The sequence below is a fragment of the Cupressus sempervirens genome, chromosome 10, assembly GCF_028749045.1.
Source record: "Cupressus sempervirens isolate cs-2001-9-10 chromosome 10, ASM2874904v1, whole genome shotgun sequence".
NCBI lineage: Eukaryota > Viridiplantae > Streptophyta > Pinopsida > Cupressales > Cupressaceae > Cupressus > Cupressus sempervirens.
In genome coordinates this window covers 569,730,497-569,802,585 of record NC_143127.1, presented here as the reverse complement: position 1 = coordinate 569,802,585, position 72,089 = coordinate 569,730,497, and positions in this window count along the sequence as shown.

The following is a 72,089-nucleotide window of genomic DNA, read 5'->3' as shown; positions in this document are numbered from 1 at the left end:
AACCATATCTTCAATCCTCAAATTGTACAACCTCAATCTATGTCTACTACTCTTCTAATCTTCATGTAATAAATAGTATGTTGACATGAATGAAAAAAACTATCATGAATGCAACATATAAGCATGCTAAAAATCTCGCCAATGCTCCAAAAATGCTAGAAAATACCCCCATAGGAATAACATCAACATCCATGCTAATAGATAGTGGACATGATTGTTTGATATGAGATGTACTCACTTATGGATGGATTCTCTAGATATAATCATATCAAGATAGAAAGATCAAGAGAAGATAGCTTTTACTTGTGCCTGGGGAAAATTATGTTGGAATGTTATTCCCTTTTTTCCAAAGAATGTAGGAGTTACATATCAATGTGCCATGATGACTTTCTTTCACAAAATGATGCATAAGAGTATAAAGAACTACATGGATGATACCCTAGGTAAATCTATAGAAATAAATACACATTTTATAGATTTGAGTCCAATATTAGATCAAATTTAAAAATTCAAACTAAGGCACAATCCAAATAAGTGTGCATTGGGGTTACATCTAGAAAACTATTGGGCTACATTGTATCAACAAAAGGCATCGAGGTGGATCCTTAAAAGGTAAAAGATATAATGGACATTGAAACACCTCAAAATATTAGTCCAATGAGAGGTTTTCAAGAAATGATATAGTCAATCAAAGGTTTATATCATAGCTAGAAGATAAAGAGAAACCATTTACTAAATCTCTACATAAAGAAGTCACCTATAAGTGGAATGAAGACTATGAAAGAGATTAAATTAGCTAAAGTAATACCTAGAAAATACTTCTATTCTAATTCCTCATATTCAATGGAAGCCATTGATCCTCTATATATTACCAAATTCCACATCACTAAGGGATCTTCTAGCATAGGAAGATGAAAACAAGAAAGAAAGAGAAATTTACTATATTAGTATAACTCTAGTCTCATATGAAATGAAGTACACTATCATTAAGAAATGTTTCTTGGTAGTGGTCTTTGATTCTCAAAAGCTTAGGCCCTACATGTTATCTCAATCTATCAAGCTAATTGGTAATCTAGATCTACTAAAATACACAATGAACAACAAAAAACTGACAAGAAGGTTGGCTAAATGGGTCATGATACTCAGTGAGTTTGACATTGAATATATTGATCAAATGATATAAAAGGATAGGTAATTGTTAAGAAGTTGGAAGAAGCACCATTACATAATAATTGACCCCTAAATATAGAGTTCCTTGGTGAGTCTTATATGCTTTCATCACAATAGACATGGAATATGTTCTTTTATGGATCATACACTCAACAAGGTTCTAGTGTTGGAACATTCTCATTACACCATAGTTGTATTTTGTACCCAAGGCGTACAAGATACATTTTCCTTGTTTGAATAAAATCATAGAATATGAAGCCTTGGTCAATGATATGATAATGTGAATTAAATGGAAGGTAGATAAATTTCATATCTATTGAGATTCATAGTTGGTGAAAATCAAGTAAATGATTTCTACCAAACAAAATATGAGAAATTGTTACCTTACAAATGGATGATAGATGATCTCAAGAATTACTTCCACTATGTTACCATTAAAAATAGGTTTTGAGGGTAGAAAAAAATTAGTTGATGTTATGCAAACTCTTTCCTCAATGTTACAAATGCCACACAATGATTTAAATTATGAATTCCTTGTAGAGACACTATTTTACCCTGCCTATAAATCCCCTAACTCCCAAATGGTCTATTCTATTGTGGGACATGACTCATCTCACTACCATCACATGTATTCTTATCTTTGAGAGTATAATTCCTAAAAACCTTACTCAAAATAAGGAATATGACCTTATCCACAATGCTTCATGATACATAGTCATAGCAAACAACTTATATAGACAAGGACTAGATGGTGCCCTACTAAGGTGTTTAGAAAATGATGAGTTTTAATGTGCATTAGTTGAGGTACACAAAGGAATTTGTGGATCACACTCTAGTGGCTCTACATTATCTCAAAAACAAGTAAGAGCATGTTATTATTGGCGTGAAATAGAAAAAAAGCTATTAAATTTTCCATAGTTACAAGAAATGCCAGCTTCTTGATAATCTAATCCATTCTCTGGCTATAGAGTTTATACCTATTATCATTCTTTGGTCATTTCCACAATGGGCCTTCAATCTAATAGGATATGTTCATATGTATTCATCTAATGAACATAATTTTATCATTACAATAATTGAATACTTTACATAGTGGGTAGAGACAATACTGTTACATATTGTGCCCCCTCGCCAAATTTTTGAATTTTAAATACTTGCCTACCTAATGGTCACTTCTCAGTTTAATGTTATTTTAAACATCCCAAGAATATCAAAAAAAATTAATGGTCAAACCTTATGATATTTCTTTCCCTATACATTTTAGTGTTTCTGCAAGCCTGCAAGTCCCCACCGTCGGATCTCAAAATATCCATGGTTGGTGCTATCTCGCTATGGGAAGTTGCATGTTGTTTTGCCCCAGTGACATAATGCCCTTTGGCCACGTGTCTAATGGGTCCTCTGTTTCCTTGTTATTTCTCTAGCATCAAGTTTTGGTGAATCAATGGTGGGCCCTATGGCACTATCAAAAAATCTATGTTCCTCGCTGTTAGTGACATAGCGCCCAGACAGAGAATAATACTGCGGGGACATCAGAAGGAAGGTGGGTCCCAAGCATGCCACATCAGATATTAGTGATGATCTTAGGCAACGTAGAAGGCACAAGGATTTCCTCGCCCTTGGATCGGTCTAAATCAATGGTGGGCACTATCTCGCTATGGAAAGCTATGAGGATATTACCCATAGTGACATAGAGCCATTGTTCCATGTGGATCAGTGGGGCCAAGTCTTGCCAGGTTATGCCAAGGTGTGCTAGGTGGGTATCAAGTGTTTCGTGGGCCCAGAAGTTTTAAGGAGATGGTGTAGTAATATGACGAGTCTTTATGATCGTCAGATCAGTCTGGATCCACGGTGGGAACTATCTCACTATGGGAAATTACTTAGAGGATATACATAGCAACATAGTGCCTCGATGACATGTGTCCCAGTGGGTCTAGTGGAGGTAGTAATAGTTAGATGTGGCCAGTGGTTAGTATAACATCACGGTCAGATGGCGCAGTTAGTAATGAAAGAGATTGGTCAACCTCGGGGAAAACTTGCAAGGTGGCAGAAAGAAATGAACTAATTGGTCCACGTGGCCTGTTTCACTTAAAGCGTTCAACTGACTCGCTAACTCTGTTGATTCATGCACCAAAAAATGATAAGAGGTTGGGTTTTCTACATGATTTGATATTTATGATCAATCCCAACCAACCTTGAATGAATGCGAGACAAGGAAGAGCACTCCACCACCCCCCCAATTAATCTATCTACTTGGTCAGAGCACAGTTATGGCATCGCCTCTATCTTCTCAAGGCCCTGTTTTAGTTAATAGACAAATTTCATGGTACCTAAAGCTATACTTAGATCAAATTTCTTCAAATCCCCATGATTGTTCTTGGCAAAGCCTTGATGGCAGTGGTTGCAAGATAGTTTTGGAGGGAAAATCTCAATTATGCCTGAACTATAAAGGCAATTTTTGTAAATTTTGTGGTCGTCAACCTTTCTCTATTTTCTCTGTTACTGCTCTATAGATTCTCAGTGTAAAATCCCCTGTGCCTCTAAACTACATGATTTTTTCCTTATCTCTTTCAGCCATTGGTATGCAAGTGCAAGAACCCTTTGCCTCTTACTGGTGTTTTGTAGAGATCTATGATCTGCATGACTGTATCTCCTTGGCCTATGAATGATAATATAAGTGAATCTATCCTTCCTTATGTCATTCATCTTGGTCTTTTGATATGCATGTGATTATTAGATTAAAGCAAGTCTAAATGTTTATATCCTTAGTTTCATTCTAGTTCAATAGTGCATATATGGGCAGAGATTGGTCTGAACACTCGATTTTGGTGCATCACCTCTTTAGATTAATTAGGTAGATTTGCTTTCATGCTCTCCTTCTCGCTTTTCCTCTCCAAGAGTAGTTAGGTGCATCCTGATAGTAAGAGGAAGCTAGCCTTCTCCAGAGACTCAACCTCATAGTTCAAGTCCCATAGCTTGGAGGTTGTTTCCATGTTTCACTAGGTTGTCCTCATGCATAGGCTTTGGACAAGGGTGCAAACCTAAGTGACAACAATTTTTGGCACACCCAGTGGGACAAATTTTCAAAAAAATTCAAGCCTATTGGTGTCAAATGGGAAGATTTCCAGATCAATATTGAGGAGATAGTACTAGCTTTGGTGTTTAAGCCTTCAAGAGGCTCATTCTTCAAGTACTTGGTGACTCTGAGCTTCAAATACATATTTGGTTCTAGACCAAAGTTGTAGTGATTCATGCCTAGAGCTGAAACAAGGGCATCTTCTAGAGGTAAGTTTTAGTATCAAGAGCTTTCATTTTAAAACCCTAGAAGAAGGAAGACTAGAATATCTTTATCACCGGCTAGGAGTGCAATAGTAGCAAATACACCTACAAGATCTATCTCTACTCCTGCTGTTAGATCTCAACCTAGACTGCCATCAATACATATCAATAGATCACTTTTCTATATGGCATTTCCTAGAGCTCATACTTTTTCCACATTTAATGGTGAGAGCCCTCTCTTATTAGCCCAAAGGCATGACATACCTGTAGCTGCCCTCAAAAGTATACCAGATTTTACTGGTGAAACTTCTATCTCCCCCTCAGAACACATTCAAGAGGTTACAAATGTCTGCAATATCCATGGTATTACAGATGATAATGTTGCAATTAGGCTCCTAGCCTCATTCTTGAAAGGAAAGGCATTGCAATGGTATAGAGGTTTAGCTCATGGTTCTATAACATATTGGGATGGATTAGGAGCAGGATTGTGCAAACATTTCGGGGATAAAAGTGACTATTTGTCACTTTTAGAGTAGTTGACTACTATAAAGAGAGCCCCCCAAGAATGTATGACTGATTTTAATTATAGATTTCAAAAGATATGGGATAGAATACCTACTTCAGTGAAGCCTACCCCTGGTAATGCCTTCTTGCATTACCTTAGAGCTTTTAATAGTGATATTGCCACTACAATCCAGACTATGGGAGGAGATACCTTGCCTAATGCTTATGACATAGAAATAAAATCAGAGAACATCCTAATACAAGGAGGTAAATTAGCTCCAAGGCCTCCTATGCCTTTCTTTCCTGATGTTCCAAATCATCAACCAGCAGTGGCTCCTCTTCCCACAACTTCTATATCACAATCCCTTGTCCCAGTCCCTCAAACTTCCACATCCTCAAATGGGATAGATGAAATCAAAGAGATGATGCAATCTCTGATGCAGAACATGGATAAAAGAGAAAAGATTGCAAGATTATGGGAAGAAGCTAGAGGATAACTCCTCTATGATGCAGAAAGTAAGCAACAAGGTGATGACTTTAGAAAGACAACAAGCTCAAGGTAGTAAGCCTCATCAATTACAATATCAAACTTCAAGAAGTGGTAGGCCTCCAAATCCTAATCATGGAACAATTCTTTTGATCAGAGTAGGCAGGGTGGCCATGCTTCAACCTCAAATGTAAACCAAAGTAGGGCCATAGTCCCTCAAAACAATATGGCTCAAGATCAAGATTTTTGTCCCTCCTATAACTACTCCTATGCCTATTGTATGTGTCAAGATGCTAAATCTTTTATGGCTTTGACAGTCCAAGAACCTGTAACAGAACAATCATACAAGGAGGACCAATTTAAAGATACCTCAGATATGCAAAGACAGGGTGATTGCTCATTTATGAATCATCAGATGGAGGAGCATTGTAATGTAAACCAAGATCCCATTGCTCATAACACTAGAAGAAAAAGAAGAGCTATGGGAGATGCTATTCCTCATCCCAAGTAGGCCCCAACTTCAAATGCAACATCTCATGAGCAAGAAGCAAATAATCAATCAAGTACCTTTCAGTAGCAAAGGCAAAATCATGACAGAAAAGATACAAGTGATCCTTAGGTTATTCCATCTCAACCTCATACAATTGCAGCTCCCAAAGCTTCTACCAAAACACTTGCTATGCCATTCAGTGTGATAGAGCAAATGAAGAAGAAAAATGTGAATATCTCTATGTGGGATGCTATTGCTACTATACCCGTGCAAAAGAGGTTACTGCTGCAAGAATTGGAAAGAATTGAACCAAAGGATCGACCACCTAGTATGGAAAGTGCCACAAGCCTAGTACAACCATCAAGGGAGGTAGAAACAAGTAAAAAGGTGTAAGGAGACTTGTCAATAAATAATATAACCGTTTCCACATAACCCATAATAGATCTGAAATAAATAAGGAATTAAAATCCACATGCAAGAGAATAGACAACATACCCACAAAATTGTGACACAAGATATACCCTGAGAAACCCTCATTGAGGGAAAAACCCAGCCTCAAAAAGCATCCATCACCATGTATTATTCAGCAAAAATACCATTGTCATACAACCATGGAACCCTTCATGGCCATAGCCACAACCGAGCAAACTATATGAACAAGCATGAATCCATACATCCCATGCCATGCTTTCAACCTTCACAAATGCTCCCTTGGCTAACCTGTCAAGCCTTGTCCCGCTTGACTCTTGCCTTTTGTCTTCTCTTTGTCACTCTCTCTCTCTCTCTACAACAACTACCCTTGTGGCTGCTTATATAGTAGCAAGTCCCACAAAACCACTAAGTGGTATTACATAAACCATGTGCTACCTAACCCGCTGACCCCACATTTAATACTGGGCATTTAATTCTTTTCCCCAATATTAAATAATTACATGAAATATTTTCACAATGTTACAATACAACTCATCAAGAATATTCCATGGAAATCTTTACATGTTGCACATCCATCTAGGTACAACATTACATAATAAAATAAAATAATAAAATATAACAATATTATGCAATGTGTGCAACACCCATTATCTCAACAATCTCCCACTTGTTGTATACATTGCATAGGGTCAATCCGTAGCCACATAAATGAACAAGGGAACAATCCCTCCTAGCACATCCACCATCATGGATCAAAATACACCAAGTGCTCCATCCTAGTACCCGCAACAAAATCAAAGTATCCAGCATCTCAAACATGAATGATCTCACCTCCTATTATGCCACTCCCACTGGACATACATAGAAGCCATCCAAAGAGAAAACCACCCAACTTGTCACATTAGAAGATCATAAAATCCTGTACCAACTAAAATTCTAAGCACAAAAACCTGATCCAAAGGTAATCACATGTATCCATAGTTGTCAAAATATCCATAGCTGAAATAGCACCCACAGCAAAGTGCCAAACCCATCCAACTATCCATACCTCGAAGGTATAACAAGTGAATCTCATATCATCGACATATCCGATCTGTAACCTGCAATCACAAGCCTCAAGAGCAATACCTACCACATATATACCAAGAAGCTCCCACTGCAAAAGATAATGTCAAATCTATAACCAATCCACTCAACACATCTCAAAGAAGTGAATCCATGTAGCATCAAGGACATCCACAATACATAAACCAATATCCTGCAAGAAAAAAACTCTCATAACAAGTCTCCAATAGTCTCCCAAATTCTCCACAACCAACAAAGGAAAGAGATAAAGGAATAACCATGTCATCTCTCACATGACATACATGAGCACAAACCAGTGATCACAATCTCCAACCAATCTCAAATCATATGTAGGCAAAACTGAACATCTAGGAAGATAACCAAGACTAGAGAAACCATGCAAATCAAACTTGTATCATGTCCTTCTACACACACACCTCTAGATGTAAACTGTGCAAGTATTATCTCCTCCATTAAACCCCAAGAAGAAGCCTCAACAACACCCAAACCATACCATATAACTAATCATGGATGTAAGCCTCTCACAAGAAGATCAAACTCATAAACCCATTCCTAAACCAAGGAATAACCATTCCTAATCCAAGGAATATGCCCAATATAAAACCATCTCCCAAACTAAACCAGCATAACAACATATGCACATGGAGATAACCAATGCTAAAACCATCTCTCAAATGAACCCTCCAGAACTAACTCATGTACCATAGCTCATGATCCATATCCATGAAAGACAAGCATAAATATAATGCAACTGAGAGAAACAATGGGCTATACCTCTCAAGTAGCAAACTGTCGAGTAGACCAAGAGTGGGGAATGAGAATGTTCATCAAGATACCCAAGTCTCCAACCAAGACTCATCTAAGAACAATATCCTCTCAAGTCTATATCAGGTGACTACCCCTCAGACTTCCTGCTAAAACCATCAACCGTCCCAACAAATACTTCTCTAATCCAAGAGAAATCAGCGTCACCACCATCTCTAAGTATCCATGAGCACCTGTAACCAATCAATCCATGCCAACTCCAAATGCAACATATCAATATCATGAAGTATCCAGCTTATGATCAATGTACTCAATACCAAGAAACTAAACCAAGATCAATGTCAAAGTTCCAACCATGGCCTCAGGAACATAAACATGACAACATGATCTTACCATCTCAACTAAAGAGATAGCATACTCCATATGAACACACCATAACATGTCACAACTCTAAACGTGTATCAAGAGTATACCATGACATAATAATGAAACCATCCTCATACCAAGGATAACATGCCAAATAAAAGCATAAAACACACCTTTGCCAAGAACCCTGTGAGTCCTCAAGATGCAACCATCTCCACACACCATGAAGAAAACCATCTCCACATACTAGGAAGAACCATCTCCATATACCATGAAGATAACCAAGAACTCCATGAGTCCCCAAGATCTAACCATCTTCATACACCATGAAGATAACAAGTGCACCATGCAAATGTCAAAGACGCTTCTGCAGCAACAGGATCTAAGACAAACCTCCAACATCTGCAAACACTCAATAAATATATCAATGCCAACAACTCTCACTCAACTGTGGTACCAAGTCACCTATGGCATCATAAAATCCATCTCCTACTTGAAGATCCAAACCAAACTAGGAACTAATCCTGCACTGTCACCCCATCACTGTCACAAGCTCCCACTAAACTGTGTATCCAAGCTATCCATGACATCATGATGAAAACCCATCCTCTAACCATGAGAATCAACCAAGGCATTAAACCATCAAAGAACTCAAAGTGCACATCATGAGCTCCTCAAAAGAAACCAAATAACCATGATCCTCAACCAAGAAGATATACCACCATAACCAAATCAGAAATCCAAGCTAATGAACATCAAGGATGTACTTGTATAGTCAATCATGTCATGCCAAAATCCATGACACCATGATCACATCCATGAACCGAGCATCTGGCTCTCAAAGTGTCCAACCTGTCAGCATAGTCAACCACAATCCTCTGCTATGACTGTACCTGGTAACAACATCTCATCCCTTCTACATGAAGATAAAATCATGTGACTTAGGGCATAGACAACCCAAATCCAAGCCACCAATCTAAATATGCATCAATAATGAAAGATCAATGGGCAAAGACAACCCATAACCAAACCATAAATGCAACCTGTAAGTATAGACCGCTTACAACACTGCACAACTTGTAGACCCAACAAGTCATCATGCATATCCAAACCAAACACTGATAACCATATCATCATGAGACCAATCTAAAATATGAATTGAGTATACAATGACATCAAATCTTAAATCTCCAATGCCATAAACTCACAATGTTACCATAGTCAAAATATATCTATAAGCTATTTAGATAAATATATCACCAAATAAATCATGCCAAACTACACTAAATCTGAACCAATGTGTAGAGCTTTCTGTTGACTACTCAAAGTCTAAAATCCGACTCCGTATGCCCAAGTTATGCCCTAATTCGTGCTCAAACTAAACAACATCTGACTTTAGGGCTCTGAAAACTTAACAAAATTTTAAAATCATAGAACCAAACCTACACCATGTTGTAGTGCTCCGAATTAGCTTTCCAACACCTATAAGAACTCTAAAATCTGATATTCTGAGAGAAAGTTATGGCCATTTTACTAAGATAGTCTTTTTACCATTTTCAGTACGATTTTTCATTTTTTATTTTTTCAGTGACGAAAATTCTAACGGGATTAAATTTGACGGCCATCATGGGCTGAAACTAAAAAACTCTTTCATTTCCTCTAAACATGGACAAACTAGGGCATATTATATATATCAAAATTTATGGAAATGTCGACCCGGATCCAATGGTGAGGTCTGTTTTTACCGAGAAGGTCATGGTACCCCCCAAAACCCTCATTTAAATGAAACATCCAAAAAATATTTTTCTCCAACAATTTCACATGCCCAAATCTTTTAACATCCCATCATAATAGAAAACCCAAAACCCTTAGATCTGCAATAAATCATTCATATATCTTGCCCTTTCTTTTATCTTCTCATGCATTCCCATGGATTCAATCTAGGGTTACAATAATAAAACCATAGCTCTGATACCACTTGTAAGGAGACTTGGCAATAAATAATATAACCATTTCCACATAACCCATAATAGATCTGAAATAAATAAGGAATTAAAATCCACATGCAAGAGAATAGACAACATACCCACAAAATTGTGACACAAGATATACCTTGGGAAACCCTCATTGAGGGAAAAACCCAGCCTCCAAAAGCATCCATCACCATGTATTATTCAGCAAAAATACCATTGTCATACAACCATGGAACCCTTCATGGCCATAGCCACAACCGAGCAAACTATGTGAACAAGCATGAATCCACACATCCCATGCCATGCTTTCAACCTTCACAAATGCTCCCTTGGCTAACCTGTCAAGCCTTGTCCCGCTCGACTCTTGCCTTTTGTCTTCTCCTTGTCACTCTCTCTCTCTCTACAACAACTACCCTTGTGGCTGCTTATATAGTAGCAAGTCCCACAAAACCACTAAGTGGTATTACATAAACCATGTGCTACCTAACCCGCTGACCCCACATTTAATACTGGGCATTTAATTCTTTTCCCCAATATTAAATAATTACATGAAATATTTTCACAATGTTACAATATAACTCATCAAGAATATTCCATGTGAATCTTTACATGTTGCACGTCCATCTAGGTACAACATTACATAATAAAATAAAATAATAAAATATAACAATATTATGCAATGTGTGCAACACCCATTATCTCAACAAAAGGTTAGACCTCCTCTATTCTATGTTTCTCTAATTATAGGGGGCAAACTAGTCCATAATTGCATAATTGATTCAGGGGCTAGCAGTTCAGTGATGCTTAGGTGTGTTGCTGATGCTTTGGGAATGAAATATAAGTCCATTGTTAGGGATGCATTATAGTTGGATCATAGTATTATCAAGATTGTAGGGATCCTTAGGAATGTGGAGATGGCCTTACATGTATGCCCTAGTTATACTATAACCCAAGATATCTCTGTGTTTCGAGGTCAAGCCATATTTTGCCATCTGTCTATCAAGAGACTTTACTGCCCAAATAGGTGGTTTCATATCTTTTGATTGGTCATATATGTCTTTCAAGATGAGATATGGAGCCAATGCTTCAATCATAGCAGAGCCTCAAGCCCTCCATCATACTGAATCTTACACACCTAATTCCATCAACATGAATCGCCCTATCCTAGAGATGGATGAGAATGACATAGTGAATGAGCCCACCACTTCCCTAGTAGAGATACCTTTTTTTTTTTTGGATGAGTGGGCTAATGTGCCATATCAATTTGACCCTATGTTAGAAACCCTTGAGACAGGTCTTAGTACATATTGTATATTGGAGAAAGATGCTCTAGTTCCCAATCTTATGGGTACTAAAGAAGATATGAGTGGGATATGGAGTATGTACTTTGATGCATCAAGGAATAAGATTGGATCAGGGGCTGGTGTGATGTTGATTTCTCCTACACAAGTAAGGTACTACTTCTCCTTTAGGATCCAATTTAGTTGCACTAATAATGTAGCTGAGTATGAATCCTTGATTCAAGGTCTCCTACTTGCTCAAAAGAGAGGAATCCAAGCCTTAAGGGTGTATGGAGATAGTAAGTTGGTGGTTAATCAAGTGAGAAATTAGAATACCACCAAGAATGGTTTGCTTAAGTTTTATAAAAATAGGGTATGGGATTTTCTTGAAGGTTTTAATGCATTTAATATTCAAAGCATCCCTAGAATGTAAAACAGATATGTTGATAGACTTGCAGCAATAGGTGCATCTTATGATGTGCCAAGGAATCTTGAGGGGGAGAAGAAGCAAAAAATTAGAGTGGTAGTAAGGCCTACTATCCCTGATAACAACATCCATTGGCAAGTGTTTGAGTTTGATAAGCAAATCATGAGCTTCTTGTAGAATGAGGCAGAATTCTCAAAGAGAAATCAGTCAAGACTGGAGGATCAATATGGTGACCAAATCATTAACCTCAGCTCCAACAAGCTGCCTAAAGGTCTCATTACTCTAGAGAGTGTTTTTAATCCTAATGATAAAGCAAGAGGCAGGGCCATGAACCTAGCTACTGATGAAGGTGACTACACTCCAGTAAGGGTGGCTGATGGAAAGTCCTTAAACATGGGGAAGGTATGTTCTAAAATTCAATAGGAGAATTTTATTCATCTATGTCAAGAATTTAATGATGTATTTTCTTGGACATATGATGACTTAAAGCACTTTGACCCAAGGTTATTTCAGCATACCATAGATTTAATTAATGATGTAAAACTAGTAAGACAAAAACAGAGACCAGTGAATTCTAAATTGAACCCTTAATGAGAAAGGAGCTATCCAAGTTGATTAAGGCCAATATAATTTTTCCCATCAAACACTCATCATGGGTAGCAAACCTTGTCCTTGTTAGAAAGAAGAATGGAGAAATTAGATTGTATGTGGACTTTAGGGACGTTAACCAAGCTTCCCTTAAAGATCACCATCCTCTCCCTTCTATGGAGCAGATTTTGTCCAAGGTCAGTGGTTCAAAGAGATTTTCATTTCTTGATGGATTTTCTAGCTACAATCAAGTGTTGGTTAAAGAGTCTGATAGGTAAAAGACTGCATTTACCACTAAATGGGGTAGCTATGCTTATTATAAGATGCCATTTGGGCTAACCAATGTAGGTGCTACATTTCAGAAGGCAATGGAGATGGCCTTCAAAAGATTGATTAACAAGTTTGTCTTAGTTTACCTTGATGATATCATAGTGTATTCTAAAAATGCAAAGGATCATTTTGATCATTTAAGACAGGTATTCCTAAGATGCAGAGAGTTTGGGGTTTCCCTTAACACAAGAAAGTGTGTCTTTGCTACTAACCAAGTAAAATTATTAGGACATATTGTATCTAAGGATGGCTTAATCATTGATCCAGAGAGAACAAAAGCAATACTTGCCCTCCCTCTTCCTAAACATAAGAAAGGGTTGCAAAGTTTCCTAGGAAGGATAAATTTTGTGAGAAGATTTATTCCAAAGCTTGCTACCATGGTGAAAACTCTTACATCTATGCTCAAGAAAGGTATGGTCTTTGCATGGACCAAAGAAGGGAAGGAAAGTTTTGAAGAGATCAAGACAGCCATAGCCTTAGCCCCTACTCTCATGAATCCAAATTTTGAGAAAGATTTCATCCTGTATACTGTAGGTGGTGATTCAAGCATTTTTTCTATCCTGACTCAAAGAAATGATAAAAGTGACAAGTAGCCCATAGCTTTCTTTAGTGAAGGGCTTAAAGAATATGAAGATAAATATAGCTATGTAGAGAAGCAAGCCCTTGCAGTCATCAGGGCTTTAAAGAAATTTAGACACCTCTTGTCTCATAATAAGATTCATTTGTTAGTACCCCATGCTAGTGTGAAGGATTTCCTTTTGAGCAAAGATATTAGTGAGAAAAGAGCTAGTTGGATTACTAAAGTGATGGAATATGATATTAACATTCAGATTACCAAGTTGGTAAGAGGGAGGGGGTTGTGTAAATAGATGTTATCATCTCAAGAACCTAGTGAGGAAGCTGCTATGATACTGACAGAGCAACAAGAGGTAAGAAATAGTGACCCAAGGAGTTGGATGGATGATATGATGAATTTCTTATTAGGCAATGGATACCCTCAAGGATTAGATAGAACTAAAAGGAGATAGTATAGATTACAGTCAATTCCTTATGTCATAGTTGACTATGTCCTCTTTTGAAAAGATTTTAATAGAGCCCTATTAAGATGCCTTGATACAGACGAAGCTGAAAGAATGATCAAAGAACTTCACGATGGTCCTGATGGTGGCCAATTCTCAGCAAGGACAACTACAATGAAGATCATGAGGGCTGGTTATTACTGGCCATCTCTATTTCATGATTGTCATAGGTATGCAAGGAAGTGTGAGAAATTTTCTTTCTTCTCTGGTAAACAGAAGCTTGCATCTCTTCCCCTTCATCCTATTCAGGTGGACTAGCCTTTTTCTCAATGGGGATTGGATTTCATAGGCCCTATCAATCCTCGTTCTAATTCAGGTCACAAATGGATTTTAGCTGCTACAAATTACTTCACCAGATGGACGAAGGAATTTGAATTGAAGGATGCCACTGAATCTTTAGTTGTTGAGTTCCTTGATGGAATTGTGACCAGGTTTGGTGCCCCTTCAACTATTATTTTAGATAATGCAAAGTCTTTTGTTGGAGCTTAGATTTGTGCATGGGTAGTGGATCATAGTATCTATTTGAGCATATCCTCAAATTACTCTCCTCAGGGTAATGGTTTGGTTGAGTCCTCCAAAAAGAACATGATCAAGATCATGAAAATGATAATAGAAGATAACCAGAGGTGTTGGCACAAAAAATTGAAGAATGTACTGTGGGTTAACAGAATAATGCCTAAAAGGTCAATAGGGAATTCACCATTTGTGTTAGTTTATGGCAGAGAAGCAAGGCTTCCAATTTCATTGGAGTTCTCATCACTACAGCTAGCTCATCAGCTAGAGTTGATTGAAGATGATGCCATGACAGTAAGAATGGCAGAGCTAATGGAGTTGGAAGAGAAGAGAAGTAAAGCCATGCAGACCCTAGAGACACACCAGTAGTAGGTAAAAAAGAGTTTTGACAGGAAGGCTAGGGTCAAAATCTTCAAAGAGGGAGATTTGGTTCTGAAATGGGATGTAGATAGGGAAAAACCAGGAAGACACTCAAAGTTTGATGCATTATGGAGTGGTCCCTATCTGATTGTCAATTGCAAGTAGGCCAATGCTTTCCAATTAAGTAAGCCTGGTGGTGAAATTTTTCCCATCCCAATCAATGGGATCCATCTCAAGCCATGTTTCTGAGGGTTTGATATTCCATGTACATAGCTAACTTAGTTTTGTTTCTAGTTTGTTCCCTATTTTTCAAGAAGTGCATGAGCACAGGATTGTCTTCGTGAGATAGCAAGTTTTCTCAAAGTTTTGAAGGTTGTAGAAGGAGGTTTTGGTCTTTGGTTCCAGTTGCAGAGATAGGGGTTTTAGGGTTTTCCTCTCAGAGGTAGGGTTAGGGTTTCACAGTATGCATAGGATTCACATCATTACAACTATGTAACCCAATGGATGCTTTAGGCCACTGGTCTTATGCATAGTGGGCTAGCATCCCCTGTGAGTCACCAGAAATGTTACATATTGTGCCCCCTGCCAAAGTTTTGAATTTTAAATACTTGCCCACCCAACAGTCACTTCCCAGTTTAATGTTATTTTAAACATCCCAGGAATATCAAAATAATTTAATGGTCAAACCTTATGATATTTCCTTCCCTACGCATTTTAGTGTTTATGCGGGCCTGAAAGTCCCCACTGTCATATCTCAAAATATCCACAATGGATGCTATCTCGCTATGGGAAGTTGCATGTTGTTTTGCCATAGTGACATAGTGCCCTTTGGCCACGTGTCCGATGGGTCCTCCTTTTCCTTGTTATTTCTTTGGCATCAAGTTTTGCTAAATCAATGATGGGAACTATGGCACTGTCAAAAAATCTATGTTCCTCGCCATTAGTGACATAGCGCCCAGACAGAGAATAATACTGCGGCAACATCAGAAGGAAGGTGGGTTCCAACTATGTCCCATCGGATATCAGTTATGAAATTTGGCACACACGATGGGACCTCAGATAACGTGGAAGGATGATTGTGCTTGAAGGAGGATTTTGATTCATCACTAGCTATGCAGATCTTTTAATGTCACTAGTAGCCTGGACCCACACCCCTTTCAAATGCACAAATATTTCCTCACCCTTGGATCAGTCTAAATCAATGGTGGGCACTATCTCGCTATGGAAAGTTGTGAGGATATTACCCATAGCAACATAGCACCATTGTGCCACATGGATTAGTGGGACCAGGTCTTGCCAGGTTATGCCAGGTTGTTCCAGGTGGGTGTCAAGTGTTTCATGGGCCCAAAAGTTTTAAGGAGATGGCATAGTAATATGATGAGTCTTCACAATCATTAGATTGGTCTAGATCCACGATGGGTGCTATCTCACTATGGGAAATTGCTCGGAGGATACGCATAGTGACATAGCACCTCAGTAACATGTATCCCAGTGGGTTTGGTGGAGGCAGTAACAGTTGGATGCGATCGGCGGTTAGTATAACATCGTAGTCAGATGGCACAATTAGTAATGAAAGAGATTGGTCAACCTTGGGGAAAACTTGCAAGGTGGCAGAAAGAAATGAACTGATTGGTCCACGTAGCCTATTTCACTTATAACATTCGGTTGACTGGCTGACTCTACTAATTCATCCACCAAAAAATGATAAGAGGTCAAGTTTTCTACACGATTTGATATTTATTATCAATCCCAACCAATCTTGAATGAATGCGAGACAAGGAAGAGCACTCCACCGCCCCCCAGTTAATCTATCTACTTGGTCAGAGTGCAGTTATGGTGCTGCCTCTACCTTCTCAAGGCCCTAATTTAGTTAATAGCCAAATTTTGTGGTACCTAAAGCTATACTTAGATTAGATTTCTTTAGATCCCCATGATTTTTCTTGGCAGAGCCTTGATGGCGGTGGTTGCAGGATAGTTTTGGAGGGAAAATCTTAGTTATACCTAAACTATAAAGGCAATTTTTGTAAATTTTGTGGTCATCGACCTTTCTCTATTTTCTCTGTTATTGCTCTGCAAATTCTCAGCGTAAATCCCCTGTACCTTTGAACTACATATTTTTTGCCTTATCTCTTTCAGCCATTGGTATGCAAGTGCAAGAACCCTTTGCCTCTTATTGGTGTTTTGTAGAGATCTATGATCTACATGACTATATCTCCTTGGCCTATGAATGATAATATAAGTGAATCTCTCCTTCCTTGTGTCATTCATCTTGGTGTTTTAATCTGCATGTGATTATTAGATTAAAGAAAGTCTGAATGTGTATATCCTTAGTTTCATTCTGGTTCAATAGTGCATATATGGGCAGAGATTGGTCTAAACACTCTATTTTGGTGCATCACCTCTTTAGATTAGATTAGGTAGATTTTCTTTCATGCTTTCCTTCTCCCTTTTCCTCTCCAAGAGTAGTTAGGTGCATCTTGATAGTAAGAGGAAGCCTACCTTCTCTAGAGACTCAACCTCACAATTCAAGTCCCACAGCTTGGAGGTTGTTTCCATGTTTCACTAGGTTGTCCTCATGCATAGGCTTTGGACAAGGGTGCAAACCTAAGTGACAACAAATACCTCTCACTAAAGTCATAGGTAAATAAGTATAATGTTAATCTTTAACTATATAATTTGTAGGTATGGTGTTCTCTCTTCCATCGTCATTGATAATGAGGAGAAATTAAAGAATAATATCTCAAACAACTCTATGTAAAATTGAAGATAAAACAAAACTAGTATTTCCATTTAATCCTCGGGGAAATGGACAAGAAAAGGCATCAAAAAAGATCTTGCTAAAGAACCTACATAGAATGATCTAGAAGATAGGAAGATAGGAAGGTATTTTCACCTTCATCTTAATCTATCTCTTTGGGCATATTGGACAAGTATAAGAATACCTACCAGGCCAATGCCCTTTTCTTTGGTATTTGGAGTAGAAGTTGTACTACCTATTAAGGTTGATATTCCCACTTTAAGGGTTTCTCTTAAAGGTCTTATCATTGATGATTTTCATAGAATATCTAGGCTATAAGATTTTGAAATATTGAATAAAAGTCATCAAGTTGAATTTGATCACCTAATAGCTTATCAAAAGAGAATGCATAATAGCTACAACAAGAAAGTATCACCAAGAAAATTCTAGGTGGGTGGTCTTGTTCTAAGAAAGAATTTATAGAATCAAGAGAATAAAATACAAGAGGGTAAGTGTGTACCAAATTGGCTTAGTCCAATTTATAGAGCTCTTTGGGTTTGATGCATATCTATTATCAAAAATGAAAAGAGAATAGCTCATGGAATCCATCAATACCATTGATCTGAAGAAGTTCTACATCTATTGTTCAGATAAGAAATAAAAAATATATTTCAAAAAAGTCTTGAAGAAACCATCATCTTGGTGAAAGACTAGCAATATTTTCCTTGATGATACCAAAAAAAATTGAAAGATCTAAAATAGAAAAAAAGAGAGAAAATAAAGAGAAAAAAAAAGAAAATTTTGAAAAAGAAGAAGAGTGTCTCTATGAAAATCTAGTGAATAGGCATTCTAATAGAAAAAAGAATCTCCATTTCTTGCCAATTATTTCCTTATTTTGATTTATTTGCTTTCACATATGTACAACTTTCATCTAGTTCTTTAGCTTGTGCATTAATTTTGGTCACTTTCGTGACCCTACTAAGATCATCATGGATTGAAATTGATAAACATTATAGTGAAGGGGAAAGAAACCTATACTAGGGTGCAATGTCTTAAGCATTTTATTTTAATTATCCTTGTTTTAATTATCATTTTTTGTAATATGAGTCAATTACGTGTCTCCTAACCACTGAAGGGTTTTGAATGTTGGTACCTTGACCATCAAGAATGGTAAGCAATCAAACTTGTGGAAATGAAACAAAAATAGAGACATGCTTTCTTTATACTAGATTTTTTTGTGTATTAACTTTTTCTTGTTATCTTCCCTCATATAACTCTAGAATGTCAAGCTTGACAAGAGGAGTTATGACTATGTGTGTGGAAAAAATACCTATATCAGTAAACATAATAGCTTAATAAGTCATCGGATCCATGGTTACTAAAGTTAGATAATCATATGAAATGTAAAAAACCATGAGAAAGTGACTTATTGCCTTCTAATCAATAAGAGCATGAAGCTCTCATATTTGGAAGCTTTTTTCAGTGACTATAGACACTATTGAATGAAGGATTTAATATGAATGTAATCTAATCTATTTTCCTGGATTTTTGTATGCAATAATATATGAATCTAGATGATTGGAAAAAAGATGCAAGTAATCTATTTGAAAGTAAAAGAAATGATTCTCAATAAAATTGATACACAATATCTCTAGAGGAAATTTAACATTATAAATTTACTCTTCAATTAAACATAAGAAATGAAGGTTAGGAAGCCTTATTATATAGGAATTCAAGGATGAGTTTGAGGTGATTTTAGCACATGCACCTCTTGTTGATTAGATACCATGGGAGGTGTAAGTACAACTTTATTTCCCTAATTGGGAGTGGAGAGCTGAGTAGTCTATCAGAGTTAGATTACTCAATTAACTAACTCTCTTTTTAAACGAATGGTGCAATAGCTCCCCTAAATTTCCTTTTTGATGTATGAATGGTCATCTCTTTTATTTACTTTTTAATTTCATGCTATAGAAGTGTCCTCAACTTTTTACTCAAACTCTATTTTTTGTATTGTTTTATTCAATTTTAGAATTTTGGAGAAGATAATTGAAGACAATTGAATATTTATCTCATTTAATATGACTATCATAATTAATGATTATTTAAGTTAATAAATGATATTTTTAGAGATTTAATTCAATTTAATCATTTATAATTCCTTTTTCATATGTAACTAGAAAATGGGATCAATTTAATTAATATGCTAGGATATTAAATTAAATTAATTGATTTAGGATGATTTATTGCCAATTAATATTGATATTTAGGGACTAATTGGTTTTTTAGGATCATTGAAATTAAGGATTTTATGTAATTTGATACTCATATTAGAGTAAGTGGTAGAGATAGATTGTCTTTTGATTAGCACATTTTAAGATTTTTTATCAATAATTGAGTGTAGGGACATTTGTTAGATTATACCATTTTTAGGTGATTACATTTTCCCCCTTTGAATTGATGTATGAGCAATGAATCTATTCAAAGAAGTTTTGATGTTGAAGTAGATGAAAACTTGATATGGATTGAATGAAGCTATTTCAAAAAAGAGATAAGAGATCAAGTATGAGTTTGATTGGATGAAGACCTAATTGATTAAACATCACCTTTGGCTTAGAATGGTCAAAGGTTATGTGAGCATCAATTTTGACCTAGAATGATCAAAGGTTATTGATTTTGAGCTTTATTGAGTGAAATTTTAATTGAGATAAAATAACTTTGAACTTGATCAAACTAAAGTTGATTAGGCATTGACTTTGACTTAGGAGGGTCAAAGGTAAGCTAAGATAAACAAATAAATCAATTTTTAACTTGATTGATCAAGATTTATCGAGCATTGAGCGTTGACATTTACTTAGAATGGTAAAAGGTATATTGAGAAGGTGGACTTTGACTAAGAATGGTCAAAGATTTAGTGATAAATTAGTTGACTTTGACATAGAATGAACTTTTGATGCAATAGCATCTTCAGTTGCCTTGTTATCCTGCTCATTTTTTGTTCATTCTATAGTTGATGCTAAGTGTTTCTTCATGTGCCGAGTTACTCAGTGTATGCCGAGTGTTTCTTCATGTACCGAGTTACCTAGTTGATGCCAAGTGATTCTTCATGTGCCGAGTTACTCAGTGTATGCCAAGTGTTTCTTCATGTATTAAGTTATCTAGTGCATGCCGAGTGTTTCTTCATGTGACGAGTTACCCAGTGCATGTCGAGTGCCAATTTTGGAAAGCTTTCTTTTGCTGAGTAATCCATGTCTGGTTCCTATTTGGGTCAACTTTGCTCACATTTAATTTTGGTATAGGTAGTTATATTTGCTAAGAGCTGACTTGTGGCTTCTCTATATTCTAGAATGTTCTGTAAGCCATTTTGGCAAGTATATATAGAGTATTTAGGCTTAGATTTAGGCAAGTTTTGGGAAGAAAAGAAGTTTTTGGAAGAAGAAGCTTTTGGAAAAGAAGATTAGAGAGCAGAATTGAAAGTGCAAATTTGCAATTGGATCTTTGAATGTGAATGTATTTGTAATTGGTCATAACCTAGAAGGCCTTATAGCTGGGCATGTATGAAGATATCTTGATGAATCAATAAAAGTAATTCACTCTTCTTCCTCCTTTGATTGTTGTCCACTTGTGTTTGATTCTATTGTGTTAACTCTTGTAGGGTGGTTTGGATAGTTGGGTGAGCCTTTGGCCCTAGTTATTCACCCTCTTGCCTATGTCAGTTGGTATTAGAGCTTGAGGTTCATCCTTGTGGAGATTGGATCATGTAGAACCCTGATTTGGATTTGGTTGTAGGGTGGCAGATCTGTGAATTTGACCTATAACTTGTAGAGGGTTATGATCTTGCAAGAACCTGATTTGTAAAGATGGTTCATGGTAGAGGAAATAATGTTGATAATTCTATATTGGATTAGTTGAGACAAATTGCAGCTAGATTAGATGCTGTGGAGAAAGCCCAGAGGAGAGTAGCACATCTTGATGATGTAAGTGATGATGAAGCAGTAGCACCAAACCATAATCCAGAACCTGAAGAAGACCAAGATGAGGAAAGATTGTTGAGAGTATTGTCCAGAGTGAATTCAAAGCCTATTGTAGAAGTTGTTCCTTATGATGGAAAATTAGACAACAATGCTATGTTGGATTGGATCTCTAATATGGAGAAGTTCTTTGAGTATGAAAACACTGCTAATAATAGAAAGGTGAAGATTGTAGTCACTATGCTTAAAGGTCATGCATCACTATGGTGGGAGCACTTGCAAATTGATAGTCAAAGGAGAGGAAAGGAGAAGATCAGAAATTGGCCAAAGATGGTGAACAAGGTAAAGAACAAATTCCTTCTTGCTGAATACCAAGTTAGCTTGTTGAGAAAGATGCAAAATTTGAAACAAAAGGACATGACTATAAAAGAATATACCAAGGAATTCTATAGATTGGACATCAGATCTAAACATGTGGATGATGATGTTAAGAAAATTGCAAGGTACATTAATGGATTGAGATCTGGAATATAAGATGAAATAAGTTTTGTGAAGCTAGAAAGTGTAGAACAAGCATATCAATATGCCTTGAAAGCTGAGGAGATCTTGACAAAGAAGCACGAACAAAGATAGAGAGGTAGAGGTGAAGATTCTAGAGAGGCAGAGGTAGATCTTATGGAGAAAGTGGCAAATCTGGCAGTTCTATGCAGGATAAAGGCAAATCTGAATGGAAGAATGATGACAAAGGCAAGACTGAATGGAAAAGTGGTAATTCTTATCGAGGAGGCACTAACTCTTACCAAGGATGAGGTAACTCTTATTCTAGAGGTGGATTTCATGGTAATTTTTTTAGATGTGGCAAAGAAGGGCATAGATCCTTTGAATGTAGATCTTCTGAAGGTGGGCAGAATAATATAAATGCTATGACTCAAGAAGACATTGAGAGTTCACCAAATGGACCTGAGGCTGGAGAAAATTTTAAGGTGATGAGGAACCTATTTTAAGGAGAAATATTTTAAGGAGAAATATTTTCAAGACAAGATGTAAGATGGCTAGAAAATGTTGTAAAGCAATCATTGATAGTCGAAGTTCTACAAATTTGGCATCAGAAGAGCTAGTTACAAAGTTGCAGTTGCAGAGGCTAAAAAATCCAAAACCTTATCATGTTTCATGGATCAAATATGAGCATAAGATATTGGTAAGTGAGCAATGCCTTGTGAAGTTCAAAATTAGGCATTTCTTTAATGAAGTTTTGTGTGATATTATACCCATGGATTGTTGTCATATTTGTTGGGTAGACCTTGGCAATATGATAGATATGCTATACATGATGGAAGATTGAATCAATATACTCTTTGGGTAAATGGGAAGAAACAAACATTATTTCCTTTGATTGAAGTTCCAGATGAGATTAATTGTACTTTTATAAAAATTTGCATGGTTAATGGGAAACTATTTGAAAAGGAAGTGAAGAAGAATTAGGTTTGTTTTACTATAATTCTAAAAAAATTGAGTTTTTTCAATGGAGACCGAGTGCCAGTTAGTGGTGACCGAGTGACAAATGGTAGTATTGACCAAGTGCCAGAAGAAATTGGTGTTGAATGAGTATAAAGAAATTATTGCTGATAATATTCTGGATGGTTTACCTCCAGTAAGAAGTATAAGTCATTTTATGGATCTGATTCCTGGAGCTAGTTTGCCAAACAAAGCACCATATAGATTGGCACCTATAGAGAATAAACTTAACAGAAAAGTTCATGAGTTGTTGTAGAAAGGTTTGATCAAAGAAAGCTTGAGTCCATGCATTGTACCTATAGTATTAGCACCTAAAAAGAATGGAGAATGGAGAATGTGTACTGATTCTAGAGCCATTAACAAGATAACAATGAAATACAAGTTCCTATGCCAAGGATGGATGATATAATGGATTTTTTGAGTGGAGCAAAGTATTTTACCAAGATTGATTTGAAGAGTGGCTATCATCAGACTCAAATCAGAGAAGGTGATGAATGGAAGACTGCTTTCAAGAAAAAAGATGGTTTGTATGAATGGCTGGTTATGCCTTTTGGTTTGACTAATGCACCTAGTACTTTCATGAGGTTGATGAATGAAGTTCTAAAAAGATTCTTGGGTAAATTTGTGATTGTTTATTTGGATGATATTCTAATATTTAGCAAGACTAAGGAAGAACATCTTGAGCATATTAGACAAGTATTGCAGAGGTTGAAAGAGGAAAAGTTGTTGATTAATCTGAAAAAGTGTTCTTTTATGCAAGAGGAGATTGTGTATTTGAGATTTGTGATTTTAGCTGATGGATTGAGGATGGATCTTGAGAAGGTTAAAGCAATTTTGGAATGGCCTACACCTGAGAATGTGAGTGAGGTAAGATCATTTCATGGTTTGGCTAGTTTTTATAGAAAGTTTATAAAGAATTTTAGTGTTGTTTGTAATGCCATGACTGAAACAATGAGGGGAGATAAAAAGGAATTCAAGTGGACACATAAAGCTGATAAGAGTTTTGAGACTTTGAAACAAAAGGTTGTTGAATTACCTGTATTGGCTTTACTTGATTTCAACAAAGTATTTCAAGTTGAATGAGATGCAAGTGGTAATGCAATAGGATTTGTATTAAGTCAAGAAGGTAAGCCTATTGCTTTCTTTAATGAAAAGTTGAATGATGCTAAAAGGAAATATTTTGTGTATGATCAAGAATTTTATGCCATTGTTCAAGCATTGAAGAAATGGAGACATTATTTGATGCCTAAGTAGTTTGTGTTGTATACTGATTATAAAGCTTTACAATACTTGGGAAGTCAACATAAATCAAATCAAAGACATATGAAGTGGGTTGAGTATTTGCAGAGTTTTACATTTGTGATCAAGCATAAGAGTGGAGTTACTAACAGAGTTGATGATGCATTGAGTAGAAGACATTCTTTGTTGACTAAAATGAAGGTTTAAGTTCTTGGTTTTGATGAGATGAAAGAGTTATATGATGCTGATCCTAATTTTTTTGAGGTGTGGAGAGAGTGCAGAGCACCAAATCTAATAGATCGCATAAGTAAGTATGATGAGTATTTCATTTAAGAAGGTATGTTGTTCAAAGGCATCTAGTTGTGTATTCCTAGAAGTCCTATGATGTTGAATTTGATTAAGATAAAACATAGTGGTGGATTAGCTGGACATTTTGGAATTGATAAGACATTGAGTTTACTGAAAGAGACGTATTATTGGCCATAAATGTATAAGGATGTTTAGAAATTTGTAAAGAGTTGTGGAGTTTGTCAAGTTGAAAAAGGAGTGAGTCAAAATTATGGTTTGTATACACCTATTACTGTTCCTAAGAAACCTTGGACTAACATTAGTATGGATTTTGTTCTTGGATTGCCTAAAATAGTGAAAAGGTATGATTCTATATTTTTTGTAGTGGACAGATTTTCTAAGATGGCTCATTTTATACCATGTAATAAGACATCAGATGTTGAGCATGTTGCTAAACTTTTCTTTAAAGAGATTGTGAGATTGCATGGATTACCAAGAAGCATTATTTCAGAAAGAGATAGTAAGTTTGTTGGTTATTTTTAGAAGACTTTGTGGAAGAAGTTGGGTACTAAATTGAAGTTTAGTTCTACATTCCATCCACAAATAGATCGGTTTTGAATAGAAGCTTGGGCAATTTTCTGAGATGTTTAGTTGGGAATAAGCCAATTAATTCGGAGATGGTATTGGCACAAGCTAAATTTGCATATAATAATTTTGTGAATAGGAGTACATGAAAGACACCTTTTGAGATTGTTACCGGAATGCATCCTAGAGGTATATCAAATTTGAGAGATGTTGTTGGTGAAGAAAAGAAAAGCACTACAGGAGAAGAATTTGCTAATTTTATGGAGTCCTTGCATAAGGAAGTGAAGTTGAGTTTGGAACAAAGCAATCAAAAGTATAAGAAGAATTTTGATCAGTCTAGAAGATACCATGATTTTCAAGTTGGTGATGAGGTGATGGTTCATCTAAAGAAAGGAAGATTCCCACTTGGAACATATAGCAAGCTGAAGATGAAGAAATTTGGACCTTGTAAGATCTTGAAGAAGTTTGGCAATGGTAATGCTTATGAAGTTGAGTTACCTGATGACATGGATATATCTCCTATATTTAATATTGCTGATTTGTATAAGTATCATGAGTGAAAGGATGAAGTTGTTATACCAGATGATTATCCTAAGAAATAGATTAAGGAAGTGGAACAAATATTGGATCAGAGAGTTAGCACGAGTACAAGAGGAAAAGATTACTATGAATATTTGGTGAAGTAGAAGAACATACCTATTGAAGATGCTTCATGGACTTCTCAATTTGAGTTGGATTTGGCTCAAGTTGGGACATCTCAATGATTCAGGAGAATCATTTCTTTTAACCCTAGTTGTCTAATGTAGGAGCATCCTAGGTTGCCTTGTTATTTTGCTCATTTTTGTTCATTCTACAGTTGATGCCGAGTGTTTCTTCATGTGCCGAGTTAATCAGTGTATGCCGAGTGTTTCTTCATGTGCCGAGTTACCCAGTGTATGCCAAGTGATTCTTCATGTGCTGAGTTACTCAGTGTATGCTGAGTGTTTCTTCATGTGTCAAGTTATCCAGTGCATGCCGAGTGTTTCTTCATGTGCCAAATTACCCAGTGTATGTCGAGTGTTTCTTCATGTGTCAGGTTATCCATTGCATGTCAAGTGTTTCTTCATGTGTCGAGTTACCCAGTGCATGCTGAGTGCTAGTTTTGGAAAGCTTTCTTTTGTCAACTAATCTGTGTTTGGTTCCTATTTTGGCCAACTTTTCTCGCATTTAATTTTGGTATAGGTAGTTATATTTGCTGAGAGCCAACTTGTGGCTTCTCTATGTTCTAGAATGTTTGTAAGCCATTTTGGCAAGTATATATAGAGTATTTAGGCTTAGATTTAGGCAATTTTTGGGAAGAAAATAAGTTTTTGGAAGAAGCTTTTGGAAAAGAAGATTAGAGAGTAGAACTAAAAGTGTGAATTTGTAGTTGGATCTTTAAAAGTGAATGTATTTGTAATTGGCTGAAACCTAGAAGGCCTTACAGCTGGGCATGTATGAAGATATCTTGATGAATCAATAAAAGTAATTCACTCTTCTTCCTCCTTTGGTTGTTGTCCACTTGTGTTTTCTTTTGTTGTGTTAACTCTTGCAGGGTGGTTTGGATAGCTGGGTGAGCCTTTGGCCCTAGTTATTCACCCTCTTTCTTCTGTCAACTTTATAGATGGCATAACCAGCCTGTAGACTACCAACCTCCAATGAGAGATCCTTATCGATCTCATAGATACTATTGTTATTGTATTTTACCAAATTTTATCATGTTTATAGCCATTTTTCTTTAATTTTTTGTGTTTTCTCACTTTAACTGACCTTTACTCATCTCACACAGTGAGAAAAGTTATGTGAGATTTCCCCAAATTTTCCTTTTGTCACATTAGGACCCCTAGTTCTTTTCCTTCTCTCACATGGTAAGTCTTAAAATAGAGACTTTCTATGCCTTGTCTAATTATATTTTTCATACAAAGAAGTTTACAATTACAAACCTCTAAATGCATAGAGTAGATTAGATGATTAGATGAATGAATGCTGAATGGATCAAGTATTGAATTGATTTAATGTTTTTTAGGTTACTAATTCACCCCTCCCCTCTCAGTAACCTAGCTAGCGTTGATTATTTCCAACAATTGGTATTAGAGCATTGTGGTTCTTAGGACAAAGTTTGACAGCTTGAGAAAAGATCTAAAGGATAAATGGAGATATTCAGACTTGACAAAGCAATTGAAAATGAAAAGCTAGATCTAGAAATTTCCATGGCTCAACTCAAAGAAGAAAATGAGTATCTTTCTCAATCCCTAAAGAGAAGGAAGGAGCTTGCAAGAAAAATGAATGACCATCAGTATGTTAAAGAAAATATTGAAGACCTTTTATCATCAAGCAGCTCAAATGAAGCTAATGAGGCAATCAAGGAACTCCTAGCAAAGAATGGCTCTCTATAGGAAGAAGTAAGAAAACTTAAAAGAGAATAAGAAATCCAATCAATCAGGCTATGTGAAATCTTGGAACAAAGAAAAAAATCTAAAAATGAGACAAATGAAAGGATCAATGCAAATCAAAGTCTTATCAATCAACTATCTAATGCAAATGAAGAAATCATGAATCTAAGATCTAAAATGAAAGCCTAAGGATTGATTTAATCACTGAAAGAAAAATCAATAAAAGATTGGAAAATGACCTAAATGTTGAAAAGCAAACCATTGAGAGAATGATGAAGTCTCAAGAAGATATGAATCAATTAAACCAACAAAATGAGTAGAATCTTCATAGACAAAAGGGTAAAGCAGGACTTGGATATAATGAAGAAGGTGAATCTTCCAAACAAGGTGCTTAAAGGAATCAAAAACCTACTTACAATCACTATGGTAAGTTAGGTCATACATCAAACAAATGTTGGAGTAATGGAAAAGAAAAATTCAATGAAAAATGCTACAATTGCAATCAGCATGGTCACAAAGCTAATGAATGCAAGAAAAAACCAAAATTTGAAGGCAAATGTCACAAATGCAAGAAGCATGGTCACAAGGAATTCCAATACATATCAAAATAATTAAATCTAGATGAACACCTTGTTAAGGAAATCTTTGGATGGGATTACAATACTTGGTGTAGATGTCATTATTGTGGAGAATATGGACACATTGGCAACGACTACTCAAGGCATCACTTGAGAAAAAGAGATACAATAGTAAGATATTATACATGCACTGAACTTGATCATATAACCAAGAATTACATGAATATAGGAAAAATTGAAGATGAAAAGAAAGCTAAAGCTGATAACATTTAGAAATAGATGAGACAATAGTGGATTCCTAAATCTACCAAGTAGAATAGTTCAAATGATGGCCACGTCACTCAAGAAGTGGGTGACTCCACCATTTCCAATTAGATTCATAAAGGAGGATCTAGAACTATATCATCAAGCTATATCTAGAGTAGTTCCAAATGAAAGAAAGCAAAAGATCCAATTAGTATTTCAGATACAAAGGGTCACAAGAAATCAGGTCATACTGAGCAAGGTCAGTCAGAGACTCAACTGAGCTAGATCGGGAGTAACAAAAGTTTTTCGATCACCGAGTCTCAAGTTTCTACCAAGAAAGTGAGTGGATGACAGCCTATCAAGCACTATGTCATCACAACAATTTTTTTACCAAGCATTAATGGCAGATTTTTATCAAAAAGGTAGAATTTGATTTCATTTCTCACCGCATCTTCAAAATTCTCAGAGCTAAGCAATTTCAGGTGCATCTAGGCTATTTCAAACAATTTTACATTGAAGGATTTGTTCAAACAAACTCTATCTTTTACTAAGCATCAATGGCATTCAGGAGTAGCAGCAGCACCAAGGCAAAAAGAGGTTTAGAAATGCTAGTTAAGGGTGTGGAATGGAAGGCACCAAATTTCAAGCTAGTTCCAACAATTGTAGAGTCACTCAACCCCAATGGAGCTCAATCACAAATTCAATCAAAGATACTCTTTATCAATGATATTCATACTCATTTTAGATGTTCTGTTCAAGAGATTGGAAACCTAGAAATGGAAAATGCCCTACGAGAAATGAGTGTTGATGGCTCTTTGAAACCCGAGCATAAGCATCTAGAGACCAAAGGATTAGCCCATATCTCGCATATGCCAAGAAGTTTCCAAATTAAGTGGATTAGGTACATCCTCAATCATGGGCATAATGGTCAACTATGGTTAGAGTAGCTAGTATTAATCACCAAGAAGATGATTCATAAGATTACTAGTCTCCCCATGCTAAGTAAAGCAAAAACTACCAAAACCCTAGGTCAAGAAGAACTTCAGAAGAAAACCCTAGCTGAATGGGATGGTAGAGGTTTGAAGGTTAGCACTATTTTTGATGTTGAATTAAGGTTTGGTATTCACATCATTTCTCACAAGATTTATAGCTCTAGTTGTTTGAATAGTGTGCCCTGTGAGGCTGTGGATTTGGCATTCAAGGTTGTAAAGAAAAATCTAGAATTTGATCTATTATAATTATTGTTAATACAACTGAACAAGAATATGGACAGCATTAGGACTTCAAAGAAAAACCCTTGCAAATTTGGTTCTTTTTTGACATGTCTTTTCTTCTATGTACAAAAATTCTTTCCATCCAAAGGAACTATTGTGTGGAGAAAAGATATTCCTATTCTATATCAGATAAATGAGTTTGTAGCAAAAATGGGTGTAAAATTTGATAGCATCATGGATAATTATTTTGAAGATTTCAAGGAAAGAATGAATAATAGGTTTAGAATTCCACCAAAATTGGTTGAAGACTACAAAGATGTTATATGCTTTATGGTTGATTGTGATAGAGTATACATTCAGGCAGTCAGGCCTGAGTTGCATGGGTGAAACCTCTTCCTTATGAGATGAATATTGATGAAACCAGGGATATTATTGAAGAACTAGTGAATGAGCCAATAGATCCAAAGCAACCAATTTTTGGAACATATGATGAGGCAAAGGCTAGAATTGAGCTTGAAATCAAACTTTTTCAAGCAATTAATAAAGAAACTTCCTCAAGTAATTAATAAAGACAAGAGAAAGGTTGCCAAGTTAAAAACTGCTACCGAGCCCCTAATGATTATTGAGGGAAAAGGTGAGGATGAAGAAGAGGAGCATAAACTAGAAGATATAGAGGAAGAGTCAGAGAAGGATGCAAAGTCAGTCAAAAAGAAGGGCAAGGTAATCATTACCAAGCCACCCAAAGCCTCCACAACTATTTTCACAAGGTGAGAAAAAGGTAAGAACAAAGGTGAAGTAGTATTTAGCAAGCCCCAACTGACCTTCCAAGAAAGATTGAAACAAATGGAAGAGGGAGCTAGCATCACAAATTTCAAGGCATTGAAATTTGAAACAAGGATTGATGCAGAGAAAATGCAGATTGAGGAACTGGTACTTAACAAGATGGGAAAATGGAAATACTCCCCAGACTAGTTCACCACACAAATCTCCAAAGAGCTGTTGGTGAGATTGCAACCAAGGTGGGAGTCAGCCACCCAAATGGCCAAGGACATATATTAGCAATCCTTGAAGAATCTTCTATCGAGTCTTACTGAAGTAGAAATAAAGGCAGCAATGAAGGACTACGAAGGTAAAATGATGATTATATTTCAGACATGTTTGATTTTAATTAAGGACATTGAGCATGTTGTAAGAGATGCAACAAACATGTGGAAGAACATCTATCATCTACAAAATCCTAGTAATGATCCTGTAGAAATCAAAGATAATGATGATGACAGTGACAATGATGAAGGAGATAATGCTCCATGTGTCACTTTTGATGTTGAGGACTATCAGGCACTAAAGAATGATGATGCTGCTAAAGAGGAAGACAAGGATGAAGAAGATTTAGTAAAAATTGTAGTAGAAGTTATTGCATCCCTTCCTCACTCTCTACCAAATATTGTTACATCTACTATGGAGATAGCTTCTACAAGTGAGACTGTGAGCATAATTGCCACATCAATAGCTCAATCATCACCTGTCATCTCCCAGCTGCAAGTATCTTTAATGGAAGTGTCAAGCACTTCATCTACTGAGTTGTAGCCCTCTTTATCAGCTCCTAAGTCATCTATTGTAGCTTGTACTATAAGTTTGCCAGTTTGTTCTATAGTTTTGTCATCCATAGCTTCAACTCCATCAATTTTTGTTCCAGCTAGTACTTCAGTTGTAAATATTCTAGTTGGTACATTACCTATTGATACTTCATTTTTGAGAAGCACATCAATTTTGGATACAATTAGCACCTCTCTCAATTTCCCTCTAGTTAGATCAAATCAAGTTTTTTCTGCTAGTCCAACTTCATCAACTATTGTAAGCACTAAAGTAAAACCAAAGACTCCACTAAGACTTCTGCTTATTGGCAAGGCAATTGATGAGGATATAGACTTGGAAAAGGAAATTATTATACCTAAGATAGATCTAGATATTTCCATAGTTGATTAAATGAGATTGGTCAGTCAACATTTAGAGCAAAGAGAAAGGCAAAAACAACTTAGAGACGAGAGAGATAAAAAATTCACTATAATTGTAAGTGCTAAAAATATAATTACTGAGGCAATAGGTGTTGATGTGGATTCATCTCAACACATTTTTTTACAATTAGAAGAGGCCATACAAAAGTTCAATGAGGACACTTTTGGCCAAGAGAAGCTTATAGAAAAGGGAGAGAAAAAATTTGATAATAAAGTGCTTGAGCACATTGCTCAGCACATTACAATAAAGCAGGTTGAACTATCTTCAATTTTGAGCAATCTTGAAAATTCTTTTACAAATGTAACATCACTTTTTGCCAAGCTATGTGATGTTACCAAGTACACAAAAGAAATAAAGGTAAAATTGAATAAAATTGATGAAGATCTGAAGGTTAGTGCTCAAAAGTTGCAGCTTGACCCCAGTTCAAGCTCCGCACACCACATAAAGATCAGATTCCTATCAAACATGTAGGTAGAACTATTAAGAGAGGAAGCAAGGATCTGGTCTACACTAACAACATCCAGAACATGATCCTTCCTATCATGGACACAATGAAGAAGCACATTGCTTATTCAAAAACATTGATCCATGATAACAATTTTTCTATAGCAGATCATATGATTGAACTTTCTGCAGAAGTTCAAGTGGCTCTCTCCACCTACAAAATTTTGCAAGAGAACTGGGATAAGACATTGGCTCTTATTCTTAAGGTACATTCTAAGTTTTTCTCACATTTTGGTGTCTCTATATAAGTATGATTACCTTTGGCATTATTGTCAAAAAGGGGGAGATTATTGTGAGTAAGATATAGTAAAATTCAAAGAGGGACTAAGAGACAATGGAGAAAATAAGAGAGAATATATTGATATATGTATAGTGATAAGCTATGTATATACCATGCCATATGTATGGGGGAGATATGTAAATATATGTAAGAAATGTATATACAACAGGTTTACAAAGATCAATTTTGAAAAATCAAATCCATTATGTCAGTATACACAATGTTTGGCTCATAAGTTTTTTTTTGTCACTAATGCCAAAGGGGGAGATTGTTGGAATTATATTATATTTGTCATTAGTGAAAACACTTATTTGATTTTGAATGATTATTGAGTTTATCACTCAATCTACAGTATATATCAAGCATTCAGTGGTTACCTTGTAGGTTCATCACTTAAGCCGTGCATACTGAGCATTCCTGAAGCTACCGAGTGAGTTTCAGTCTAGTAGTTCATACTGAGCATTCACGAAGCTACCAAGTGAGTGTGCAGTCTCACAGTATCTACCAAGACTATAGTGTTCACCAAGCTTCATAGTGTCTACCGAGTCATCAATTTGTGTGATGGAAGCTAGTGTTTACTGAGTGATGGAAGTGTAGTGTTTATCAAGTGAAAGCAAGGTAAATGAAGGATTCAGTTTTTACTGAGTGACACTATATCTACCAAGCCTCCAATGGTTACCAAGTTCCAAGCTACATTGTGTGATTAGCATGGACCAAGCTTCTACTTCGACTAAGTGCATGATGATGCCAAGTAATGTAGTGGATGCCAAGTATCAGAAGGTTACCAAGTCAACTTGAAGAACTCAAGTTTTCTACTGTTTGGCTGACTCAGTAATATTTTGTTCACTTGTGTTTTGGCTGACCTTGTAATTTTAATTATTAGAATTGTATATATGCAATGTATTATATCATTTTCAATGTATAAAAATATATTTAAGAAATGGAAATGTAATGCTTTGAGAAGAATAAATGTGAATCAGCAGCAGAGTAGAGTATTCAGCAAGGTCTACAAGGAGCAGTAAAGATTCACCAGTCACAAGAGGTGACCTGTACTTGAAGGATCTAATTAGTAATCAAGTTTTAAGTAGATCCACTATTTCATCTTAATAGGTGAATCAATTTTGTAAATCCTTTAACAAGGTAGACTTAATAGTCTCTGTATAAATCTCCTAACAGAGTGCATACTTCATTGTATGTTTGCAAATCCTCTAACAAGGTGGATCTAGGAGTCCAAATTGCTCTTAACAAGGTAGATCATTAGAAGTGATCAATGTAAGCCCTAATAGGCTAACTTCATACTATAGTAGCGAATTTTTGTGGGTATCATCCCCACCCTAGTCTTACTTTCTATTTGGAAGGTTTCTGGCTCACCAAAATTCTGTGTTCATGTGTTATAAATGTTTATCTTTCTCATGCATACAGTAGATTAAATGAATGAATGATGAATGGATCAAGTATTGAATTGATTTAAAGTCTTTGAGGTTACTAATTCACCCCTCCCCTCTCAGTAACCCAGTTAGTCTTGATTATTTCCAACATCTTGAGCCACTGCTAGGAACACAAATCCTACACACTAAACAACATGATCAAGTGTAATTGCATATAATAATATAGTTGAAGCACTAAATTCATTAAGTTACATAAAATAACCATTTATTTAATCAAATTAAAATCATTTATTTAAACAACCATTTTGCATATATTACCAAAATAAACAAGGTAAATATTTGTAGCACGTTACCAATGAATCCAACATGGACAATTAATTTCTAATTATTTAAGAATTTGATAATGATTTATTAAACAACATGAAAAGAAACATAAAACACATAAGTGAACATGGTAAAATACATGACCAACCACTTCTACAAAAACCTAGTCTAGTGTAGAAGGACAATAATACACAGTGCAATCTCTACACACATCTCATGGTAATCATAGAACAACATCATGATACCGCATTGATCCTAGTAACCATTGGCACATGCCTCAATGAAACCATCTAACACATCATAATCTCATAAATCTGCCATAAGAATAATCAAAGAAACTAATAAAATAACATGAATCTAATGTAGGACAATCTTGTCTCTTGATGCAATCTTGTATCAACCAAAAACATTTCTTTACTAGTCTGTTGTTTGTAAAGTAGCATTGTTGTTGGAGCTATATTTTTTGTATTCTACTTGCTTGTTGTGGGTGATGTAACTAATTTTCCTTAAGTACTTAGAGCTTGAAAATTTCATGGATTTAAGAGGGACTATATTACGATCTTTATTTTAAGGTAAAAGTCCTAACTCATCATGAGTTGGGAGATATGGTTATTTTTCTAAAACATCAACTTTTTGCTAGTTTTCACGTCTAATTTATGTGCCTAACTTTCATGATGCATGCATAGTTATCCTTAATGAATGATCCTTTTTTCACTTAGGGACTTTAGTAGGACCTAAATTTCTACCTTCAGTTCAGAGAACAAGTTCTAATTCAATTAGAGTTAGGATATATCTCTATTTTCCTCGAATATAGATTTTTGGGTAGCTTTCATGAAATGTGTGCAGTTTTCCATCTTGCACAATTTTGTATGATGAAATGGGATTTTTTTTATGATAGGGACATGTTCCTAGGTCATTTTTGGACCTAAATATAACTTGATATTGAGTTATGTTACCATTTACTATAGTTTTGGTTTACTCTTCCAAGGTGGACCTATAATGTAATTAATTGCCTAACAAGCTAACTTGTGGCTTAGCTGGCTATATAAGGAGCTTGGACTATTGTATAAAATCATAATGTAGATGATGGATATGATGTAGAAGATCCTAGAGAAGAATGCTAGATGTGAGCTTGATTTTGATTTCATAATTCTTTGTATATGGCTGTAACCCGAAAGGCCTCATAGTTGAGTATGTTTGGATCTATATAATGAAAGATAATTGATTATATCATCATGGTTGGGTGGAATATGGTCTCTTGTTCTTTTATTTTTCACTTAATTTGTATGTTTCATCCATGTGTAACTCTAAAAAAGGGATGTTTGTAGGTTTAAGTTGGACTAATTCCTATTGAATTTCTTCATCCATACATCAGGTGGTATCAAAGAAGAGTTCTTTCTTGAGGATCAGATCATGGAGAACATTATTGGATTGGTTTGTAGGGAGGAAGATTTGAAATCTAGCCTATAACTTGTAGAAGATTATAGTCTAGTAGGAACTATTGTCAAGATGGTTCGTCGTAGATGAAATATTGATAATTTTATAATGGACATGTTGAGATAGATTTCAACCAAACTTGAAGTTGTGGAGATAGCATAGAGAAGAGGTGTACATCTTAAAGGTGTTAGTGATGATGAAGAGGCAACACCTAATCCTGAACCTAAAAAAAATGAGGAAAGACATTTGAGAGTTTTGTCTAAAGCTAATTATAGACCTATTGTTGAAGTTTCTCACTATGATGGAAGACTTGAGACTGATGCATTACTTGATTAGATCTTTGAGATGGAAAAATATTTTGAGTATGAAGGTACTCTTGATAATAAGAAGGTTAAGATTTTAGTCACAAAGTTGAAAGGTTATGCATCTCTTTGGTGGGATCATTTTAAAAATGACAAAAAAAAGAGAGGAAAAGAAAAGATCAAGACATGGATGAAGATGCTTGGAAAGATGAAGAAGTTTCTCCCAGCAGACTACCAGGTTAGTTTGTTGGGAAAATTGCAAAATTTGAGACAAAAGGACATGAGTGTGAAATAATATACCAAAGAATTCTACAAGCTAGATATCAGATCTAGACATGTTGATGATGAAGTTGAGATAGTTGCTAGATACTTGAATGGCTTGAGAGCATAAATTCAAGATGAGATCAGATATGTTAAGATGGATAGCATGGAAGAGGCATATCAATTTTCTTTGAAAGCTAGAGAAAGGTTTTCAAAGAGATGTGATCAAAGGCAAAGAGGAAGAGGTGGAAGATTTTAAAGAAGCAGAGGTAGAACATATGGATAAAGTAGTAAATATGATGGCACAATGCAAGATAAAGGATGGAAAGATGAACCTTATAAAAGAGGTAATTACTCTAAAGGTATCTATTCTAGTTACTCTAGGAATAATATAGTGGAAAAAGAAAAGAGAGATCTTAGTTTAGAGGTACTTGTTACAAATGTGGTGAAGAAGGACATAGGGCCTTTGAATGTACTAACTCTGGAAAGAAGATTAGAGGTAATAGTAGAAATACTTTAGCTTGTGAAGAAGTTGTTGAAACACATAATGAACCTAAAAATGGTGAGAAGTTGATGTTAAGAAGGATTTTGAGGAATGAAGAAGTTGATGAGGAGCCTATTTGAGAAGTTTGTTCAAAACCATATGTAAAATCATTGGAAAATGTTGTAAAGTAATCATTGATAGTGGAAGTTCAAATAATTTGGCATCTGAAGAGCTGGTTAAAAAATTGTAGTTGCAGAGATTGAGACATCCTAAGCCTTACCATTTTTCTTGGATCCAAAAGGAGCATAACTTACTCATAAGTGAGCAATGCCTTGTGAAATTTAAAATTAGGAATTATCATCATGAAGTCTTGTGTAATATTATGCCTATGGATTGTTTGTCATATTATTTTGGGTAGACCTTGGTAGTATGATAGAAAAGATTTTCATGATGGTAGATTGAATCAATATACTATTTGGGTGGAAGGAAAGAAAAAAGTATTGTTACCTTTGGTGGAAAATTTTGATGAAATTCGATGTACTATAGTCAGAGTATGTTTGGTAGAGGATAAAAATTTTGTAAAGGAAATAAAAGAATAGAATGTTTGTTATGCTTTGATTCCTAGAAAGGATGAAAGACAAGATGAATTAGAACATGCACCTAAGATTGGACATTTCTTGACTGAATTTCATGGCATCATTTATGATAATGTACTTGATGGTTTTCCTCCTATGAGAAGTATAAGTCATTGTATGGATTTGATACCTAAAGATAGTTTGCCTAATAAAGTACCACATAGATTAACATCTGATGAAAAGAGTGAGCTAATAGATAAGTGCAAAAATTGTTGGAGAAAGGTCTAATTAGAGAAAGTTTGAGTCATTATGCAATACCTATTGTGTTAGCACCTAAAAAGAATGGAGAATGGATAATGTGCACTAATTCCAGAGCTAGAAACAAGATAATAGTGAAGCACATATTTCCATTAATGCCTAGGATAGATGACATAATGGATACTTTGAGTACAGCAAAGTATTTTACAAAGATTGATTTGAAAAGTGGTTATCATTAGATTTGAATCAGAGAAGGAGATGAATGGAAAATTTCTTTTAAGACTAATGAAGGATTGTATGAATGGTTGGTAATGCCCTTTTGTTTGACTAGTGCACTTAGTACTTTCATGAGATTGATGAATGAGGTTTTGAAAAAAAATTTGAGTAAATTTGTGATTGTATATCTTGATGATATTTTCATATTTAGTAAGAGTAAGGAAGAACATCTTGAGCATATCAGACAAGTATTGTAGAAATTGAAGGAAGAAAAGTTGTTGATCAATTTGAAGAAATGTTCATTCATGAAGGAAGAAATTTTATACCTTGGATTTATAATTTCAGCTAATGGACTAAAGATGGACCCTAAAAAGGTGAGAGTTATTCTTGATTGGCCTACACTAGAGAATGGTTGAGAGGTAAGATCATTTCATGGATTGACAGGTTTTTATAGGAAGTTTATGAAAATTTTAAATTCTATTTGTAATTTTGTGATTGAAACTATGTGAGGAGATAAAAAGGATTTCAAATGGACACATGGAGCACAAAGAAGTACTTTCTTTGCCTAATTTTAGTAAAGTTTTTCAAGTAGAATGTGATGCTAGTGGAAGTACAGTTGGAGCTATTTTAAGTCAAGAAGGAAGACTTGTAGATTTCCTTGGTGAGAAGATGAATGATAATAAGAGAAAATACTCATTTTATGATCAAGAAGTGTATGTTATTATTCAAGCTTTGAAGAAATGTAGACATTATTCGATGGCTAAAGATTTTGTGTTGTATATTGACCATAAAGCCTTGTAGTATTTGGGAAGTTGGCATAAGTTGAATCAGAGACATATGAACTGGGTTGAGTTTTTGCATAGTTTTTCCTTTCCTTTGAAACATAAAAGTGGACAATTGAATAAATTTGTTTATATGTTGAGCCAAAAAATAAATTTGCTAACAGAGATGAGAGTTGAGGTACTTGGTTTTGATGATTTGAAAATTTTATATGAGACTAATCTTGATTTTTAGAAACTTGGAAAGATTGTAAAGAATAAATAGTGAATGATAAATGGGATGATTAGTTCATTCAAGAAGACATGTTGTTTAAAGGAATTCAGTTATCTATACTGTTGGCACTCAATTTCAATAAGCCTTTTATCCAAATTGTGTTGTTAAATAATTTTAAACCATTGAGTAGTTTGGGTTAATTATAGTATATTTTCATCCCCTGGAAAAACCCTCATTTTGAAATTTATTATCTATGCCAGACACCCAGGTTTTTTTCTAATATTTTCATGAAAAAACTTTACCCTAGGAAAACCCTTCTTTTAGACCCACACTTTTCAATTTTTAAATTTTCAAATACCTTTAACGATGGAGTTGTATGTTAAATCTTTTATTTTTGATAAGGGTTCATGGGTTTTAAGTATGTGACTAAGTGACTATGGTTAGTCACAAGGTCAAAGCCCTCTATCAAACTACAACAACAAATGGAGTAACCCAATGAAGCTTTGATCATTGAGTCATAGCGGGTTGCCAGTTAAGTTTTTCCCTAACCATGATCGAATGAAGTATTTGAGATGGCTTTGATCTCATGGTTGCCTTAGTAATATGTTATGTCAAACTCAGACTGCAATTGTGCAATGATGCTTAGGAGCTTGTGAATGGTTTTTTATCATGGGTTTGTATGAGGTTTAGTCTAAACTTGGGTTTGAATCATGAAATGGTGAATTGTTATGGATTGTAGGGTCATTGGAGTTAGATTGAAACCAGGGGTTAGGGTTGCGAAGGCACAACATGCTACCATGTAGATTTGAGCCTGGTGATATGGCAGTTTGGTGTCAAGATGATGTGGCATAAAGATAGTTTTTGATTGGTCAAAGGTACTGGCATGGACAATAAGCTAAATTTTTTTAGGACCATTAGATTAAAGATAATTAGGGGTTGTCACTTTATCATTATAAGAATCTAGAGATTTTTTTATCATAGTGATATAATGATAGTATGACACGTGGTGATGGCCCACTATTCAAAAGGGTTGTTGTTCATGTGGTCACAAGGTAAGGTGAAGAATTAAAGTTTTTTACTATGACTAGGTGAAAGAGTTAAAGAGAGGCTTGATTACCTGGTCATGTGGTTAGTGAGTATGAAAGGAAATTTGACCATGACCATGCAATGTAATTGAATTCAAAGTTGATTGTGATGATCACTCAATCACAAGAGAAAAGGTTTTAAATGGATAACTACATGTGAGGTTGTGACTTCATGAAGTGAGGGTGATCATGGGGTCACTAATGCTAAGTGTAAGGGTTAGCATAAGGTGGTACTATGTGATTGAAGTTAAGAGAAGGATTAGAACCTGTGATTGCTTGGTTGCATGGTTAGTCACCAAATAACAGAGGATAGACCACAAAGCAGAAAAAAGAAGTAAAATGTTGTGGTCGTTGGGTCATGAGTAAGAATTTTAAGTGTGAAATTATGATTGGAAGCCTCATTATGAATTTAAAGGTTATGTCTTGTCAAAAATACATAATAGAATTAAAGTTTGATTGTACATGTCATTTCTTGGCATTGTTGTAGATTTTGAGTTTTCTCACACATGATGGCATTAAGAGACATAAATGCCCGTCTATTTCTTTCCTTCCATTAATAAGTTAGTATAATAGATTCTTGAGTTAAAAAAATTTTACATAAGTTCAAAAATAAGAGTTTGAGCACCAAGAATTTGTAGAAATTTTTAGTTTTCTTAGAATTAGTATTGATAGACATTATTCCAAAATCTTCAGTTGTAGTTAGCATGGCACAAGAAGAGGGAAAGATGATAACTTGGGTTGTTGTTGAAGAATCTTCACAATCCACAGAGTAGGCAAAGCCAAAATTGGTAATTTTGTATGTAGAGGAGTGTGTGCATTTTCTCTAGGGTCTTCTCATACTCAAACTTTGAATGCCCATATCTTCAAAGATGTATACTCCTACAAGGATTCCATTATTCTAGAAACCAATGGGAATGAGTTATTATGGTATTTTTATCAAAATAGGTATGTCAAGTCACCAAATTACATCCCATGGATTAGAAATATGGAAAAATTGATAATGTTAGAGGTGATAGTTGATGTTGATTTGGTGAAGGCACTAATCAACTCTTACAATCCAATGACCAAGGCCTTCCACAGAAAGAATATGAGTGTCCTATGTAGATTGGATAGGGAAATCCTTGGTGAAGTTTTTGACCTAGGAGGACCTTTCACAAAGAAAATTGAGAAAGAAAATATGAATGAGACCTTCAAGAATTCCAAGAGTTTATTTACTAGAACTATCATGAGGAGGCACATTCCCAAATCAAAGAAGGAAAAGGGGGAGTTTCCTAAGAAGGTAAGGGAACTAATGCCATTAGAATTCTTCTACTAAACAATTTAGATATACAATCCATGGGATTAGAAAAGTACTAGGATTTGATAGCACCATGAATGCCTTAGGTTATGAATATATCACGATAGTGGACATCCAGGATCTACATCACAATGTTTGTTATGACTTTGTGGAATGCGTCATTGATAAGATGCATGAAGAAATTGAGGTAGATCATAAGGGAGACATGGGAAACTTTAAGTTTTCTCATTATTCACTACTAATACACATTATCCTTTTCAAGAATATAGGGCACATCAATCTAGACTTTATCAAATCCATAGAGGAGAATGGAGAAACCCTACTTGTGCAATTGTGGACTCACTTCTAGAAAAGGTTTTATCCCTATGCTATTACTACTGATTTATATAATGATTTTGTATTTCCAATCATGAATATGTTAATGGATATAAATGAAAGAGTACCTAAAGGGTTATGAATATTAATTAGACCATCTTCCTACCCAAATGGGGATAAAGTACTTAGCCATGACTAGGCTACTTTTTTTATTTGAAAAAATTTCAATTATAAGAGTATTTGGCTGTCCTCAGCCTCCCCATGTATTAGCTAGACATGTCCCTAAAAGATTAGGCCAATTAGAATTCTTTTGGAAATTGCTAATGATGAATAGAGAGTATTTAGGCCCTTTTGTAAGGAAAGGATCTTTTGTAGCCAAAAGCACAAAAATAGGTGATTTTCTAATTGGGAAGGATGCCATAGAGGAGATAGATCAGTATCTAGCTAAATTTAAACTTTCCTTTGCCCCAGCTAGAAACTATGATCGAAATGATTTTGCAAGAAATTCTCTTAAACAAATGGGGAAATACACTCTTCCTAGTAGCAAGCCAATTTGGGAAGAAGATTGCATCATGAATTTCCTACAAACAGAGGTATGTAGGGAGAGGACTTAGAATTGGAGCAAGATAATTAAGATGGAAGAAGCCATGAGGGCAGAAAACCTATCTTTCAAGGGTTTCCACCATAATGTATCATACCTTGATAGGTACAATAAGTGCCTAGACAATTTTGACGAATTAATGACACAAGTGCCTATAGAGTTTAGAGATAGAGTAGAGACCCCATCTCCTTAGTAGGAGGATGTTATAATAGTGGAAGTTGAGGATGATCAACCAAAAATCTCTTCATGGGCTAAAGGAAAAGAGAAGCAAAAGATGATTCACATCCCTGACAAGGTCAAAGGAAAGGCATTGCAAATTATGCGTCAGGGATCAAAGTTCTTTCATACAATTAGACACAATTTCTAATCAAACAAGTAGGTAAGCATGAAAACATGACCAACATGACTGAATTGTAGATTCAAATTTTGGATGAAAGAATAATTTAGGAAAAGGAGTTCACAAAGGATAACCAATTTGTAAATTCTGATGAATGCAAGTTGTCGCTTTATAAAGTGAAATGGAATGAACTTTCCCTATAGATGCAACTTGGAGATTCACTTGAGAGAATTGTAAAATTGCTTTAGAGGTTGTAGGATTATGATCCAAGTAGTGAGAATGTCATAGTTGAATAATCTAGAGCATTGGTAATCAAAAGTGGAATGCTCCTTTTTCTTGGTTAAGAACTTAGTTCCTCTTTTATGTTAGACCAGATCAGAAAATAAGAAAAATTAGTCTCTTTTGAAGAGACTAATATTGTTGGTGAGCTACAGGGGGCTAGTTTTAACATAGATAGTAAGACAATGGCAATATGAAGCATGGCTCTAGATGGTAATAAACCAACTCTCATGGAGATAAAGGAATCCCCCTAGGGAAATGCATTTTTTTGGAATATTTCCACTATATCTAGTGACCAAATCCACCATTTGGTGAATACAACATCATTAATGGGAAAGAGAAAGATGGATACATTGAAAGAACAATTGTACACAACTTATAGCATATACATTGATGCTAGACAAAAATATGAAGAAGAGTTGAAGAGGACTTATGTCCTAGAGAAGAAGAAACTTGACATGGAGGAAGAAATAAGGAGCCTAAGGGTTGTGACTAGACCTATTACAAAGGTAAAGGAAAGTGAAGCTCAAATTGAAGCTGACATTTTAGTTGTAGGAGAAGCTCAACATATGGATATTGATGAGTGGGATGGTGTTAAGTAGGTGGAAATAAAGACAATTCAGAATTTCCTTATGCACAAAATTGGTGTTCTATAGCTTCTTTCACAAGTTGTGCACAACAATTACAAGAGCCTACAAGGAGTTGAATAAAAGTGCTCAAAGGTATTAGACCTTTCATCCCCTCTATTCACAACTTGGAGGCTCTATGCTTCTTTTTTGATAATTTGGTCCCTCTGCTACCCCAAAAAAGGATTTACCCAAGTTGGAAATCATTAATACCAGAAAATTGATAAATAAGGTAAGGGAGTTACATGGTTTTTTCATAGGAAAGTTGTAATTGATCCAAGTAAAAATGAAAACAATTGTTGTAGGGATACCAAATTTCATTCATATTATTATATATAGTAATAGAAATTTTAAAGAATGGTAGGAATGGTCTTCTTCATTTGAAGACATTTTATGGCATCCACGGTTTTTGGCCTATTGTAACAATGAGATGGATATAAGTGTTGTCTATGATCTAGTTTATTTTCTCTTTAGAATAGAATCAAATATGAGTAAAGTCTTAGGAGATTTAAAGGCTGTTACTAATTCTAAGTGGAATAAATGTATAGAGGAATTAAATGTAGTTAGGGATGCAATTTGGCTTGAGATGGACTCAGATGTGGTCATATGGGAATTAATAGCAAAGATTAAAGCTTTACCATCCAAGGAGGATGATCAAACACAGACAACAAGGAGGCTACTAAAAGAAGATAGGAGGGGATGAAAGAGGACAAAATAGTTAAAGAAAAGGATCTTCCCATTAATGTCATCTACTTTTTGCACCCACTTTCCTGTGTACTTTCCAACTGCAAAAGAATGTATTACTGAAATCTCTCAAATGATTTTGGTTTTTTCTTTTGATTGGATAATTTTTGACATCTACCCTCCCATCTAAAGCTTGTTAAAATCCTCTATATAAGGATTCCCAAGATGAGGAGTGGTGGTCAGGATTCTATAGAATTTTCATGTTTTATGCCCTTTTATTGTCCATCCAATTTTTTTGTAGTTATATGAATGTAATCAGTTTTGTATACTTGAATATAACTTATTAATACTAAGTGTCAGTTGTCAAGTTCTAAGTTATTTTTGAATCTCTATTAGTATTGTATGCAATTTCAAAGGAAATTCTATGTATCTATGTCTTTGGGTTTTGTCTCCTTCCTTATATACCTATAATTTTGAGATTAAAATGAACAAGTTTCTTTTAGTATAATTCAATTTGGATAAATTGTGTATTCTTACTGATTGTTGTTGATTCAAAGAATTATGTAATTGCTTTCGATTGATAGGGTTTAGGGTTTATGAGAAGGATATGGTAAGAATGAAATTTAGAGCTCACTATTGACAAATTTAATTAAAATTTGATTAGATAGGTCCAAGTTTTCTAGTTTTGACTCTATATATCAATGGATAAGACATTGGTCACTTAAATTTAGTTGCAAGTTGATGATTCATATAGTTCCTAAATACACAAAATTCAACCAATCGATTTACCATTTTATGTAATGAAGAACTAAAAGTGCCAATCGTTACTTGTTTGAAATATCTTCTTGGTTGTAGTTAGCTACTGTGATAGGGAAGTTATTGGTGAATCATAGAAGAATATTGACCACTTTCTACTATAGGGGATTTTTCCCACCCCTACCCTATAGAGACTAAAGCGAAGGGAGTCTTATTGATTCTATTGAAGTTGGTCTAGAGCTAAGATAAACCTAGATAAATATAGGTTTTAGCTATTCCTTAGGCGTGGTCTCTATCTTGAGCACCCTAGTATTAGGTTCAAAGCAACCTAGTATGTTCCTTACCAATATGAACTCCAACATATACCTAGAGGATCTATGAGAGAAAATATAATGAAGGAGAATATAGTGGTCAACTTGATAGAAATTTTGGGATTGATAAGTCAATAAAATTGATTTTAGAGAGATACTCTTGGCCACATATTTATAAGGATGTGCAGAGAATGGTAAGAAGTTGCAGAATTTGTCAAACAACAAAAGGAACTAGTCAGAATTTGGGATTGTATTCACCTTTGTCTGTAATTGATAATCCTTGGGAAGATATAAGTAAGAATAAGAAAGACAACATTGAGAGGATCTTAAATAGAAAAATAAGAAAAAGAACTAGAGGAAAAGACTACATGGAATACCTAGTTCAGTGGAAAGATAAACCTATTAAAGATAGTTCTTGGGTTACACAAGTTGAGTTGGATCTTTATGATTATGGTAAGAATATGAGTAGTTCCTAATTGGTACATCAGTTATTTATTAACCATAGGTCTTTGATGCAAAATAATCTTGGGTCTTAGATCAATCTTTCATTAACCAAAAACATTTCTTTACTAGTCTATTGTTTGTAAAGTACCATTGTTCTTGCAGCCATATTTTCTATATTATGTTTGCCTATTGTAGGTAATGTAACTAATATTTCTTAATTATTGAGAGCTTTAATATTTTAGGTATTTAATAGGGCCTAGATTAATATTTTAATTTCAAGGTGCAAGTCCTAACTCATCATGAGCTAGGAGATATGGTCATTTTTCTAACACATCAATTTTATGCCAATTTCTAAGTCTAATTTTTGTGCCTGACTTTCATCATGCATGTGAACTTATCCTTAATGAATAAGCCTTTACACACTTGGTTACTTGAATAGGAACTAAATTTATACCTTTAGTTAAGACAAAAAGTTATAATTTAATCAAAGTTAGGATATATCATCATTTTCATTGGACATCAATTTTTGGGTAGTTTTCACAAAATGTGAGGAGTTTTCTGTCTTGCATAATTTTGTATGACGAGATGGGATCTTGTTAAGATAGATACATGGTCTTGGGTCATGTGCAGACCTAAATATAACTTGGTATAAAATTTTTTCCCATTTTCTATAGTTTTGGTTTACTCTTCCAAGGTGGACCTATAATGTAATTATATGCCTAACTAGTTGACTTATGGCTTAGTTGCCTATAGAAGGAGCTTGGATTGTTGTAGAAAATCATAATATAGATGATGGATATGATGTAGAAGATAGATCATGAGAAGATCCTAGAGAATAAGGCTATATGTGAGCTTGATTTTTGATTTGATAAATTTTTTATATATGGGTGTAACCTGAAAGGCCTCACAGTCAGGCATGTTTGGATCTTTGTTATGAAAGTTAATTGATTATATCAGCATGGTTGCATGGAATCTAGTCTCTTGTTCTTTTTTGTTTATTTAATTTGTATGTTTCTTTTGTTTGTAACTCTAAGAAGGGGATGTTCATAGGTTTAAGTTAGACTGGTTCCTCTTGAATCTGCTCATCCCTACATTAGAATCTAATCACTTCAAGGGTGTAGACCACTCATGGTCCCAATCACAATCACTTCACAAAGAAAGATAAAAAAGGTTGCATCCATTAGGATGACTTATAGGAATAAAATGGGAGAGGCACTACATCATCCCCCCCAAAGACTAGGCTAGTCCTGGAAGCCTGAAATCCAAGAATAGAAACCAAACACACCAAGTGCAAAATCAAAACCAAGCAATAGGAATGACTCATAAATCTCTCCACAAGTCAAACCCAAATCACTCCAACATTCAAAAACCTTCACATCAACCCCCAAATAGGTCAACCACAAGAGAAAAGGTATTACACTAATACAAGGTCCTTCAACAAGGAACTTACTATGCACTAGGAAAAACCATCTAGCCATGAAGTTAACAATATAAGATAAGCAAAAATCCACTTATACTTCATAAAAAAGTGCCCAACTACAACATACACCTACCACATGACCAAAAAACAAGGTCAAAACACTATGCACTCCCAACAAGAATTGAAATGCATGGGGAATACCCATCCCAATTTTCCCAAGAATACTATCATGTCATACATGAGCATCCTTGAATCCATGTAAACTCACCCTTTAAACATAGAGGATGATGATTTACTTAAAAAATTGCACACTCCAAAGGATACCTTCCACAACTAACCACCAAGAGTAGGAGCACATAGTCTCTATGATACAAAAAGCTCAACTATTGCTATCAACTAGGGTTACATAACCCAACCAAACAAGATATCACCTCTCCACAAGGTTGTAAAGAATTTCCTTAATATATAAAATCATGTAATATTTGAATACCAACTCATAAGATGGTAATGTGTGTCCAACAATACCATGTCCCTCTAGCAACATGTTGAGAATACTACACCCCACCTATTGCTAAACTCAATCTCTATCCTCAAGTTGACTATAAATGAGAAATTTGACTAAGACGATCCTCTTGAAGATATAAGAGTGCATAGAAAGAGACTGCAAAGTATTAGGACTAAGAGGGTGTCTCTCTCTCAACCTCTACACAAAATCAGCCCAATATGTGTTAGGGAAAACTCACAATTCCACCAACCATCAACATACTCAACCAAAACTAAAAAAGCTAGTGGCATAACCATTCCAACCTACCCACTCTTGAGAGGTAAGTGCAAGGGAATACACTAGCACTAAAGATCACAACTAGGGTCAACCTCAAAGTTGAACTAAGCTACACACTTATATAGTAGAAATAACACTCACTAATAGAGGACAACCCCAAAGAAGTACAAAAAATTGCCATCCCTCTAGAGGCCATAACTTCATATCTGGACTCTAATTAAATCCATTCAAAATGCATCGAAAAGATCTCAACAATGCCTACAATGTGATGGAGTTAAGAGAGTCCTATGACCTAAGAGTTGATTCACCACTCAAGATAAGACACTAGAAAAATCAAATAGTCTTGGTTACCAAGACAAGCAATGGACATAGTGTCCAACACAACCAAAGAGAAGATGTGTCCAAAATGACATAAGGCATGAAATGAAAGATAATTCACACATTTAAACCAATATTGCTCCTCTTTCATTATTTAATCAGTTAACCTATAACATAATCATTAATGCACCATGAAACTAAAAGGTTTTCGAAGCAAGGGTTCAAGAGTCACTTATCATAAAATAAGTACATATCTTTTCAAATTTCTTTCTAGAATACATTAGATTTAATCATTATTTAAACCATCCAATTATACTAAAAACTTTACCTCTATCCAAAACATAGTAGTATGTTCTCTATGATATTATCCCTTGTACGTACTACTAGAGGTTCAAGATGAACATGATAGTCACAACACAAAATTGTGTAGTAATAAAACACATGCAGAATAGTCACCATGAAACAAAATCAAATGGCCCAAATGAGGGAATTGTCAACTCCAACAGTAAGTCACAAATGAGCTCATTTCAAGAACAATTCAAGTTGTGACAAGAGCCACAAAGAGTGATAGAGAAAATTTGATGACTATTCCATGAAAGGAAAACTTTGAAAACCAATGCTAGCCTATTGACATGAGGAAAGTACCTCTAGCCAAATAAAATAAGGCATCAACCAAATCACATTACATGTGATGACTAAGAATAGTCATACAAGAGGGATAAATAGCCACACAATGCTAAGGAATACATCATCCTAGCAGTGTTAGAGATGACACGCACCCATCAAGCAGTATATCATCAATAGCCTTATGTATATGAAGACTACAATAATTTCCTTAATTATTTTCCTTGCAATGTAACATTTAGATATCCATCAATTTTAATACAATTTCCATAAGCATGCATCATCTTAAAATGGAAGCATTTCCATGTTAAGAGTGTTTAGCCCTCTAAGTAAGTGATTTTGGGTCATCTCAAGTACCTTGAATGGGTCTTTGCATAGATCTAACTTTTCTCCCTTTGTTCTTTTTATCTCTCTTTATTTCTAGCCTATTTCTAACAAACTATATTATGAAACTGATTTTAGCCTCTGGGTTAAGGACAACCTTCTAGATCAAGGTCAACCTTGACCCTAGCCTAGTTCAAGGATGACCTTGACCCTACCTAGGTTAGGGTTGATCTCATCCTTGCCCCCAAGTCCCATTTTTTAATTTTTGGAAGTTTTGGATCTCGTGCTTCAAAAAGTTTCTTTTCCCACTTTCAAGTCAGTTATTTTAGGTTTCAAAATGGTAGATTCTTAAATTACATTTAATTTAGGTCCATTTATAGGGGTTAAGGTTAAATGGGATTTAATGCTCCTAAGTCAGACTTCTCTAGGAGTTTGTTCCCTAGATCTCTATATAAGGAAGCCTTCTTCCCTGATTTTGACATCCACTTATTTATATGAGAGCATTCAATTATTATCAAAGCACATCTACAAATGAAATCTATTATCTATGCAAAACTACCTAATTGTCAAGTGAGCAAGCATTCTATCAAGAAAGCATTCAAGTTGTCCATTGAAGATCAAGGATTGAAGCATTCAAACCTTTGAAGGGATTTGGTTCAAGCATTCTAGATTCATCATTTAAACTCTAGATCTAGCCATCATGTTGGTGCGATATTCCTTCAAGATCCTATGTTCATCTTCAAGTTATATTCATTCTTATCTTAAGGTGGATTCCAAGCATACAATCATGGAGGTTTTGATTTACGTTTGTTAATTTTATTTTTAAGCTTTCATATCAGTATACTTGTTTATATTTTAAATAAAATTACATATCTATTGAGTATCATACCTTCATTATTAGATTTACTTGTACTACTTGCTAGCATTCTCTATTTCAATTCTATTATTAAGGTTGATTCCAAACCAGGATTTGACTGAGGAAAACCCCTCATCCAAACAAACAAAGTCATTTTCTTGCAGATATAGGTGTGGAAGAATGAAACAAAGATAATATTTGGTCAATACACTTTTTGTCGAACTTAAGAGATCCACAAATAGAAATTTTTTCAGAGTAGTGCAAGTCAAGGTCAATTTTTTGGGGTACAATTGTGCCCTAGAGTAAGATTGTGCCCCACCAACATGGTCAAGGTTGACCTCCCTTCAAAAAGTTAAAAGAAATTTTTGGGTTTTCTCTGTCTCAACATTTCCAGCCCAAAATAGGTTGCAAAATTCCCTGAAACTGAACATAGACATCAAAATTTACCATTTTCCAGATTCAAGGTGAGTATTTGTCTTCTATTCATTTTAGATTTCAAATACATTTAATCAATAGTAAGATCATAGGTTCTACTACCTTTTCCATATTTTCCATAACTTGATTCATTTTTGCATTGATCACTTCCTTGTGATTGATCAATTTGGATCATTTCTATTGGAAATTAGGGTTTAGGACTGGTACCATTTTCTATCTATTCATTTTGGTGAACCCAACGTGAATCAAACATGCAACCTTCTTATTTGGACCTATGATCTTACTATTCATTTTGGTGAACCCAACATTCTTACCCCTATCTTTTGTGGAATTAGATGCCCTATTTTTCTTTCTGGCTTTATATTTCCTTTCATTAGGTCTTTTATTGTATTAAGATTAGATTTAGTTAATGCTCTTGCATTTTAAATTCAAAAATACAAAAAAATCTATATATGTAATAAAATACAAAAACATTTCTTGCATTTCCTTTACTATGAAGATTGTGAAGATACTTTGGTGTGTGGTTATGTTTCTTATTACCCTTCCATTAGCATCTCTTTACCATAAATATGAGGTTTATGAGAGTATCATTCTTTTTATTATGTTCATGATTGTTCATTTTATTGTTGCTTATGTTTTTGTAAATTTAACTGATACTAGTCTTCCTACATTCAAAACTATCATTAAATATTCATGTGGTAGACTTATTGTTCTTTTAGATTATGTGAAGGATTTGGTAGATGATACACCATCTCTTAGTATTCCTAATATGAATCCTATTATTCCTAATATGATGCCTAATTCTCCATCTCATGTCCCTAGTTCTTCTCATACTTTTGAGGAGGTTCAAGCTATGGTTGAGGATACAGATGTGCAAGACTTCTTTGCTTTACCTTCTCCTCTAATCCATGATGATATTAAAGGAAAGGGTAAAGACACTTCTTCAAAACCTATCGTCCCATCTTATACAACCTTTACTCATGAGCATGATAAACAATCACCTCCTATAGAAGATTTACATGATATGTATACTACAGGATATAATATGATCATTAAACAAGGTTATAGAGGTTTAGGTCTTGGAGTTAATGAGCATGGTATTAAGTATCCTATTCATATACCCTCTAAACCAGATTTACATGGTGTTGGTTGTTTGAAATATCAAGTTATAAAAGGTGATAGTAATCATCATCCTCCTCTTGATAAACTTCTCCCTACACCTATTTTGGATAATTCTAATATTCATCAAGAGGTGGCTAAACAAGTGTATGTTGAATTAATGAATTCCAAAAAATAAATCTTTAAACCTATACTCAAATATGCCTTATCCAAGTACAAATATCCTTTTCATTATCATAATACACACATACTTTCTAATTGTAGACATTTAAAATTGTATGTTCATGAACGAGCTGCTTTAGGAATTATATCTCACTCTCATGTGTTTTTACAATTATTTCATAATTTTTATATAGGGTATTCTCCTCTTGTTGATATAATATAGATATCTTCTCCTCTTGTCTCTAGACTAGGGGGAAAGAGTTTTATTTTCATGCACTCTCTTAACATCCATTAGGCTTTTAGCGTATTTTGTGCCTTGAGCTTAATTGATATTCTTTTTGTTTTATCTCTCTATGATTTTGTATTATGTTTTTAATCATCCATATAATCTATTCAAGTTATCTTTTCTATGATTTTTTTTTTTTTTGCAAAGGTATCCCTTGTCTTTCTCCCTGGGGGAAAGGTTATTCCTTCTTTCTCTTTGTCTAGGGAACTACTTTCCTTAGCTTAGTGGTACTTATTTATATTGCAATATTATTTCTTCATATTGATTGATGTTTTGAGTATGGATAATATTTTTATATGAAAGGTCATTGTCCTAGGTCATCATCTCTTCTCTATGTTTCAAATTATGATGCTTTATAAACTCTTACCCTTGCTATGGTGTTAGAGTAGTTTTCCTCATTCTAAAGATTCTATTTTCCTCTTTATTAGAGGGGGCTTGGTGATTGAATCTTTATTCCAATTTGATTTGAAAGATGATATTTTATCTACACACAATCCTCTACGATGGGTTTCTTGTTGATAAGATTCCCTTTCTTTGAGGATCCTTTTTCCATAAGTGACATATCCTTTTCATAATTATTTATGTTCTTGGATATAGGGATCAATAACCCTTGTTAAGAATATGGTATATATTATTGTTAATAGGATATCTCCTTTCCTTGAGAAGTGGGTATCCTCTTCCTCTTTCTTATCATGTCTAGTAGATAGCCACGAGAAGGAGGGGGGCATATATAGGGTCTCCCTTAGGTCTCCCTTGTACTATAATTTTTTATTTACATGCTAAATCTTGGAAAGTAATGCACATAAGTTGCTAAATCTAGAAGAGACACGCATTTTTCAAATTTTAATATGCTAAATACTTTGAGAGTAACACACATAAGTTGCTAAATCCTAAAGAGATGTGCATTTCTAGATCCTCTGAAGGTAATGCACACAAGTTGTTAAATCCTAAAGAGATAACACACTTTTCAAAATTTTCAATATGCTAAAACTTTTGAAGGTAATGCACATAAGTTGCTAAATCCTAAGAAGACCTGCATTTCATATTCATAGTGATGCATGAAGGTGGATCTATGAATATTCTAGAAGCCATTAGAAGAAGAATTCACAATTGCAAGCACAGTTTATGGGTGAACTATTAGGTTTGGCCACCTATTTGGCTCTCCCTCTCTTTTGGTGATTCATGGTAAGTCAAGCATCTTACTGGGTGAGGTAATTGTTAGTTTGTGGTGCTTGATCAAAGAAGTATTGTACATACTTTAGATAGGCATATTGTAACCCTAAAGTAGGAATATATTATATCAGATAGCTTAGGGTTAGGGATTATAAATATGTGATGTATAATGAGATATGTTGTTCTTGTGGTGGTATTGAGTTGTAAGAGTTTGTGCTATGATCACTAGATAATAAGAAAGGTTGGATAACTGTGTGGGTGGGCATAGCCTAGGTTTTAGATGAACCACATTAAATTTGTGTTCTTATGGTTTTCTTCTTCTTTTTTTGCATTTAACTATTAATTTGTATATTATTTTGGATCTAGAAAATCCTAACAATTGTTATTAGAGTGAGGTTTGTTGTTGTAGATTTATGCGACTTTTAGATTTGAGTGGGAGCAATAGAGGGTTCTAAATTCAAGATTGAAAATTTCAATGGCCAAAATTTTAGTTATGGAAAATGTCGATGGAAGATTATCTATATCAGAAGGATCTATGGAATCCATTAGAAGGAAAAATGAAGAAATAAGGAACCATCACAGATGAAGATTGGAAGATCTTGGATAGGAAAGCACTGGGATCTATTTGACTGTGCCTTGCACCATCTATAACATTCAACATATCAAAGGAAAAAATGACAGTAGAGTTGATGGAGACATTAGCTACATTATACAAAAAATCCTCAACTTCAAATAAGATATTTCTTATGAAGCATTTTTTTAATATGAAAATAGGTGAGGGAGGATCTATAGGGAATCGTTTAAATGAGTTTAACATAGTCACCAGTTAATTTTCATCCATAAAAAGTTTACTTGATGAAGAGGTTAGGGCTCTCTTAATTTTATTTTCTTTGCCAAAAAGCTAGAATAGCTTGGTTATGGCTGTAAGTAACTCTATCTCTAGTTCAAATACTTTGAAATTTGATGAAGTTGTTGGTGTTATCCTAAGAGAGGAAATTTGAACGAAAAGCACAAGTGAAACTTTGACCTCATTAGGTTTTGTTTTAAATGTGGAGAAGAGAGGAAGAACAAGTCAAAGAGGAAAAGGCCCTTTGCATGACAAGTCGTGAGGGAAGTCAAGGAAAGGACATTCTCAATCTAAAGGAAAGAAAGATTGCTGGTACTATGGAAAACCTAGTCACCTAGAGAAAGACTGTTGATATCAAAAAAATAAACAAGGAGAAAGAAGTGAAGATGACAGTAAGGAAGATAATGTTGCAAGTAATGGTTTACAAGATGCTTTAATCTTATGTTTAGATAATGCTAATGATTCCTGGGTAATAGATTCAGGGGACTCATTCCATGCTACACCCCATAGGAACTATTTCAAGATCATGTTCAAGGTGATTTTGGAAAGGTATATTTGGGGGATGATGAGCCCTATCATATTGTTCGAAAAGGAAAAATAAAGGCTGAGTTACCAAATGGAAATGATTGGATGTTTCAGGAGGTAGGGCATGTCCCTAAATTAAGAAGAAATTTAATTTCTATAGGACAACTAGGTAGTGAAGGTTGTGTAGCCATGTTTACAAACAATGTATGGAAGGTAACTAAAGGTTCATTAGTAGTAGCTAAAGATGCAAAGATTGGCACATTGTACTTCTGTACTAGGAATACTTATTCCACTTTAGTTGCTACTGATATTGATAATGTAGGGAAAGCTACTATAAATGTTGCAAGAACAAATTCAATTGTGTGGTACCATAAGCTTGGGCAAATGAGTGAGAAAGGGATGAAAATCCGTCACTCTAAGAATTTGTTGCTAGGGTTAAAAAAATTTGATTTAGAGTTCTATGAAAATTATGTTTATGGTAAATAGAAAAGAGTTAAATTTCTCAAAGTTGGAAAAGAGAAGAAAAGTGAGAAGTTGGAGCTAGTGCACTTAGATGTGTGGGGACTAGCTCAGGTATCATTAGTTGGTGGCTCTTATTACTATGTTATTTTCATTGATGACTCAACTTGAAAGACATGGGTGCATTTTCTGAAGCAAAAATCTGATGTCTTTAACACTTTCAAGAGATGGAAATCTTTGGTTGAAAATGAGATAGGAAAGAAGCTAAAGTATCTTAGATTAGATAATGGAGGTGAGTATTGCAGCAAGTCCTTTGAAGATTACTATTTTTTTAATTGAATCAGAAGGCAGAAGACTATTCCAGGAACTCCACAAGGAAATGGTGTGTTCAAGAGGATGAATAGGAAAATCATGGAATGTATAAGGAGCATGAGATTGCATGTTGGGTTGCCACTTCATTTCTAGGTAGATGCTATAAACATTGTTCTATATTTGTAGTACCTCTCGTGTTTGCAGTGTATACCTTGTTTATTTTGATATGAGAACTTGATACTCTTATTGTTATTTGTATTTGGAGATGACTTGAGGATTAGATGTATACTTATATTCAGCACCATAGATGCATTACTGCTATATTGTTCAGTTTATCATATTTGCATGTTGATGCCATTTTGAGATGATAGTGGATCTATGAGGATATCTAGTTATATGGTTTATTGGACATATTGTTGATTATGTTATGAGATGGATTTTTTATGCTATGATTATTTATTTCATTCTTGTATTTTTACACTTTCTACGAATGTGAGCGATGTAAATAGACTAATTAGGTATTTAATACATGTTGCTTCAGCTATGATATTATATGTAATTACCCTTGATCGTGTATTTTAGTGTGCAAGATTTATATCCCTGGCAGTGGCACATGGAGATAGTGATTCAGCTATTCATATTTTACCAATGTCATCCCTATATGGTTGACGTATCCTTATTTAATTGTTTTAAATTAAAACCTTTCAGTGATTCATAAATTTGAACTCATCTGCATTATGTGATTTGACCATGAGCATATCTATGCATTTAGAGGTTCACTCTATCGCGAAAGTGTTGAGTGATTTTCTATGATTTTGGGTTTTCAAATTTTAAATCTTTTTAGATTTAATTTGTGGTAGCTTTGCCTTAGGTTGACTTGGAGTCTAGCTACTCTAGTTGGCTATTTGCCTTAATTGACTATTTACTTGAAAAGTGAATAAGTATTGAAAAAGTGATTTCATTATGGACTTCGCACTTTTTGAAATAGAAAATTTGAGAGCTTTTTGAGAATCCTCTTCAGAAGTGAATTCAGTTCATTCTAGGAGCTATGATCATGGTTTTTTCATTAGATTAGTCTCATTGGATCTAGCTTAGGGAGTTTATTCTTTGCCGTCACTTTTAGCAAATTTGGTGAGTTATTTATTTTATTGCACGGGTTTCAATTTTTGTCCCTTTTTCTATCAGGTAGGGCCTTCCCATTTTATTGTTTTTACTCAGGTACAACTTCCATTTCTTGTAGCAGTATGTTAGGAGGCTAAGAACTAGTGTTACCTTCCATTTTATTTTGCTAGTTCTACACGATTGGTCGAGTATGAATGTTTTCCCTATTTTTAAGATGGGGATTTGGGGTTTTGAGCTATTATGCTGGATATTTTTTCATATGGTGTTTGAACTCATTTATTTTTGAATTTTTGGGGTTTTTAAGCCCAAAGACCAAATGGGTTTTAAGTTTAGAATTTTTCCAAATTTTGGGGTTTTTACCTTATTTTACATGCCACCCTATTTTCTCAAGTTTTCTTGGCATAATGTGGGCCATGGACCTAGATGATCTATTTGGACATTAGTCATACCACTATTGCACTTTTATGTTGCATCAGGATGTGTGTTGCATCCATCCTCTCAATTCTATTTTCGGTTGAGGGACTTTCTACTTTGTGTTCTCATCCAGTCCTTATGCTTTGATATTCATGATGTTGGTGTGCCACACATGAGTACATGCACATACATTTTTTGGGTGACCTATGGACCTCGATCTTTTGTGGTACTTCTAGAAGTTATGATTATTGGGGTTGGGTTGGGAATTTGCATACATATGGGCACTCATCATTGGATGAGCATGGGTAGGGTAGGGTAGCATATGGAGGGGGCTTCTATCTCCATATCTTGGTGCCTATTTCTTGAGGGTTGGCGTGCAGAAGCTTTGTAAACAAGTGATAACTAAACTTAAACATTGGGTACTAGTAAAATGTAAAGATAATAAAAATGATTCAAGATGTGCTCCTTCCATTGAGTAGTGGACAGCTGCTAATACCATCTTGGGCTTGTTGATGCCAACTGACTCTCCATGATGTCAACCCCTAGTTAGTAGCCCTTTGAGTGTCTAACCAAGACCTATAGTTTATGCATTGTCTATGTTTTGGATTCAGTCATCATACTACCTAGCATGTGTGTTAGCCATGGATGTTGCTTGTGTGTGTTTGTGGTTGGATCATTATCTCCATCAACACAACAAGTGTGGAGTGCTATGTGGTTGGGAGGTGTAGCTACCTATAACATTGCTAAGAACCGATGTGTAGAGATAGTCTATTGTTCTAGTGTGACCGTTGTTGGAAGTTTTCACTTGGTACTTCAGTTTTTGGAGTATGCTTTCTTTTGATTTATGCTTTCATTGGGATGCTTTTATATCATGTTTTGATGTGTTAGTTACTGGCACATTTCCTTAATATGATGATTAGCATGTGATAGGTGATTTTATCTACTTATAGGATTATCTTATGCTTTGTTTCTAGCATGTTAGATTTCCTTATGCTTATGTTGTAGCATGTTTAATCATGACGTCCCTATTACGATAGTGTTGATGATCTAGTTGGTGGCTTGGGATGTTACACACAAGGGATGGCTAGGGCCCACAATGGTCTTATGATGCAATTGACAGTTGGGAGGAACCACGTACTTAGTTAGTTGTTATGTTCATTGCAATGTTAATTGTTTTATTACAATGCTGCTTTTAGTACACTACAATGTTTCCCTTCTATACTTTTCCTTCTTAATATTTGTTAGATGGTTAGTGTTGTTTTCATCTTTCAAATTTGATTTGAGTGTTCTTGCCTTGAAATGTGGATCTGGTAATCCCTAGTGTGGAGGCTTTATACTCTATTTTTACCCTTTGGTTATTTTCCTTAAGTGTTTCTTGTTTTCTTGGGAAACCATGTGTCAACATTGTGTGATACAATAAAGTATTACATGCCCATTAGAATTTTATCATGCATTCCCTAATTGTGTCACATGCTTCTTGGATTTTTTTCATGTGATACTTTCCAGTATTGCACCCCATTTGAAAAATTGTCATACAATACCCTTAAAGCATCACACACCATTGTGAGTTGTATCACCTCATCCCTAAAAATGTTGCCTTGCTTCTTTAGAAGTATCACACGATACTAAAAAGTATCGCCTAGTGCTAATTTAAAATATTGCCTAGAAATTGCAAAAACCTATGTAGGTGGGCAATGAGCACTTTTTGATAAGACCTAAACTTTTTGGGAAGTGTCTAGAGTACCCTCTTTGGTATTCTTCAATCCTATGGTGTTGCATTTTGGATTTGGAATGTTTCTATTCAAATCTAGTTCTATGTCTTTCTGTTGTCAATCCTTTGGGGTTTAAAATATATCATTTAAGTATAAGTTGATGTATATTTCCTTATACTTAAGATATATTTTAATATATGCGACAATTCATTTGAGATAGGTTCCAGACCTCTTCGGGCTAAGATAAAGATTCTAGGAAATTTTTGGGCTTCAAGATTTTAGACTTAGCCAATTTTTAGAAGTCAATGTTTTTCTTTCAGCTTGGTTGATCTCTTATATTTTCTTGTTTATGTTTTGGTCAATGGTGATGCTTGGAGATCATTGGTGGTTGGTTGTTGGTTATTCTTTTGTTGCAATCTTTATGATCCATGTATGATGGTTGTCTTGTGCTTTGATACTTGTTAAAAAGGAATTATCTTGCTTATATTTCATCCTTGTTCCAAGGATCTCTGGGCAAGGCATTACATCTAGTATCAAAGCCCATGTTGCAATATTGGGATCTCTATGTTATGCTTCCACTATTGTTTTGTTTCCCATTGTGTATGATTATATTATGGTTTTAGTTTGATATCTTGTTGTTCATCATTTTGACTCTTATGCCTATGATCCAATTGTTCTAACATTATCTTATTGTTCCCATAGTGATGCCTCCTGCACATAGACCTAGTGGTTGTGGTGGTACTCATAACAATAACCATGGAGATGAACACCAAGAAGAAGGGTATCAAGAAGGAGGGGGCAAAAAAGGTAATAACACTAATCAAAATGGCATGGAGGCATAGTTGCCAATGCTCCAAGAGATTCTTTTTGGATTAGGCCCTCATGTCGAGGAGTGCCAATAGGGTCATAATTAGGAAGAGGGATCTCATCATGGAGATTCCCATTAGTCAAAGCATAGAGAGGAAGAACATGAACGTGAGCATTCCCATACTCCACTAGGTGGCAGAGGGCACTATCAGGGTGGTAGGGACCACAACAGTAAAAATTCCATTAGATTGGATATCATGAAGTCCCTTCAACAATCCAAACTGCTATTATATGATGGCAAGGGAAGTGGCCTCAAGGCTAAAACTTGGTTGTTGGACATGGAGTGGTGCTTCACCATGTATCCATATTCAACCAACATGAGGGCTCATTGTGTAATTATGCAGTTGAGGGACCATGCATCTATTTGGTGGAATATTGAGGGTCATAAGATTCAGATTAGTGTTGCAGATCTCACCTAGGAGATCTTTGAGGAGAGGTTCTGAGAGAGATTCCTATCTCCTTAGTTTAGAGAGGCCCATGCTAATGAGTTCCATGTGATCTAGCAAGGAAACATGACAATGGATCAGTATGAAATTAAATTCTTTGAACATAAGTAGTATTCATGCTACAAAAATGATGATCTACTCCTAGCTCATCATTTCATCTGAGGCCTTAAGAATGCCCTCATTGGAGAAGTTTGTATAAACCAGCCTAAGACTCTTGTTCTTGCTATGGAGAAAACATGTATTGCAAAGGAGAATCTAACTAGAGGTCTCAGTGGTAGATCTAGTTGTCAAAACTAAAGAGTTTGAAATTCTAGACAAGATGCACAGTATTCTCAATCCTTAGAGAAGGGTCGAACCCAGTCAACACCCTCTAAGTGTGGCCAACATCATAAGTTTCAAAAAGGATTTTAGACCAAGGGTGGACATGACTCTATTAACTTAGGTAAGAAAGGAAATAACTAGAACTAAGAGCAGAAATCTCAGCAGGATTGTCCTCCTTAGAATAGTCAATAGAATTCTAGCAGGGGTAGTGCACCTTATCCTAGTGCTAGCCAGGGTGGTCACGTAAAAGATTCCAACTTTGTTGGAAACTATTATTCTTATGGCCAACCTGGTCATAAATCTTTTGAGTGCTCCATTAAACCATCTTTAGGACCTAGTAAGGGTGCAATGAGATCTAAACCTACTATAAGAGATGTGGATAGGAATCACAAAGTCTTTTTGGTAGTTGACAACAATCAAGCAAATCATCAAGGTATAGTAGTCAAGGTTATAGGTATGTTGTGTGATATTTCAACTTAGTTTTGTTTGACTCTAGTGCTTTCAATATTTTATATCTCCATCTCTTGTTCAATGATGTGGGCCAGTGGTAGTGTGTTAGGTTGATAGGTGGAAGGTTGAGTTAGCCATGGGTTCCAAAGTGGTTGTTGACTCACTAATAAGGAGCTGTATTTTAAATTTGGGAATCTTCATGACCATAGTAGATCTATGCATTCTACCTCTAGGATCGTATGACATTGTGTTGGGCATGGATTGGTTAGTCACCCATCAAGTGAATATCAATTGCGATCATAAGGTGGTATAGTGTGTGGATGACACAAGTGGACAAGTGGAACTTTTGGAAGTTTAGAGACCCATCTTGCTTTGTATGATCTCAGCTAATCAGCGCAAGTAGAGTATGTGGAAGGTTTGTTAGATGTTTCTTCTTTCTATTAGTGATCTTGAGGAAGTTGAGAGCCATATAGTGACTCTTTATGATAACCCACTCCTTTGTGAGTATGAAGATGTGTTTCCTAATGAGATTTTGGGTATGCCACTATAGTGTGACATTGATTTTTGAATTGATCTTGTACCAAGGGCAGAGCCAATTTCATGAGCTCCTTACCACATGACTACTCAGGATTTAAGTGAGCTCAAATTATAGTTGGAGGAATTGTTGGCCAAGGGCCATATTCATCCTAGTGTATCCCTGTGGGGTGCATGAGTTATCTTCATAAAGAAGAAGGATGGTTCATTGTGTTTATGCATTGACTATCGATAGTTGAATAAGGTGACAGTGAAGAACCATTATCCTTTGTTGAGGATAGATGACTTGTTTGATTAGATGAAGGGTGCATGAGTGTTCTTAAAGATTGATCTTAAGTTGGGATACCATAAAATTCATATCTAAGAGGCTGATATTCATCAAATAGCTATGCATACATAGTATGGGAATTATGAGTTCATGGTTGTACCCTTTGGGTTAACTAATATGCCATCAGTATTTATGAGTTTGATGAATGGTGTATTTCACACTTACCTCAATTAGTGTATCATTGTATTCCTAGATGGCATATTGATCTATTCAAAGACTATAGAGGAGCACAAAGTCCATTTACATCAAGTATTGCAGTGCTTGAGAGACCATTAGTTGTATGGAAACTTTAGTAAATGTAGGTTCTTCCAGTTAGAGGTGAAGTATTTGGGACACATCATTATAGGTGATGGAATTGCAATGGATCTGGAGAAGATTTGTGCTATCATGGATTGGTTGGTACCCACTAATGTCTTAGAAGTTTGTAGTTTCATGTGAGTGGTGGTTTACTACCATCACTTCATGAAGGATTTCTCACAAGTAGCTCATCCCATCACTTCTCTTCAGAGGAAAGGGAAGAATTATGTTTGGTTGGACCAGTGTGAGGCAACATTTAATGCTCTTAAGGATTCTTTGACCAGTGCACCAGTCCTTGCAGTGCCTAATCTTGTAGGTGATTTCATGGTTTGCATAGATGTTTTTTTGGAAGGCGTGGGTGGAGTGTTGATGCAAGATGGTCGCATAATTACATATGAGTCTAGGAAACTCAAGGACCATGAGCTAAACTACCCCACCCATGATTTGGAACTTGCAGCCATAGTGCATGCCCTTGTCTATTAGAGGTATTTTCTTTTGGGACATAGGTTTGAGTTGCATAGTGATCATAGGAGCTTGTAGTATATCTTTACTCACCCAAACCTAAATGCATGATAGCATCATTAGATGGAGTTTTTGTACAAGTATGACTTTGATGTTATTACATTAAGGGGAAATAGAATTTTTCATGGATGCTTTGAGTAGAAAGTGACATGAGGTATTAGTGATGTCATTGGGAGTTGATTTGTGAGGCTGTATCTTGGAGGCATTACCTAGTGACATTTGGTATTAGGAGGTGAGGGTGTAGATCAAGTCCAAATGTACCCTTAAGGGTAGATTTTTAGGTTATTTGGTTGAGTTTGATGGACTGCTACATCACATGGGGCATATTTATGTACCTATGTCAAGTGATCTTCAAACCCTAATTTTTTTGAAAGCACATTGTGCACCATATTTTGCACATCCCAAAGTCAAGAAGATGCATGTTGATCTCAAACAATTGTACTTTTGGGTAGGGATGAGATGTGATGTTGTTGATTTTGTTACTAGATGTCTTGAGCACTAAAGAGTGAAGGTAGAGCATCAACATTTGGTAGGTCTTTTGTAGCCACATACCATTCTAGAGTGGAAGTGGGATACGGTATCTATTGATTTTATCACAAGATTTCCTATGTCATCATAGAGACATGATTATATCATGGTGACAATGGACAAGTTGTCCAAGGTAGCACATTTCTCACCCATGAGAGCATCCTACATAGCTTCTTTTGTAGCACATGTTTTCTTGGCAAACATTATTTGTTTGAATGGGATTCATTATCAAATTATATCAGATAGAGATCCAGTGTTTACTTCTGCAGTGTGGATGTCTCTCCAGCATGTGTTGGGCTCTCAGCTCAATTTTAGTTCGGCTTATCACCCAAAGATTGATGGTCAGACTAAGAGAGTGAATCAAGTTCTAGAGGATATGCTCCACATGTATGTTATGGAAAAGCAAGTGAAGTGGGAGGACTATTTGTACCTTGTTGAGTTTGCATATAAAAATGGGTATCATAGTTGTCTTGGCATGTAACCTTTTTAGGCCTTGTACAATAGACCGTGTTGTACTCCTTTAAGTTGGGATCTCTTAGAGGATTGAGTTCTTTTGGGTCTAGAGATGCTTCAGGATATGGAGTAGCAAATTATTTTCATTAGGGAGCATTTGGTTATTGCTCAAGATAGGCAAAAGAAGTATGCAAATGCCCATACATTGGATCATCACTTTTCTATTGGTGATAAGGTGTTTTTGAGAGTGCATTTGAGGAAGAGCCCTATCCATTATGGAAAAGGCTCTAAGTTGGTGCCATGTTTTGTCAAAACTTCTAAGATCCACAAGAGGATTGGTCCTATTTCTTATTGACTAGCATTGCCACCTAGCCTATCGTGCATCCATGATGTTTTTCATGTTTCTATTTTGATACTGTATATTCTAGATGTGACCCATGTTCTTGATTGGGATTCTTTTCAGGTAGCGGATGGGCAGCTTACTTTGGAGCCCATTCATATCCTACAATAGTGGAGGCTAACCTTATGAGGTTAGGACATAGAGTAGGTAAGGGTCCAATGGGACTCAAGCAATGAAACCTCTATGACTTGGAAAGATGCTACATGACTAAGGGGATTATACCCCTATCTTTTTGTTGGCTTCCAGGTGTAATCCTATGCTAGTGGGGGAGCATGTAGTGCCTCTTGTGTTTGCAATTTGTACCTTGTTTATTTTGATCCGAGAGATACTTGATACTCTTATTGTTATATGTATTTTGAGATGACTTGAGGGTCAGATGTATACTTTGATTCAGCACCATAGATGCATTATTGCTATACTATCTAGTTTATCATATTTGAATGTTGATGCTATTTTGAGATGATAGTGGATCTATGAGGATATCTAGTTATCTAGTTTATTGGATATATTGTTGATTATGTTATGAGATGGATTTTTATGCTATGGTTATTTACTTTAGTCTTGTATTTTTATGCTTTCCACGAACGTGAGTGATGTAAATGGATTAATTAGGTATTTAATAAATGTTGTTTTGGCTATGATATTATATGAAATTGCACTTGATCACATATTTTAGAGTGCAAGATTTATATCCCTAGTAGTGGCACATGGAGATAGTGATTCAGCTATTCATATTTTACTAATGTCATCCTTGTATGGTTGATGTATCCTCATTTAATTATTTTAAATTAAAACCCTTTGGTGATTAGTAAATTTGAACTCATCTGCATTATATGATTAGACCAGTGAGTGTGTCTGTGCATTTAGAGGTTTTCTCTATCATGAAAATGTTAAGTTATTTTCCGTGATTTTGGGTTTTTGGGTTTTAAATTTTTTTAGATTTAATTTCTAGCAGCTTTGCCTTAGGTGAATTCTAGTTATAGAGAATGACATATTTTTGTTTGGGTCAATTTAGAGTCTAGTTACTCTAGTTGGCTATTTTCCCTAATCAACTATTCACTCAAAAAGTGAATAAGTATTGAAAAAGTGATTTCATTATGGACTTCTCACTTTTTGAAATAGAAAATTTGAGAGCTTTTTGAGAATCTTCTTCTGAAGGATTCAAATTCTATTTGTTTTGGGAGCTGAGAGCATGGTTTTTTTGTGAGATCAGTCTCATTGGATCCAACTCAGGGATTTTATGCTTTGTCATCACTTTTAAAAAATTTGGGGGGTTATTTATTTTATTGTGTAGGTTTTGGTTTCTACCTCTTTTTCTATTAGGTAGGGCCTTCCCATTTTATTTTTTTTACTCCATTTCAGATTATGTTTCTTGTAGTAGTATGTTAAGAGGCTGAGAACTAGTGTTCCCCTCCTTTTTTGTTTACTGGTTCTACTTGGTTGGTTAGGTATGAATGTTTTCCCTATTTTTGGGATGGGGATTTGGGGTTTTGAGCCATTATGTTTTCCATTTTTGCATACAATGTTCAAACTCATTTATTTTTAGACTTTTGGGGTTTTTATGCCCAAAGGCCAAATGGGTTTTAATTTTAGAATTTTTCCAAATTTTGGGATTTTTACCTCATTTTGTGTGCCACCCTATTTTTTGGAGCTTTCCTGGCACAATGTGGGTTGTGGAGCTAGATGATCGATTTGGATATCAATCAAACCACTATTGCACTTTTATGTTGCATTGGGATGCATGTTGCGTCCATCCTCTTGATTATGTTTTCAATTGAGGGACTTTTTGATTTGTATTCTCATCTAGTCCTTATCCTTTGATCTTCATGATAGTGTTGCACCACACACGAGTACATGTGCATACATTTTTTGGGTGACCTGACGGGCCTAGTCTTTTGTGGTACTTCTAGAAGTTATGATCATTGGGGTTGGGTTGGGAATTTGCATGCCTATAGGCACTCATCATTGGATGAGCATGGGTAGGGTAGGGTAGCATATGGAGGGGGCTTCTATCTCCACAGCCCTGTGCCTATTTCTTGAGGGTTGGCATGCAGAAGCTTTGTAAACAAGTGATAACTAAACTTAAATATTGGGTGGTAATAAAATATAAAGATAATAAAAAAGATTGGGATGTGCTCCTTTCATTGGAAAATGGAGAGTTTCCAATACCAATTTGGGCTTGTTAATGCCAAGTGACTCTCGATGATGTCAGCCCCTAGTTACTAGCCCTTTGAGTGTTTAACCAGGATCTGTAGTTTATGCATTGTCTATGTCTTAGATTTAGTCATCATACTACCTAACGTGTGTGTTAGCCATGGATGTGGTTGGATCACTATCTCCTCTAGCATAGAAAGTGTGGATCTATAGGTTCCACATGGTTGGGAGGCATAGCTACCTATACCACTACTAGGGACTAGTGTATAGAGATGGTCTATTGTTCTAGCATGACCCCTACTGGATATTTTCACTTGGTACTTCAGTTTCTCGAGTATGCTTTCTTGTGACTTATGCTTTCATTGGGATGCTTGTATATCATGTTTTGATGATGTTAGTTACTAATGCATTTCCTTATTATGATTATTAGCATGCGATAGGTGATCGTATCTACTTATAAGATTATCGTATGCTTTGTTTCCAGCATGTTAGATTTCCTTATTCTTATGTCATAGCATGTTTAATAGTGATGTCCCTATTATGACAGTATCGATGATCTATTCAGTGGCTTGGGATGTTACACACAGGGAATGACTAGGGCCCACAATGGTCTTATGATGCTATTGATGGTTGGGGGGAACTACATACTTAGTTTTTTTGTTCATTGCAATGTTAATTGTGTTATTACAATGTTGCTTTTAGTACACTATGATGTTTCCCTTCTGTACTTTTCCTTCTTACTGTTTGTTAGATGGTTAATGTTGTTTCTACCTTTTAGATTTGGTTTGAGTGTTCTTGCCTCGAAATGTGGATCTGGTACTCCTCGGTGTGGAGGTTTTATTCTCTATTTTTACCCTTTGGTTGTTGTCCTTAATTTTTTCTTATTTTTCTAGACAACCATTTCTTAGCATGGTGTGATATAATAAATTATCACATACCCATTAGAATTATATTGTGCATTCCCTGATTGTGTCACACATCTCTTGGAGTTTTTCATGCAATACTTTCCAGTATCGCACCCCCTTTGAAGAATTGTCATACGATACTCTTAAAGCATCACACACCCTTGTGAGTTGTCTTGCCTAATTTCTAAAAATGTCATGCTACTTCTTTAGAAGTATTGCATGATACTATATAGTATGGCCCAGTGCTAATTTAAAGTATCACCTAGAAATTGAAAAAACCTATGTGGGTGGGTAGTGGGCACTTTTCGATAAGACTTGAACTTTTTGGGAAGTGTCTTGGGTACCCTCTTTGGTGTTCTTCAATCCTATGGCGTTGCATTTTTTATTTGGAATGTTTCTATTTGAATCCAATTCTGTGTCTTCCCATTATTAGTCCTTTGGGGTTTAAAATATATTGTTTAAGTATAAGTTGATGTATATTTAATTCCTTATTTTTAGATATATTTTAATATATGAAACAATTAATTTGTGATAGGTTCCAGACCTCTTCAAGCTAAGATAAAGATTCTAGAAAATTTCAAGGCTTCAGGATTTCAGACTTAGCCAATTTTCAAGAGTTAGCTTGTGTCTTTTAGCTTGGTTGATCTCTTATGTTTTCTTATTTATGTTTTGGTTAGTGGTGATGCTTGGAGATATTTGGTGGTTGGTTTTTGGTTAGTCTTCCATTGTGATCTTTATGATCCACATATGCTGGCTGTCTTGTGCTTTCATACTTGTTAAAAAATATATATCCTTAACTAGATACTTTATATAGTGATTCACCTTGTGGTTCCAACCCCACTGGGGTTTTCCCTTGGCTAGGGTTTCCCTAGTTAACAAAATATGGTGTTATTATTTCTCTTCTTGTGTAGTTTTTTATATTGTTTAGCACTATTGGTTCTCTTTCTCATGCATATGGAAAAGTAATTAATAAGATTTAGTTGTGGGTAAAAAGATTGAAAATACTAATTCACCCCCCCCCACCCCCCTCAGTATTATCTATTTCTAACATATCCACCATCCATTGTTATGGTTTGGATAAGCTTAAATACTTCAACCCCATCTATATGGACTCTAAGGTTGAGCTTCAGACCTAATAAGTGCTCCCTCTAGCATTTGAGGAAATCATGCCATGGCAACTTTGACAACTTTTGCAAAAATGACCTTGTATCACTCCAAACTTGTCCATTTTGATCCATATCCACTCAATTTGATCCAAAAACACATATGGACCACATTTTACCACTTATCCCTCTTTTTTGAGGTATTTTGCAACTTGACCAAGTTTGACTCTATCAAGACCTTAGAACAACAATTAGGACCTAACAACTTAACTGAGAACAAGAATTGAACTCAAACCTATTTACACATATTTAAACATACTTTGGGACTTTATGATTATTCATTATTAGATCAATGGTTGGCTAGACCATCTACAAGCCAAAACCAATATTAGGGTTTTCCTTCCCCTAAGGTGCTCCTATACCATACTCCCCCTGCAAAAAAGAGATTAGGTTACCTATGTTGAGAGGAACTCTAGGTTGATTCCATATTTCCTAAAGTCACTCTCTACAATCCATGTTGTTTCAGCTTTAGGGGTGTCCTTCCACTTTGTCAGATGCTCATTATATACCTTTTTTCTAATACTCTTCTTAACTCTAGAGTCTAGTATCTTTTTAGCTTGAGGTTTTGATTTCCTAGGTACCTGTAGCTCTGCAAAATCCTTGTTCAATTATGTCTGATATTATGCCTCATCAATATCTAGACCTTATATGGTATCAAATATTGAACATTGAAGATGGGGGAGATTGACATGTCTTTAGGTAGGTCAATTTTATATGCATTTGCACCATACTTCTCCAACACCTTACATGGTCAAATCCTCCTCATTTGAAGTTTACTTAGTATACCCTTTTGTAACTTAGATTTCTTCAAAAAAACCATTACCAAGTATCCTATCTTAAACTATAGATCTCTCCTTCCCTCATCTTTCTTTCCTTTTAACTTTTGAGTGGCCTTCATTAATGTCTACTTCACTTGATCATGAATCTCTTTCATTGATTGGGAAAAATCATTTGCATGCCCACCAATCTTGTCATGTCCAAGTAACTCTCTAAGTTCCATAATACCCCTTGGATGTGAACCATATACAATTTGGAAAGGACTTAGTCTTGTGGTTCTTTATTTATTGTCATTATAGGAAAAATTTTCCTAAGGAATAAGTTGTTCCCAACTTTTCCCATACTCCTTAGTTAAACATCTTAATAGATTTCTAAGAACCTTATTAATCACTTTTGTCACCCTTTCTTTGGAGATGATAGGCAAAACTATGAGCCAAATTAGTGCCTAACCTCTTCCATGGTGTCTTCAAAAAATGCCCCATGAACTTTACATCTCTGTCTACAACAATACTCATTCACAATTCATGTATTATAACTATTTCCTTGAAGAAAATGTGGGCTATGTGACTAGCATCATGTGTGGTTTTGCAAGGTATAAAATGGCTCATCTTACTAAATTTTTGAAACACCACAAATACACTATCCAACCCTGTATTTGTTATAAATAGGGAAACTATAAAATCTATACTAATGCACTATCAAGGCCTACTTGGGATGGGCATGGCTGATAGAGTCCTATATTAGATGAAGTTCCTTTAGCTCTTTGGCACATCCCACACTACTCTACATATCTCCTTACATCCCTCTACATCTTGGTCCAATTGTAGAACCTTTCTACTAGATCTAAGGTCTTATTTAGGCCAAAATGACCACTCATACTCCCATTATGGTTTTCTTGAATGAGGTTTTCCCTCATAAACCCTCTTGGAACACATAATTATTTCCCTTTAAACAAAAAACCATTTTGTAAAGTAAATTCAAAAATTGGCTATGAAAGTGGTTTTCAAAATTGTTACACACCTTATATGCCTCTGCAAAATCAGTATCTCCTCCATACATATCTCTGAGCTCCTCAAACCCTATACTTTGCAATTTGACTTCTTGAACAGTTAATAGCCATCTACTTAAGGCATCACCCACCTTTTTGTTGAACCCTTTCTTGTGCTTTATTGTAAATGTATAGGATTGCAATCACTAGTAAATTTTGACCCAATTTTTGATGAATTTTGGTCAAAATTTTGACCCATGTTGGCTAAAAGTGGGACCAAGCAGGATGTCACAATTTTTCTCATCAAAATTTCAACCAAGCCTCAAGTTGGTCAAAATTTTGACCAAAAATTTGGTTGAAAACATTATATTTCTTCTGAGCCTAATTTGTCATTATTGGTCAAAATTTTGACCAAATCTTTGTGGAAAAATTTCATGAATTGGTCAAAATTTTGACCAATTCTTGTCCATCCCATGACCAAGATGCCATGGTCATGACCAAAGGGTTGGTCAAAATTTTGACCAAATCATGGTGGAAAACTTCTAAGAATCGGTCAAAATTTTGACCAATTCTAGTCCATCCAATGACCAGGATGCCATGCTCACAACCCAAGGGTTGGTCAAAATTTTGACAAATTCTTGGTGGAAAAATTTCAAGAATTGGTCAAAATTTTGACCAATTCTAGCCCATCCCATGACCAGGATGTCATGGTCACAACCAAGGGGTTGGTCAAAATTTTGACCAATTATTGGTGGAAAATCTTGTAGAGTTGGTCAAAATTTTGACCAAACTAATTTATTTTTTAAAAAATATAGCAGGTTGCAACTACTATAGAAATTTGCTATGTGCATGAATCTCCCAACAGATTCCTACCCATGGACTCTCTCTTATATCATCTTCTTTGATCACTCGACCAACACAATTTTGGAAGAGGCTTGGTAGCAGTTGCCATTCTATAGCATGTTTGTTTAATGATTTTAAAGTTGATCTAATGGTGAACCCTTGTTTAGCATTAGGTGGTAGCTTGGCATTCTAGAAATTTTTTATGAACCTATCATGGCTAATGGGAGATTTGATAATGAAAGCTTCCAACGACCCTCCAATAGAATTAGTGTTGGTGTTCAAGAAAGACAGATTTTCCAGATTTTGAATATTGTCATTAGCATCCTTTCTATTGGAGGGCCTTGAAGAATCTTGATTGCTATGTGAGGGCTCCCCAAAGTCATCTCTGTGCAACTTTATTGTCATAATTTGTAGAATGTTTTGGCAATAGTTGTCATCCTAACATGTCATTTTGGTTTCCTGGAAAGTGATTTGAAGGGCAAACCATCATCTAGTAGTTGGGCTACTTATCACAAGTGACAAGGGAGCTTTTGTTATTTGAATCTCCTTATGGCCATCAAATAGAGTCATTTATTTGTGAGCAAAGGATGAATGTAGTCCTAGATTCCAAATGAAATCAATGACATCATATCTATAATAGAAGAATGCAGCAATAGCCCATATTCTATGCATGGCTTCCTAAAGATGCTTTTCTTTCTCACTCCATTGGCACAAATTTGGGGGCATGGTTTGATAGTGGTTGTCATTCTAGTGTATCATTGTTGTGATCTGGAAAGTGATTCTAAGGGCAAAACTTGTGTCTAACACTTGGGATGTTTGTGCAAGTGAGTAGGGGAGCTTCTATTGCACAAGCCTAGTCAGATAGAGCAGAGCTATTAGCACCATCGACAACCACAAATGAATTTTTAAGAGCAAATTCTAAACTCACAAACCATTAGGGGTGTCAAGTTTGATATTCTTAGGGAGGCTCTTCAAAGAATCAACCACCACAAGGATGCACATGAAGATATTCCATGATAGCAAGGTTTAAGACTAAATGGAATCATTGTTGTAGCAATTGCCAAAATTTAAACTCTCATTGGATCATTACATCCATAGGTCAGGTGTCTTCATTGGGCTAATGTATTTGCAAGACATGTGTCTTCAATAGAATATTGTGCTCATAGGTTGTAGGCTTTCACTTGATTGCAATAAGAGCTCATCTTTTTGACAAAGGTCCATTACAATGGTAATAATTTATCATGCTAACATTTAAGAAGTTCATTAAAATTGTTTACAATAAAGAATTTTATTCCTATTCATAGATGCTTCCTAATTATTTTCCTAAGGCACTGCAAATGGCCCTAAAAGAACCTTAACTCTTTCCTATTGGAAAAGCATGGAAACAACTGATATGGAAACACATCAATAGAGATTGGAATAAGACTAAATGAAACTTTCCTAAACTAGATATGCCCAACTAATATTAGGTGAATGCTACCAATGAAATCCAAAAAATATAGTAAAAAAATAATGATACTATCAACATCTATTATTTTCCCATA